This window comes from Mustela lutreola, chromosome 8, assembly GCF_030435805.1.
Source record: "Mustela lutreola isolate mMusLut2 chromosome 8, mMusLut2.pri, whole genome shotgun sequence".
Taxonomy (NCBI): domain Eukaryota; kingdom Metazoa; phylum Chordata; class Mammalia; order Carnivora; family Mustelidae; genus Mustela; species Mustela lutreola.
Window position 1 is genome coordinate 55,174,150 of NC_081297.1, and position 72,089 is coordinate 55,246,238.

Consider the following 72,089-nt stretch of genomic DNA (forward strand, 5'->3'; position numbering starts at 1 on the left):
ATTCTCCTGTTCTCTAAGTAAAGCACTGCACTTTTTGTGAGAGAGGAGGGTTATCTATTTCTTCTAAAATGCCTTAATGAATGGGAAAAGATATGGTTAGGTTACAGAGTACAGCAACATTTGCTTTTGGCATCATTATCTGGGGATTTTTTTGTGCTTTTCTTCCTCCTTTGCCTTATCTCTTTTCCCTTTTCACAGTTCACACTTACACAAGCTGTGTCATTCATTGTAATGATAAAGTAAGTACTGAGTGTTTAGCTTTCATTCTTGCCCTGGGATGTTAAAACTGACAGCTTAGCACCTCTATTACTTTTTATCGGTGAGTCATTGCCCTTGCCAACACTCAAGATAAGAAAGTCTCACACTTGCCAGAGAGAGGAAAAAAAAAAACAGGAAAACTGAAAAGAGAACTGGGGCTGGGTTACACTAACCACAAAATGGGTGAAAGAAGGCTGTTTTAGAAAAATGGATGGGAATTGCCATTCACCAGGACAAAGTTATTAATGAGAAACTGTCTGGGGTGATGTAGGTCATTCCAATAGTCAGTTTTCAACCACCCAGTTAACCAGTGTAAACCTCTGAAGGAGCACAGAAAGCCAGCACTTGATCTCCTTTTAATCCAAATGTTAAAAGACCTCCGTTCAAAATGAATCTGGCTCCTTCACACTAAATCCTTATTTATGAGAGATTAGCCAAAAGAACGGAAAATCAACATTTGATACTACTGTATTTGTGTGTGTGTGTGTGTGTGTGTGTGTGTGAGTATGAATGTGTGTACACAGATAAACTACCTCATAAGAAGATCAGAGAATTCAATGACACATTAAAATCCACCGATAAATTTGAGGAGATTAAACAGAGTTTTATGTTCCTTTTCCTCCTCTATTACAAACGATCTTTCCTGACATTCTGCCTCCATTCCCACTGTCTACGCCCCTACAAACGAAATGGCACAGATGTGGAAGGAAACTGCTCATTCAGTAGCCACACCATAGAAGTTCTGAAGTATGGTTCATAAAGGGTTTTAGAAGTCTGGGAAAATAGTACAATGATTTAAAGTTCCCATGTAGAACTAGTTCCCCTTCTATTGAGTGAATTATTGAAGTCATACTGAGATGGAGAATAGCCATATTAATGTGTGCTAAAACCATTTCATGTCATCATTGTTAGCTCTCCCAATGACCATGTGAAGTTCTGAGCAAGCATAAGCCACGTCCATAAAATATCCTCTGCTGATTGATTCCCAATTACAATTACTTTGAAGTGGAAGAAGAACTTTAAAATGCTTGCAAAGCAATCCGTGTGAAGAAATCTCCTAATCTATAATTTCTCCCCAGTTATTCAATTGTCTTGTCCATACCTAATCTGATAGCATTGTATTATAGTAATTACCTTTTAAGAATCTTTCCCAAGTTTCAAATTCATCATTAGCTATCATTAAGCTACCAAATTCATTATTTGTTACAAGGAATAAAGCTACTTCCGGTTGTACTCGGATTTATTTGATTAACATAATACTTAATTCCCTTGTGTAATTATAGACATAAGCAAGCCTGGAACTACTATGAATCGACCTCCTCTCAGAAGGAGCAACCCTGTAAAGAAAGGATGTACCAGGTAGGGGCTGGTTGCGTCTAGGTTTCAGCTACTCATAGGTATTAGTCAATAAATCTTACAGAAGGAATTAAAAGTAACAGCTAATCCAGGGAACTGACTTGGAAAATCTAAGCATTATCTAGGAAGTTCCAGAATAAAAATGGCCAATTACATTCCAGTGAATAGTGGATATGCTGGTAGTGTGAGGGATAGTTAAAACAGGATTCAAGGAAGCCTTCTTCAAAAAGAGGAATGCGAAAGTTGAAGCCCAAACCAATCAGATGGGAAAGAGACATAGGCCCCAGGGGATGAAAGAGAGCCAAAGGCAGAGGGCAGCATGGGAAAAGAACTGCCAGTAGTTCCTAGAGTAAAAGGAACAGGATTAAATAAAATGAATTAAAGAGGTGAGTAGAAGCCAAATACATGTTATGCCAGAGAATTTAAACTTTACTCTGAGAAAAGTAGGAATCGGGCTTTTGAGTCAGAGGCTCCGATTTGAGTCATAGGCTCCGATTTGATAAGCTTTTGGCTTATCACGTTGAGTGCAACGTGGAGAAAAGACTGAAATGCCAGACAGAGGAGGCTGTAGCAGGAATCCAAGCATGAGCTGCTGGTGGTCTCAGTTTGCATTGTATCTATGGAGATGGATAAGAGATATACATGGAGCTGCTCGCTTCATTAGAACTTGCTGATTGTAGAGGTGATGGGGACCATGAGGAAATATTAAGGGTGAATGAGGTTTCTGGAGTAGTTGACATGGGGACAGAGGGAGGTATCATTCCTCAAGATATTAAACTCAGGAGGAAAAGGAGTAAGGCTGAGGGGTGATGAAATTTAATTCTAGACATGTTACATTTGAATATCCAGGGTGAGATGACCTATGAGTGGTTGAATATACAAGTCTACAGTTTAAGAGAAAGATGTGGGCCAGAAATATGGATATGGTAAATATCAGCGCAGAGGTGTGAATAAATTCACAGAAAATGAAATAAGGAAAGTGGAAAATGGGGAAAGAAACCAAGCCAAACTTCCTCAAAATGGTAGCCCATTTCTCACTACTGCTGTCATGTGGGTGATATGTTAATTAGCAAGTTGCCATACTTATACACAAAGGCATGTGCATAATAGCATACTTCTTTTCAAAAACTCCAATGAACTAAGCCTGATTTTCCTTACATGAAATAGATGGAGAAGACTGAGCTGAAAAATCCATAGCATGACTGTTCTGTTTCTTGACTCCAAGCAGTCAGAATGATCATTCAAAACCAAGGTGCTGTCATTATAAATATTTCCTAATTGCACATCATCAAAAAGAGTGGTGCAGGTGACACTAACAGTAACTGGAAGATGATGGGATATCTTACCTAAAGTGTTTTTCACCTTCAAAGGGAGTCTTTTCTCTCCCTCAAGACTGGGGTTGCTTTTGCAGGTGATTTGCTACAGTGGAAATTAAAAAGTTAAAGTCTCCACTCTACAAACTATCTCTACTCCTCAATAATGAGCGGTTTAAACAGCCCATACAGAATGCTTTGGCAGACAGCATAAGAAACAATGACTGCAGAAGTCGCATTTTAAAAATAAGCTTCCTCTTTTTACCACAAACAGGTTAGTAACTTTCTCTGGGTATATATCCTCACCTAGAGGAGCAGGGTGTTCACAGATGAACTCTGGGGTTTCCAAAATCCTGCCGCCCCAATCACCTGCAAGAATTAGGTTAGAACATAGACTTCACTGGGGAAGTCCCATATGCCTGAATCCACCCCCCACCCCACGCAGATAGACAAGTACTTCTAGCCTGGTAGCATTCTCAATAAGTATTTGTCATCACTCAAAACTCAGGTAGACCACGGTGCCTATGTTAATCTTTTCCTTCAAGGTCCTAGTTCTCATTTTGCCTTGAAGTAACTGTGACTATTTTTATTATTTCCAGCTATTGCATACACTCTATGACTGCCATCACAACTTAGTAGAAGGTCACTTCCCATAATTTCCCCACAGCTCTAGCCAGTGCACCAAAGGTGGCTGTTTGTAACGCAATATACCATTTCCAACAATTTTATTGTTTTTATATTTTGAGCTAATATATAACGGGAAAAAAATCGACCAATATTAATGTTAGAACAACTGTATTTTCACTGAAACCACTGTTTCATCCGTGGATGGTAGGGTAATTTCTAATTCTTTTTCTTTTTTTTTTTTCGATTTGGAATTTAAAGTTTTCCTGATAAAGCTAACTTTACTCCCCTCACGTCCGCCAAAATACCTCCAACTCCGAAAGCTGGCCTAATTTTGTTCAGTTGTTTGCACACTCCCTTTTTCTCTTCAACTCCATCTGATATATGTTTCCCAGGACCTAGTGGAGACTGCTGGCCGCGGAGGCTGGAAAATATAACTCCGAATTTCCTACAATCTCAGCTCCACTTTCTCCCGCGCTCCCGCCCGGGTCTGGAGCCCTGTTGTTGTCACGTGGACTCGGGGCGACGGGGCCGGGCCGGCCAATGGACGCGCGGCTGCGCCGCACACCCCGCCTCCCGACTCCGCCGCGCCGGGACTTTGCGCATTAACGCGGGGAGGAGGCGAAAAAGTTTCTTTGCGGGCGAGAGGGACTTGGGCGCGCCGACGCTGTTCGGACTGCAGCGCCGCTGCAGCTGGCGGTCTGCTCTGGCTTCCCTCTCGCTGCTCCAGGGCATGCAAGGGCCGAGCTGCTGGCGGTAGAAGAAAGGACTTTGTCGGGAGCGCGGGACAAGGGCGCGCGCACGCGGCTTCGAGCGCGGGCGGCCACCCTTCGGCTGCAAGTTGGTGCCGGGCCCCCAGCGCGCGCCGGCTGCGGAGCGCCGGGCAGGGTGAGAGGCCGCAGGAGCGCGATGGGCGCCCTCGAGAAGCTCCGCGCGCCGTCGGTGGCACTGGGACTGCTGCTGGGTGCAGTGCTGGGACGCCTGGGCCCGGTCGAGGGCAGCGGTCGGGGCAGCCCGGGGGCACTGGGGCAGTCTTCCGAGGTCGCCGCCGAGCGCCTGTGTCCCGCTCCTTGCCGGTGCCTCGGGGACCTCCTGGACTGCAGCCGCCAGCGGCTGGCGCGCCTTCCGGAGTCTCTTCCGCCCTGGATCGCTCGCCTGTAAGTATTTTTCTTGAGGGCAGAGGGGGACCCGCCTGAGAATCGCGAGGGGCCGGTTCGCTGGGCGCGCGGTTGCCTTTTCTGGGGGAGCTGCTCCTGACCCAGGCCTCAAGCGGCGCTCGGTGGAGATGGAAAAGGAGCCATCGAGGCCTCCAGTTGCCCAGCCCTCGTGCCTAGCGGGCCGCGCGGTGGGCCCTGGGCTTGCCCCACCTGGCCGCAGGTGGGCGAGGGAAAGGAGCCACTGACAACTCCGAGGAGTAGAGTCAAGGTCCTGAGCCCCGAGGCTGCCAAGTGGATTCAAATGCGCGCCCCTGCGTGGGCGGGACAGCAGAGGTGGCAATCTGCGGGTTACTGGAGTTCGCGGTTCTCCCAGAGGGTACGATCCTGTGGCTCAACTACAGTTTCTAACTCTTTCAGGCCCCCTTGCCTGTTCCCAGCCAGTAACTGAATGAGCTCCTTTCATTTGAGAAGCTTCCTCACCAGAGTTCGGTCACTGTCCAAGCTATAGTAGACATCGTCTTGTTCTCGCCCCTGTGCTTAATTTCGCTATAGGAAATTCCATAAAGCTTCAACCAAATTGTAACACATCCTGGTTCCGGTAAGAAGCTGGCGAAACTAATCAGTAGATATGGAAAGAAAGGAACTAGAGTTTTCAGAACGAAGGGCGTGATTTCTGTAGCTTTGCAGCAAACAGTTTAAGAGAGAGGACTGGGCGCTGTTACGCAAGTTTTTGGATGGGAGCTGTGAAGTCTGAAAACCTGAAATCACTGCCAACTGCGTGGAAGAACAAGGAAGAAAATGTAGTTTAGTTGGAAGGGCTGATTCTTTACAAATGTCATCTCCTTATTCTCTCCCAGCACTAGTGTTGTTAAAATTGGGGGACTTGTGTAAAATGTAAGCAATTACAAGTTGTGTTTCTTTAGAAAAAAAAAAAAAAGTTATCTTGTCTAAAAGAAATAATGTGCAGTCCATCCTTAACCCTCGGTTTTGGGCCTAGCAGAATTGCAATGGACATTCGACATTCTTAAAACAATTCTACTAGACTATCCTAACATCCTAATAGTAGTAAGAAGTTTGGTTCCATAGTTTAAGAAACTGTTTTTAAATCATTGTGCAAATCAGAATCTTTATTTGTGAATTGTGCAATGGTTAGCCATCAAAATCATATTCTTTGTGTTAATAAACCTTAGTTTATTAAAAAAGTGGAATTATAGAGTTTTAGATTTTCTAATCTCTTAACATGGGATGTCTTGTTTAATAGTTTTTTGTTTTTGTTTTTGTTTTATAATTGAAGAAGGAGATAAGGGCTTTAACCTGAAGCAGGAAGACTTTCAATTAGTTGTGGCTAATTCTGTTCAATTGCCTCTTGTGGAGGTCATGCTGCCTTATTCATGAAATGTGAATGGCTCTATTGACAACATATGGAACTGAACTGGAGGTGAACATGTATGAATAATAGAGAGATGAGAAAAAGAAAATGAATAGCTCTTCCTGGGGTGTGTTTAGAAATGCTTGAATGATTCACCAAAGTTAGCTTATATCAGTAGTTTTTCCTTGTCAAGTAATTTACTGGGTCATGCCAGTGTACAATATATATTTTGTGTGTATATTTGGATGTCTTAAAAAAAACTATTAGTCTTGATTAGAAGTTGAGTTAAACCAAAAGGTTTTTGATACCTATTTAAACATTGTCTTAAAAGTAGCTGACCTAATTAAGGATTTTGTTTTGCAGATAATTTGGTGGCACACTAAAAACAAATTACAGTTTATTTGGTTAGCACAATCTTTAATTACATTTCCGCCAGCAGTAAATTGTCTCAATACAAGTCCACATTCCTTAAATATATGTGAAAATAAGTTCCACTTGTACAAATAAGCGCTAGGTCTGTAGTCAGAAGCCCCACTGTGAACACTCATTGGACAGCTCTGTCATTCTTGTACTTGTGTGACTTTTAACCAGCTTTGTAGTTGTCACCAAACCATGTGGTCTACATTCTTTATTGTAAATGTTTCTTTTGTTTGTGCCTAAAGCTCTAGAGATCTCCTCTCTCTGCCTTTGAAAGAGGCAGAAAAACACGTGGAATTGGGCTTTAATTCTCAGTTACTTGGTGTTTGGAACAAGAGGCATAAGATAGCTGTTTCTTAAATTTTACATAATTATATAAATATTTAGGTAGACTGTTTTAGAGTTCAGAAGTAAACAGAAAAATACATATTGTTTTTTCCCATATCTTAACTTTTTCTTGGGTAATTAAGATAGTAAACCTTTGCCTTAGGACTAATTTATGAAAGCACCATTCAAGGAGACTTTATCTTTTGTATCATTTGTTGAATTTGCAAGTTTAAAAAAATTAATTTCTCTAAAATACGTGTGCATGTATTTTTTCACTTTATTTAGTTGTAACTTACTGCTTTAAGAATCTCACTTGTGAAAAATTAGTTTGAGCTGTAAAATAATATTGTAGTTCTCCTTTCAAATAGTGACTTGTAATACTTTAATGAAAAGTGGCTTTTAAAACAGTAACTATTTGAAGCTTTGCTTAGAGCTGCCTTTAAAGGCAGACTTGAGTGTACATCTAGATTTTGTGCTAACAAAGTGTTCTGAACCTAAAAAGGAGTTGCTGGATGGAATATGTTAGCCAAAAGAGGGAAAAGTTGATCAATTGCCAATGAGAGCTTAATGTATTAAAATCTCACTGGAATTTCAGAATTATTTATCTTATCACGTAGAAATGTTTGCATGAGCTGGACTGAGGCGAAAGTCCGAAAGGTACTTTCTGCTGCTGTGACTTCTTTAGTGTTAGCCTGTTATAAAATCGTCTGGTCGGTACCAGAATTGGGGCTGGGGTGGGGGTCATGGTCCTCATGGTTTTCACAGCTGTTTTTCTATATTTTCCAGACTAAAACTTGAACATAGCAGGCTGATTTATGAGTCACTTTGGATCAGTGTCTTAAAACAGCTACAGCCTGGCTTTTTGTTTTTCAGTTTTCCAGATTTCTGCTGAATTAGCAGCTCTGCAGGCCCCAGTGGGATTGATTAAGAAGCTGTGCTGGATTTGCATTTTAAAATTTGACTTGGAAGTCAGATTTCCAAATGCTAAAAGGAAGAAAATGATGGCTGGAACCAAATGTTATAAATCAATTATTTTCATATATATTTATTCGCTTGCTAATGTGCAGGAGGAAAGATATTTTTTTCTACTATGTAGAGTTTGATTTTCCAGCATTTGGCCAGCTGAGTTCTAGGTAAATAACACCTCCCCGCCTTACCACTTATCCCATTTATTAAACTCACTACAGAGTTTTTTGAAAAGGTTTTCTGGGGAAAATGTTCATACATGGAACTCTGAAAATGAAGAATCTTCTTTTCTTACTGAACGTTCTCATGGGTTTAAGAAAATATCGACATTGTACAACTTGTTTTTGTTTTTAATGTGCTCTAGTCATAGAAACAATATAGGGAAGATTTAGGAAAATGTGACATCCTTTAACTAGAAAGTAATCATTTTTGAAACATAAACTGTATTAAACCTAAATTTAGACACATTAAAAGTTTCATGGCTTAAGTATTTAGCAGTAAAAGTCACTTAAGAGGTGATTTTTTTTTTCTCCCACATAATGTGGTTTTAATAGTACACAAAACTCAGGAATGGAAGTGTGTTGCAATAACTAAAATATTTAAGGTTGCCAGCTCCCGCTTCTGGATCAGAAATGAGTGGTCTCCAGCATGTGCACACTTCTCGGAAGGCAGTTTCTCATTTTTAAAGTCTTTTGTTGGAGAACTCGTTCCATTACTGGTTGGGGGGGGGGAGTTAAACACCCTCTTTTCTCATAGGATTGCCTTAAAAAATAATCCTTAAAAGGAAGTGAAGTGTGGTTTTCGTTTTTTTTCTAATTAAAAAGAAAACCACCTGTAATAAATGTAAATGCCAGATCGGTTCCCCTTTTCCCTTTACACATTGAAACAATAGGGGATGCAGTTTTTCTGCTGGTTCAATGTTCTTTCGTTAAGTGGATCCAAATGAGACTTTCTGTTGATTCAGGCTACCTCCCAGGTGAAGGACTCTTTCTGCTGGTTGTTTTTGAAACCCTGTGGGAAATCTGTGACTGTCTGTGGTGCTAAAAGCACACAGGTTTTGTTTGAATCCTAACATGAGTTGTTGGGCTCACGGGTTCCTTGATGAACTCCAGACGGACGTGAGCTGGGCTGGGAGGGAAAGTGTCTGGCTCCAGCGTGGTGAGCATGCACCGCAGTGGTTGTAATTGCAGGATTTTTATAGTTTAAAGACTGTGCCAGATTTTTTTTTTTTTTTCATGTTATAACTCTACCAGAACAAATCTACTCATGTCTGTTACTGTCTGGTAGGTCTTTAGGCAAACATGTTTCAAATAAAACCTTTGCAGATTTTTTTTTTTTTTTTTTTTTTTTTTTTTTTTTTTTTTTTTTTAGGTGAAATAGAGAAATCCAGGTTTAATCTCAAAACAAACATGAAAAGACTAAAAGGATCCTTGATTTCTTATTGTTCACTTGGTAGACTGGACAAAGTTTGACTGTATTTCTCTGGGTGTGATGTTTCTGCCTTTTGTTTTGGGTTCATGCTTTGCATCAGTACAGTTTGGTTCTCTAAAACGCTGGTTGGTTAAAAGTAAACACTGAAAGAATTCATTTGGTAAGGGTTGGTAAACCTCTTTGGAGGAGAGAACTTTCAGCCATACAGTTTGTAAGTCTGGTTTTCAGTAGCTGTTCCAGCCTTTCACTTTCAATTCACCACACAACAGGCACACACTCAGTGTGTCAACACATAAAAGAATGTAAGTGAACATTTACTGGGCTTTCTTTAACATTGTGAAGTCTTAAATGCCAAGATGGCCTAGTCTAGGAGTATTGTATATGTAGGAGTTCTGTTTTATTTTTCTAAAAATAACGATGTCTTATGGAAATTGTTAGTAAGTCCGATGAAGTCTCTAAGAAGCAGATTTATTTAATGATTGCGAAGAAATCTGATCGTGGGTTCCTATATAGCCTGCGTTGTACGTGGTTTATGTGGCTTAAATTATACATTATATTATCAGTTACTGAGATGTGGGGAATTCAGGAAAGTAGAGTTGTTGTTTTCGACTCTCTTGACACACATACACACAATGATACCTTCAGTAATTTGGTACCTAAACCCAGAGAAACAAATAGGTGTGAAAAGTAATTTCTATTTTGTTTGCCTCTAATAAGAGCACTGATGCTTAATTTTATGATAATAGTAAAAAGGTTTCTTTAGAGGTTTGAGTTTCAACAGCCTGCCTAATGAGCCACTTTTCATAGGCCATGACTTCATCATATCATGTTGGAGGTGCGGAGATGGTAGGGGAGGGGGAGGGTGAAGCAAAACAACCAGTTCACAAAAGACCTGTTCACCCTTTGCCAAAAAAACATCTCCTAAAACTCTGTGGGCTTGAAGGACTTGAGCCTACCAGCCTCCTAAACTAATTTTGTCCTCAGAATTTATATTTGTGAGTTTGGCAATGTGGTTGTCATCTAGTTTGGGGATAGGATGAACCAGATCTTTCTTAAATTGTCACTAGTGTCGATAGAGGTATTCCATAAATCCATTCTATCTTGTACATCATTAAACACCACTAGTGATTTTTGGAAACCACTTACAACTTGACTTTTTTTTTTTTTCTTGTAGGGACTTGAGTCACAACAGATTGTCTTTCATCAAGGCAAATTCCACAAGCCACCTTCAAAACCTTCGAGAAGTGTGAGTCTTCCTTTCTATTTGAGATTTGAATGAAATATGCTATTTAACCATAAAGAACGTTTGGATTGCAATTAATTAAAGATTTTTTAACTTGGGAGGTATTTTTAAATAATTTTATGAAGTTTTCACCTCTGTGATTTACAGATAATCTAATCAGCTTTTCTTTTTTTTCTGTTTTTTTGTTTCGTTTGGGCACTTAAAGGAAACTGAACAACAATGAATTGGAGACCATTCCGAATCTAGGACCAGTCTCAGCCAATATTACACTTCTGTCCTTGTAAGTGAATGTTAATAGGATTTTGCATGTATGTTTGCAAGGACCGTGGGTAGCAGTTCCACAGTTCCATATGGGCTGGAGTAAAGGTCTTATGAACAAAGTATGAATACTTCCTTCTGTAGATAATGAAGAAGGTTTTTTAAAAAATTGGTTGGCTTGTTTTCCAGCCTTTTTTTTTTTCCTAAATTTTAAGTACCATTTTAACAACACACTTTCCTTGTTGCTGTCACTGCTGAACTGGTATCCCAGATTCAGAGAAGCTGCCTTTACCTCATAGAGACATGGGTTTGATTATGTCCTGCAGACTAGGACTAATTCTGGTCATTACTCAGTGGCCGGCATGGGATCTGTGGATTAAGTATTACACAGTTGCTACTGGAGGGTGATCGGAATTGTTTTGTGAGAGGAAGTGGGAGTTGGTAATAAGGCACTGGAGTATTTTCTTTAAAGTGTGGTACCTGTAGTAGAAATCGAGATTCAGAAACATCAACTCAAAATATCAACTTTATACAGTTAAAATTAAGTATGTGATTGAAATTATAAATACCATTGCATGTTGTTTTGCAAAGATGAGTTTTCACATTAAAATTGTGCTAAATTTTCTGTATTTTTAAGACCTAACATGTTTATAGTCACACATTGGAGATGTTTTAGAATAATTTTGACTTTTGGCACTTAGGGGCAGCATTTAGAATGTGCAGTATTTATTTCTAAACTTTAAGTAGCTTGCCACCTTAATCTTGAATAATTTAAAAATATACCTAAACCACCGAGGTTAAAATATTTTCCTTCCTTAAACCAGTTAAAAGCCCACCATTGTTGGTTGCTTCTGAGAAAGGTGTCGCGAGGGTTAAAATTATACAGTAAATTTCAGGAAAGCTGTTCAATTAATTAAAGTGATCACTACCCAATTGCTTACATCTGGTGATTTATAGAGGTTGGTTTTTACTGAGGGCCCAGGTCACCTAAGTCACGGGTGCAGCCGCTGTGTCTGCTTCCCTCTGTTTGAATAAGAACTAAGTGACATTTGATACTGATGTGGTTTTTCCAAAGATCAGAAACAGAAAGGAATGAAAAAAAAAAAAAAAAGGAGTCGGTATTTGACAAATAAACACTAAATTTCAAAAACATTTTTATGCTAGCATTAATACCTGTTTTCTTTGTCTTTCGCATTTGCTTAAGAACTTAGAGTCCAAATGGAATACTGGTTTTAGTATCTTAAACAGCTTTAGCTATTCTCATTTGACCAATGGGGTCTTTCTAACTCCCAGGGAATGCTGCTTCCCCCTGCTGTTCTTACTCTGTGTCTTGGCAGATTCTGTCAGCATGTTCAAGAGAGTCTTGAGTTGAGAGTCATTGCATGCTTCATGGCTGAGAGGGTCCACAGTGGAGTTTTGGATTTTTGGGTGGGGTGGAGAAAACAGTCTTCCCTTTGCCTTGGTGTAGAGTTGAAATCCCAAGAACCTGTAAGGAAATCAGAAACTTCTATTGGGAATAAATAACCAGTGATTTTATACTTCCAAGCTTTCATTTATAATTAGAAAACCGAAATGCAGTCTGGAAAGATGGAAACCTTGCAAAATTTGAACTGTTTTCCCTGTTTTCATTTGTTTTATTTTAGTGAGTGCTGAGTAATCTTTACTGACCTTGAATAATCTCACTTTTCTTTCTCCTTAATTTGTTGCATTGCATCTGACCAGGGATTATTTTGTTCATTTTATGTAATGGTAAATACTAATTACCGAGATTATGTAGTATCTGCAGAGGGTTATTTATGTGATGAGACTGCTAATTCAATGTGGGTTGTGAAAAATTGTCTTCATACCTATGAAATAGTTGAAAATGTATTTCTCTGGCTCTTCTACAATGGTTTTCTCCTGTAGGTGTCTTTGGGTGTTGCATATACCATCATTGTTCCTAAAGCACCATTAATTTCTGTCTTGTGTTACATAGGATAGAGCATTTTCTTTTATATAGAAACACATGAACATCAGAGCTAAAAATTGGTACTGAAATTTCAAAAGAAATAGTTCAACTATATACCATGGCTTAGGTTAGAAAATTTCCATGGCACCATGGTTAAATACCATGTCATTCCAAGCAGCTCACAGAGCTGTTTGACTTTTATTTGATCAAGGGTTTTGTTTTGTTTTGTTTTGCTTTGTTTTTTAACATTTTGTGGAGAGAAGCAGATTTTGGGGGTCATTTGCACAAGTTAAATCCTTTGAAAATATGTTAAAGGAAAGGAGAAATCAGTTGGAATCTTGAGCAGAAGATTTAATGTTGGTGCTCCATGCTGTTGCTGCGATGAGCAGTGGGGGGACCCTTCCCAGCTGGATGCAGGGATGTTTACCTGGTGAGAACTGTCCTCCTTGCTCATCTTTAGCAGTAAATGGCACCCCATGTCCAGAGATGAACATCTGATCATATTCAGACCACTTCTGATAATGTCAGTGAAGCCTGGAGAAGTACCAGGGTTTTGGGGTGCCAGGTGGATGAGCATTAAACTCCCCCATTAACAGAGCTCATCTCTCCCCTTTTTGGGGATCTGTGAGAATGCAAAAGACCTAAATAGATTTGCTTTCCTTTGAATCCCACCTAGCATGATCTCAGAAGTCAAGCCCCTGCTAAGGGCAGGACATGGTTTGTGGGTTTTATTTTGCTTTGTTGTTCCTTTTTTCCTCTGTCTTGCAGCCTTGCCAGCCAGGATGCTATATTTTAAGGGAAGAAATGCATAAAGTTTGGAATGAACATATAGTAAAACTATTACCCTGGCATAAGTAAGTTGATTTTTCCGGACATGGTAGTTTCTGTGTCCTGTGAAGCAGCATGAGCCACTCAAGCATGGGACATTTTTGAAAACTGTGACTTGAGTTAGGACAGGTTTGAATCCATGAGCCCTATAACATTATTGTTGAACAAAAGAGTTCTCATTGGTCATTAAATAAAGCTGGTTAGGTCTTAGTCTGGACACTGATGGTTTCTATATAGCACCCAACATGTAAGTACTTATCTATATGTTAGAATTGAAAAGCTTTAGGTCCCTGAATGTCAAAGGAGTACCCCGATTACTTGTCAAAAGATGTAGATTTCCTGACCCTATCCCTAGAGATTCTGAATTAATGAGATGGGGTGGGGCCCAGGAATGTCCATTTTAACACATCTACTTTACCACATCTGATTAGATATTGCATAAATATTTCTGGAGCTACTGATAAACCCCAGTTTGTTATAATCAAATAAGCCTTTTCTTATTATTTCTCATCTCAAAGGTAGAGCATTTCTCCCATATCCACCATGGTCTTCATAGTCTCTAATTTTTCTGAAAATGGCAATGTCATCCTTCCAGAGTGATTATTGTAACTATTGATCACTTTGCTGATAGGACCACAAAATGTGAGTTCTACCGATGGACAGCCAATGAAGAGATTTAAAACAGAGTAAGGTGATCAGTTTTGCTATTTGACAGTGTCACTCTGGCTTTAGTGTGGAAGATGTCCTAGTGGTGGCTGAGGGTGGTATGGAAAGGGCAGATCCCCGTGGGGTCGGAGGGAGGAACCACCGCAGGCCTGAGAGTGATGACAGCATTGTGTCACTGCAGCAGAACAGCCGGTAAAGCAAAGCTCAAGTTGGATGGAATTATTTGCCGCCTCTTCCCTTTGCTAGGTTTGAGATCTTAGTCAAGTTACTATTTATGTTTCCTTATCTCCAAAATGAGAATTATAACAATGCCCACCTTATAGGGTTGTTGTGAGGATTTGGAAAAATAATGCCGATAAAACCATTGGACAGATGCTGAGTGCTCAGTGACGATGAGCTGTGATCATCATGATGACAGTCATGCACTTGAGTGAAATTCACTGAATAAATGAGCAGGGCATTTTAAGGGCTGGGGACACAGCAGTGAACACACCAGACAACTTGCTCCTGTGAAGTTTCTATTCTAGTGAGGAGTAAAAGAAAATGAGTAACAATTCTTTTTTAAAAAAAAGATCACTTCAGTTCCTTGGTACATGCTGTCAAGGAAAAGGGAGGAGGACCAGAAGAGCCCTTTAATGGGGCTGGGAAAGGCTTCTGAGTATTTACCAAATCCTTCTATGTGCTTGGGTACTGGTCTAAGGTGAAGGTTCAGCAGTGAACAGACAGATGAAATCCCTGCCCTCACAGAGCTGCCTTCTCATGGAAGGAGAAGGACAAAAAGTCAAGTAAAAGATGTGGTCAGAAGGTGGTGATTGGTAGGGAGGAAAAAGCAGCGAGGAGGCAGAGGAGTGTGTGTGGCAGAATAGGGGTTACAGTTTTAAAGGGGGTTGCAGGGAGGGGCTTGCTACGAAGGTGACACTTGAATCGGGGAAGGGGGAGGTAAGTGTTGTGTGCAGCCATCTCCTTAAGCCTCCCCTACCCTCTCCAGGTCCATCTTGCCTCTTATATCCAACTCTTACATGGCAATGAACGAGTTTATTTCTGTTTTTCTCCCATGCTATATACTTTGGGGCTTGTGGCTGACTCTCATTTTCCCCAGCACTAAGTGCAGGTGTATGGTGTATAGCTGGTGCTAGGTATAACAATTAAGGAATATTTATGGAAAGCCACATGCACTTAACATTATCCAGGCAGGTGTATTCGTCTATGCTACTGGCTAAAAATTTACAGTGGAAACAAAGCATACCTATGTTTTACTTAACTTCTGTTCAGCTCTGCATGCATGGTAAATAATAGTAATCAATTGTAACAACAGCAACAATAATAAGTAAAAGAAAGAAGTGGTTTAAGTAGGGAAGGGATTCGGCTCACCACTCTCACCAGTGAACACGTGCCCTATAGTGCGTTTGAGATGGAAGTGTGTGGGAAATAAAAGGCCCCTTTTGTATTTGCCTTTTTCAGTTTCAGCATCTCAATACACCAGGGATGACTTTTGTCTTCAGAGATACAGATTTTTCATAGACCCTGTGTCCAGCACACATGTGAACTACTTTATTGGGTCCTAAACTAAAAATTCAAAACGAAAAATACTAACAAAATAAAAAATCGATCTGTTCCAATACTGAAGAAAAAACTGGCCCTCTAGGACTCAGAGAGGGAGAGGGAAGGAGAATAGGTTCCCATAAGAACACTTTGCTGGTGTTATAAGGGATCTTCCAGGGTGTGTTAGTGATAGATGTTTTCCCTCATGCATTTCAGGGTAGAACTCAGGTCTCACTGAACTATCAGTCCCCTAAGATGCCCAGGCCAGAATTTGGCCCAGAGGAGGTTCTCCTTCAATATCTGAGTGGACGAGAGGAAGGCCCAAGCTGGAAACGGGGCACACGTGTTGTTATCTTGTCTGTCACTAGTGTCTTGTCTGACCTCAGGCAGACTTAATTACCTCTGCTTTATCTGTAAGAGCAGTGGGAGATGTCTGCACCTCTATTTCAGGTAGTTCCAGTACAGAATCGAATGGCTTAAAGCACAGGTGAGGACTCTGAAAAGTGTGAGCCACAACAGTTGGATCTGAGAAGGACAGCAGGAGTTAGAAACCTTATCCTGGCAGCAGCCGGTGAGGGAGAAAGAAAGAACTTTGCATCTGGACTGGGTTATCTGGAAAACTTTTGCTCTCTTCAAGTAGTTCAAAGAGCTGGTAAACACTCAGTTATAATAATAATGGAGCAACATTTCTAGCCCAAGGGCTTGTGCGTCTATAAGGAAGATTTTGAGCTGTTCTGGGTGCCCAGCAACACCACCTACTATGTGTTAAGTACTGGGGAACAAAGGAAAAGAGAACTTGGCCTCTGCCCTCAGGAGGCTTTGAATAATGAACAAAGGGAAGATCGACAATACAGACATGCTCCCCATAGGATGATGCCCTGGATGATGGGGAGATGCCCAGCTGGGTCAGTGCAGAAGAGCGCTGCAGCTTCCGTGTGTGCGGAGGGCAAGGGTGTGTGAGGTCTAGAGAAGGAAAAGACACGCGGTGCATTGGTTAGCAACACACTTAGCTGTTTTAAAGGTTTAGGGGACCGAGTGACGTATTTCCTAGGCAGAGGAATGAAATGACTACATTTCACTGATGCACAGAATCATCTTCTCTCCTTGTTTTCAGGTAGTCATTAAACCATGTTCATTTTCAAAATCAAAGGCCATGAAGATAAATAATGTGCTTTTTTTAAAAAATCATAAACAGTTATGACTTGCCAATTACCTGCTATCCAGCCATCCTTAAAACTATCCCAACTCTGAGCCTTGCTCTATGTTAGGGCCATCCATATCTTTCTTTGTCCCCACAAAAGGAAACTGACCATAGGGCAGGTGTCATATCATACTTGTATGTATGATATATGTATGATGTATGTATTATATATATATGTATGATGTATGTATGAATGAAAAGGGTGGGTGGGGCTGGGCGAGTGATCAGAAATCAGATCTGCAGTATTCTCTTATTGATGTATTGACCCCAGCACCATATTAGGTGGAAACTTCATCCATAAGCACGCATTTTTCATTGAACATTTCAAAAATCAGCCTAATAAAAAAACCGGGAGACAGTGATTTGAGAGACTATTGCTTGGTTATATCATACCGAGTTTATTTAAATAATTCATCAGACTTACTTTGATTTTTTAAAAACATATTGATATTTTAATAGTTCACAGCTCAGAGACACAGCTTCATACAGGGAAGGCAAAGTGTTATGTTTTCAAGTGATGATGTAGATAAGTAATTTTGTAACTATGTGGTAAAGTTCAAATAGTTGTTTGTTTTTAAACCAAACCTATGTAAGTCAGCTTTTGAAAGGAGGTTGCCATTGCATCATATTAATTAGGGAAGTGGGGAGAAGCTTTGGTCAGCATTAGAATTTAAGTTTCTGGGGAATCAGGGAGCTTTGTTCTGATTAAGATGGTAAATCCCATCTTCAGCCATTTGTGGGTATAGATGAGCCCATCGAATTTGAGCCCCTTAACTGAAAAGTTCATCCCCCAAATGTATGCCCCACTGATATGGACACTGATGTGTCTTTGTATTTAAAGGACATTGCATCAGAGGGCTGTAGCCTTCACCAGGATAAACAAACCAGACGTTATGGTGTTTAATGGGGATTAGCTCATAAAGCTCAAGTCCTACAAAATAAATACATAAGCATCGTAATACGATGTTATATTCTTTTATTGGATTTTAAAGTGTTGGTACATGATTTGCACGTAAGAGTTTACTGTACACAGAGATGTATTCTCTACCCTCTGTTTATCTGCACAATTACTCATAAACCAGTCCCCACAATACAAGTTTGCTGGGTGTTCGAACTCTCAATCTAGATTTGAAACATAAATTTGTAATCCTGCTGTGGTGCTTTCAACCGTTGAGGAATTTCCCATAGCTCTTAGGTCAAGAGTAGAATCCATCCCAAGACCTCCAATGGTCTGGATGATCTGAGTCCTCTTTTCCAGTGGGTTTCCTCTAGGCCCCTTTCTTCCTTCTAGCAGTGTGCAAGCTTGTTCTGTGTCAGGCCCCGTTACAGACTTTTCTCTCGGCCTACAGTACTCACTCTTGCCCAGCACTGTTTTCCTATCACCCTCCCTTAGAGTCCACATTATTATCATACACATGGTGACATTTGTATCAGTTGTGTATCTGAGATTCTTTCATGTCCCTTTCCCCCACCAGAATGAAATTTCCTAAAAGCTGAGAGCGCGTGTGTTTTCATCCCCGTGTGTTTTCATAACCCTAGCATGTAGCTCCATGTCTGGCACCTGGGAGGTATGCATGGTTATTGAATGAATGACTCAATGAAGAGCCCAGACCCAGTTAATATTATATATAGTTAATTGTAGAAAAAAACTATTCAGTTAACCTTTCTGTGTGTGCCCCTCCATATACACTTAAAAATCATTTTCAGGACTAAAACTTGCTTTTTCCAAGGTAACAACATTCTTAGATTTGACATCATGAACCAGTGGACGACTTTGGTCAGTGGCTGTTCTGGGAGCCCGTAAAATGGTTTTGAACTTGACCTTCCAGCATAGCTTGCCAGAAATTCACCTGTATGACCAGCATCTATCCTGAACCTGCACCATTTTCTCATCTCTCCCTTCAATGTCATGCTAGCCATTTTGACTGCTGCTTTGAAGTTTCAGGTGCAGCTTCTGCCAGAGACGTTTCTGTGCTGAGCCAAACTTGTGCTGCCAAGACAGACAAAACAGTAACGTTACAGCCAGTTGCTTTTTCATGATAGGGGTGGCAGGAGTCAACATGTCTCTCTCCCAGCCTAGTTCCTTTGCCTCCTTCTCGTCCTCATTTTAGTATCTCTGCCATCTTCCACAGATGAGAGGCTTGAGGCTCTAGTTGGGTAGAGAGACCAAAACAATGAAACAGGCTGCTAACCAGTACCTCCACTTTTTTCCTTGGCTGAAAGTCACTTAAGTGCTAAATTCAAAACATGAAAGGAAAGGCAATTATAAGTATAAGCACTTCCTTTCTAAAATCACTTGCCTAACAGTCTCCCTTCCTCCCTGTGAGCTTTAGCTGGCAGATAGAGCAGTCTCTAGAACGAGGATGAAGGCAAAATGAAATATCGAGGTAATATTCATGCTGCAAGTACCCTACAGCACAGGATGAACATGGTGTGCATTCTTGGACTGTCAGTTTTACTGTGCATGAGCAATTTTAAAACAAACATTGGAATAGAATCAAAATGAGCATTTATTTTTTAGGAAAAAAAAATAAGATGCTTTTTGAAGTTAATCACTAATTGCCGTGTAATCCTGCACAAGATACTGGCCTAGGAATAGAGGCAGTGCTTTTTAAAGATGAATGGATGTTTACAAAATCAGGAAATGTAGTCAGTTGTATAAATCCCTCTTTCTCTTGTTCTTCTCCTCCTGTCTTTTTTGCTTTCACTTTCTCACCATCATCCTCATTTATGTGTCGACTAAAGGACGAGAGGAATTAGCAATGGTTTAGTAGATTGTATAACTGATCAAAACCACTTTTTTTGTTGGTTCTGTGTATCTGCTTGCAATCCTGGTAACTTAGAATGGGAAGAGACATCTCTCCTGATGGAGAGATTTCTGGAAAGAAGACTTTTCCAGCCTCCCTTTGAGCCTTTTCAGGGACAAAAGCTTACTTCTTGGTGACACACTGTTCCATTGTGAATAGTCCTAATAACCGGGACTTTTTGTTAAGCTGTACTCTTCCCTTACCTTAACCTATTGTGTCAGTTCTGTGTGTTGGAAAGAATAACTTTGTTATATTTTCTGCAATTTAATACCTATAAGTCTTAAAATTCAAGGTTTTCTTAAAGTCTTCTCTTTTTCCTGGCTCAAATCCCAATTACCCTTTCCTGTGTGATAGACATCTAGACCAGAGCTTTGCAGTGTCACTTTCAGCGGTGATGGAGATGTTCTATATCTGTGCTGTTTGCTGTGGTAGTTACTAGACACATGGATATTGAACACTTGAAATGGGGCTAGTGTACTGAAGAATTCCATTTTTAATTTTATTTCATTTAAATTTAAGTAGCTACACATGCACAATGCAGGTCTAGACTCTTAAAGTCCTCCCATATACACTTCATCTGGCGTGACAGTGTAAATATGGCACCCAAACAAGATAAGCTAAGCTAAATAAGTCTGTCAGAGAAAGACAAATACCATATGATTTCACTCATATGGGGAATTTAAGAGACAAAAACAGATGAATGGGGCAAGAGAAGGAAAAATAAAATTAGATAAAATACAGAGAGGCAAACCATAAAGGACTCTCAGTGATAAAGAATAAACTGAGGGCTGATGGACAGGAGGAGGTGGAGGGATGGGGTGACTGGGTGATGGGCATTAAGAAGGGCAGTTGATGCAATGAGGAGTGGGTGTTACTTGCATCTGATGCGTCCCTGAATTCTGCCCCTGAAACTAATAATACATTATCTGTTAACTACATTGAATTTAAAGTAAAAAAAAAAATATATGGATATAAATGAAGCTTCAAATTATGTTAGCCTTTAAGGACCATGTTGTATTATTGGCTCCTATCCAGCTGTGGTCAGCCAAGCTCCCCAGTCTACTGTCATTTCATAGGAATTGCTTTCACATAGGCCTTTTTAAAATGATTGATTAAAAATCCCAAACACTGCCTTATCCCAGCTTATTTCTCTGCTTGCTTCTAGACCATCATGTGAGTACGTTGAAAGGTTTGGGATGCTGATTCATCTAATAGATGCACTATACATGTAGTTCTGTGACATTTGTACTTGATTATTCCCACCACTGTCCTTGCTCGGACAGATGTTGACCCCACAAGGGCCACAGTCTGACCCAGTCACAGCCACTAGCAGCTTCCTTTTTTTTTTTTTTTTTATTTTAATTCCAGCATAGTTAATAGTGTTCTATTACTTTCAGGTGTACAGTTTAGTGATTCGGCAGTTCCATATTACCCAGTGCACATCAAGATAAGTGTACTTTTTATCTCCATCATCTATTTACCCATCCCCCACCCATCACCCCTCTCGTAGGCATCAGTTTGTTCTCTGTAGTTAAGAGTCTGTTTCTTGGTTTGTCTCTCTCTTTTTCCTTTGCTCATTTGTTTTGTTTCTTAAATTCCACATATGAGTTAAGTTACGGTATTTGTCCTGCTCTGACTCATTTCCCTTAGCATTTTATACTCTAGCTCCATCCGTGTCATTGCAAATGGTAAAATTTCTTTTTTATGCCTTAGTAATATTCCACTGAGTGTATGTATGTCTGTGTGTGTATATCATCTCTTTATCCATCTCTCGATGGACACTTGGGCTGCTTCCATAATTGGCTATTGTAAATAATACTGCAATAAATATAGGGGTACATGTATCCCTTTGAATTAGCATTTTCATATTCTTTGGATAAATATCCAGTAGTATAATTAATTACTGGATTGTAGGGTAGCTCTATTTTTAACTTTTTGAGGCACCACCACACTGCTTTCCACAGTGGCTGCACCAGTGTGCATTCCCAATATTGCACAAGGTTTCCTTTTTTTCTACATCCTTACCAACACTTGTTGTTTCTTATGTTTCTGAATTTTAACTATTCTCACAGGTGTGAGATGCTGTCTCATTGTAGTTTTGATTCACATTTCCCTGATGATGAGTGATGTTGAGCATCTTTTCATTTGCGTGTTAGCCATCTGGATGTCGTCTTTTGAGAAATGCCTGTTCATGTCTTCTGCCCATTTTTTAATTGGATCTTTTGGTTTTTGGATGTTGAATTATCTATGTTATTAATATATCTTGGATACTAACCCTTTATCAGATAATGTTGTTTGCAAATACCTTTTCCCATTCAGTCTTTTAGTTGTGTTGATTTTTTCCTCCCCTGTGCAGAAGCCTTTTATTTTGATGTATTTCCAATAGCTTATGTTTGTTGCTGCTTCCATTGTCTCAGGAGACATATCTAGAAAATGTTGCTATGGCTGGTGTCAGGTGTCAGAAAAATTACTGCCTATGTTCTCTTCTAGGATTTTTATGGTTTCAGGTCTCACATTTAGATCTTTAATCCATTTTGAATTTATTTTTGTGTATGGTAAGGAAAGTGGCCCAATTTCATTCTTTTTCATGTTATCTGTCCAGTTTTCCCAACACCATTTGTTGAAGAGACTTTTTCCTGTTGCTTATACTTACCTCCTTTTTTGAGATTAATTGACCATATAATTGGTGTTTATTCCTTGTGTCTGTTTTGGGGACAGTACCATACTGTTTTGATGATTATAGCTTGTAGGATATCTTGAACTCTGGGATTGTGATACCTCTAGTTTTGTTTTCTTTTTTTAAGATTGCTTTGGCTACATGGTCCTTGTGGTTCCATACACATTTTAGGATTGTTTGCTCTAGTTCTGTGGAAAATGCTGTTGGTATTTTAATAGGGATAATATTAAACTTATAGATTCCTTTCAGTAGTATAGATATTTTAACAATATTTGTTTTTCCAGTTCAAGAGTACAGAATATCTTTCCATGTCTTTGTGTTGTCTTCAGTTTCTTTCATCAGTTTTTTTTTTTTTTTTAAGCTTTTATTTACTTATTTGACAGAGAGAGAGAGATCACATAGGCAGGCAGAGAGAGAGGGGGAAACAGGCTCCCAGCTGAGCAGAGAGCCCAATGCGGGACTCGATCCCAGGACCCTGAGATCATGACCTGAGCTGAAGGCAGAGGCTTAACCCACTGAGCCACCCAACTGCCCCTTTCATCAGTGTTTTATGGTTTTCAGAGTATAATTCTTTCAATTCTTTGGTTAACTTATTCCTAGGTATTTTATTATTTCTGGTACAATTATAAATGGGATTATTTTCTTAATTTCTCTCTTTGCTGTTTCATTATTAGTATATAGTAATGTATCAGATTTCTGTACATTGATTTGGATCCTAACAACTTCCTTTAAAGATTCATGTCACTCTGGATAAAGATAAAGATAAAGGATGTAAGCTTACCATTTGCCTGTCTGATCATCATCACCACGTTATCCATGTCTTTTTCACAAGAACAATTTAAATACTTGGTTAAATATGGTGTTCTTAGTCCATTGGTCTGTGAACCATATCAGAAAATAAAATAACATTAATTTAATCTGATGTGTTCATACAGAATTAATCTGCATGAGAACTGTTTATTAATTTGAGGTTCAGAATAATGATGTGTTTTCTGGTTTGTACTATCATCTTGAATGAAAATCCTTTGTATAGGCTAATTTTTCATTAAAATATACAAAGCTAAGTTGGGTGAATTTTGGGGTAAAAAAATTACAGTAGCTCTTTTGAGGGAAGGTTTTGTGGTTTATTTTGCTTTTTAGAGAAAAACCGTTTCATTCATTGATTGCATTTCTGTTGAAGACTTCCTATTAAGCCTAGCGGGCTGAATATATTCATTTAACTCTGCTCTTTCTTAAAACTCCCTTAAAATGGAATTAAGGTCTAAAAAAATATACACAGAGAGGAACAAAAATAAAATAGGAAAGAAGACAGTCCAAATAAGAAATGTCATAAAAATTTTGCAAGCAGATGAACAAATTATAACTGACTTAAAAGAGAGAAAATGGAGTGGATCCCAAAAGCAGCAACTTGTTTGTTTTGTTTTGTTTTGTTTTCAGTGGAACCATTCTGAGTTCAGAAATTCAAAGCCTATAAGGATACAAGGTAGGACTGAAATTGAGGGAAAAGTTAAAACTCTTTTATAAGAAGCAATGAGACCTCCAAGTTTCTCCACCATACTCATCCTCCAAAACTCAAAGCCTGACATTAGCAGAATAGAAGTTACCCTCTGGAGAGTTGAAAGACTAAGTCTCTAGAATTTGGGACACAAGCCAAGTTGGGCAAGGAAGGGATGAGGATTGAGGATAGCATATTCTGCAATCAGGGAAATTAAATCTCATCTAAACACTGAGGATGACACTGCCTTGCCCCAGCTTATTAACTTATTTACCTGTGAGCCTTCCTAGATATTAGCAATCATGCGTGGACCCACCAGACTAGAGACTGGAAGATCAGAGCAATAAGACATGTGGAGATCCCATCATGAAATAGGTCCCCTCTCTGCCACCATGGTGGGACTCACCAGTCAACAAGTCTATTCTGTACATAGTCTTCAGTAAACTTTTGAGTGCTTTTTATTAAATATGAATGGTTAGCTCAGTGATTGCCAGACTTGTGTAGACATTTCGAATAAAATCAAGTGTCTACAGAGTGTCTGGGTGGCTCAGTCAGTTAAGCATCTGACTCTTGATTTCAACGCGGGTCATGATCTCAGGATCAGGAGATCAAGCCCCATGTCAGGCTCCATGCTGGGTGTGGAACCTGCTTAAGATTCTCTCTCTCTCCCTCTGTGTCTCCCCACCCCTCTTCTCCCCGTCTCTAAAATTAAATAAATAAATAAGATCAGTGTCTGAAATAAATGGGAAAAGAGAACCAGAGACAGTGGAAGGAAAAGGGAACCTCTGGAAAACCCAATACGTGCAGAAAGAAAAGAGATGTGATAGCCACAAAGCAAGTAAAGAATGGTAAATCATCAGTAATAATAATAATGAATATTGAGAAAATAAGGACGAACTTTTGAACGTTAAAAATATAACAGACTCTTTAAAAGGTTAACAGAAGTGTCGAAAGAAAGTCGAAAACTTTATCCAAAAGAAGAACGGAAAGACAAAGGGATGGAAAATGGGAGAGGAAAAAATGAGAAAATAGGAAAATCAGGCAGAAATCTATTCCCTACCTTATTGGAATGCCACAGAGATGTATGTGGAAATAGAAGGGAGGAAATGATCAGACAAACAAAAAAATATCCCAGAACTAAGAAATACACGTTTCTAGGTTGAAAGACCCTACTGAGTGCAAGCAGTTGAAACAAGGCCTACCCCTGGAGATAATACTGGGCAGTCTCAGAATACCAGGAGTAAAGTGAAGCTCTGAGAGGCATAAAACAACACAGGTGACCTGTGGGGGTTGACGGTGGTTCTCCTCATGTGTTGCCAGTGACACCTGTATCACCCAGGGACTTGGTAGAAATACAGATTCTCAGGTTCCATCTAAACTGCTTTAAGAAACCCCTGTCCTCTGGTTCTCATGTCTGCCCATGTTTGAGAAGCATGGAGATAGAGAATCAGAATGGCTTCTGGCTCTTCTGTCAGTACTTCCATGAATGCTTTGGATAGGGTAAAACAGTGTCTTCAAAATCCTAGGGGAGAATTACTTTGAAATTCTGTATGCACTCAAACTGTCAATCCTATAAAGACATTTTGAAACATGGGGGCTGAGGAGAGCACCTCTGTTCATGGTTACTTGGAAAGCTAGTGGAGGATATGCCCCAGGAAAATGAAGGAGTAAACCAAGGGTGAAGATGGGCAGCCAGGCAGTGGGACTCCCAAAAGAGGTCCCCCCCCAAAGCAAGGCCAGCTTCTGCAAGAGGCTCCATTTTCTGTATAATGTTTGTCTGAAGCCTTTCTAGCAAATCTGATCTTCTGCAGGACTTGTCATCCAAATCCAGAATCACAGCTCTTTAGGCATGCCTGAGATCATTGCATTCAATGTCCTCTTGCTTGACAGGTGAGAAAATCAAGGTCCACAAAGTCTAGTAAATCAAAATACAACCAAGAAGAGAATCAAAATCCCCTTGCTAGGGAACTATGATTGGAATTGCTGCTTCAACAAAATGGCAGTTTTGCGTTTTTTTTTTTTTTTTTTTTTTGGCTGGCAGCTGTAATGGTCATCCCATTTTCTGATGTACATATGCATTTTGAACCACACTTCAAATAAATCCCTACCAGCCAATCTAAAGTTTGATCTAGAATTTCTAGATGAAGCACTGGTCACTTATGGTTTCAAACCCATTCACTGAACCCCGAGTTCTAGGGGATCAAAGATGAATTAGTCTCTCTGTTCACAAGCAAATCACAGGCCAGGTGGGAAATGCAAACTCACAGCTGAACTGTAACAATGGTCCAGCATATGAAAAAGTGTGTAGAAAGCCTCTGCCTCAAAGAGAAAGGGAAAACTTCTAGTTTACTAAATTTGGGCACCTGGGTGGCTGAGTTGGTTAAATGTCTGCCTTCGGCTCGGGTCATGATCCCAAGGTCCTGGGATCCAGCCCCATATCAGGTTCCCTGCTCAGCGGGTAGCCTGCTTCTCTTTCCCCCTTTGCCTGCTGCTCCCCTTGCACGTGCTCCCTGTCTAAGAAAATATCAAAAAAAAAAAAAAATACTTGACTAAATTAGAATTAATTTTTATTGTACATAATTAAATTATTTCAGATTAAAATACTTGTTCAGTCTGTCTCTTTGGCATCTTAAATTTTAAGTTGTTCACCCTTAAATTTCTCTTTCCATAAAGAACTAAACTGAATTCACGCTTGGGAATCCAAAAGGGTTTTTTTCTTTGTGATGAAAATGGGTTTTTGACCCCTATTTCTTTTTTCATTTTTAACCTGTATTATAACTGGTCCGTAAATAGGGCCCTGATCACTGTAGGATGTTCGTATTAAAGTATTATGGCCATCTTTATTAATGTTCTTGATCCAAAAGACAGTTATAGTCTATGTTGACCTGGCTTCTAGCTGACAGAATGGACTCTCTGCTCCTTACAGTGCCCCATTTGCTGTTTAGTATTGTTAGTTCTTAATCAAGAATCTTTCTCCTTGCAAAAGTTTCCTCAGTTGGCTTTATTCTTTGATGCCACAGTACCAGGGGACCAGTCTGAACATGTGTTCTTTTAATGAAACTTCTTAATTATCTTTTTTAGAAAAAACATGAGCAAAGAGAGTTTATTTTTTATCTGCATGGGAGAGGTTCTTTTGCTTGCCAAGTCTCTCTCTTAAAAGAAGCCTAATATTATGGGGTGCTAGTTATTCCAGCCAAGGTGGTTTCCAAGGAAACATTTTGTTGGGGCACAAAGGTTATTGTTGGAAATATAAATGACCTTTAATGTATTTGCAAAATGTAGTGTTTTCTTTAACTACTTGTAATTCTTTTATAAATGGGTGCTGAAGTGGTTGCTTGCAAGTTATATATAGAAATCAGTATTTCCTTGGGGCTGGGCTGACTGTCTCAGTACAGTTAATATGCCTTCTCTGTAGACTACAACTGCAGCCATTTGTTACCTACACTAACTGAATTAGACTCAAGGGGTGCGGTTAGTGATACATTCTAAGAAGGGAGGGCATTGCAACATACAAAAAATAGTTTCAAAGTAAGCTTTGCTGCCCACACCTTTGCTAAATGGTCAGTGCCACTCACACATAACCTCTTAATATGCCCAAGATGGTACATCTTTCTTCACATATCACAGTGGCAAAGCCTTAAGCTGCCTTTATCATCTGTAATAGGTAGGAGACCATTGAAACTATTGACAGGTATTTCTTATTCATCAAGAAGCTGCAGTGTCGTTGGTGCAGGAATTCCAGTATGAAAAAACCTGATATTCTAGTTCCTCACAAAGAATATTCCACTCTCCTTTTAGACCTTGGAAATAAACTGACACCATTTTTATGCACTTAAGAGTCCATGAAATTCTTTTGAGACTCTTATGCTTTGTGGAGATAGCAGTGAGTCAGGAAGTAAAACCAATCATCTTACCAAGTGATCATGTCACTAACCTCATAACTTCTATTTTGCTGTTATAATTTAGTCTGGGTTTACATTCAGTGCAGGCATTCAGAGGATCAGAACAACTAAACACAGTCTTATCTATGGGAATAACACACTTGTCCGTTTTCCTAGTGACAATAGACAATAAAATGGTCAGGAACATCTCACACCTGAGCCAGCTGGGATCCCAGTCCACACCCCATGCTTTAGAAGGCCTTCCATGTCAGCAGCACACACAGAAGTGGTAATGGAGAGTGGATGGGAACTCTAGTGGTGCCAAACTGGGTTCCAGTGTCCAGAGGTTCCAGAGCTGGAAACCTGAGCCTGTATGTCAGTGGGGGAGAAAAGCACAGCCTGTGCTCTGGGGAACCAGATGCAGAGTACTACTTTACCCCCAAAGTGGATCGCTAGGCAGAAGGTCATTGTTATCCCAACACACTGTCTCTGCACCTCCCGGTGTTCCTGCACCTGGTCATGCCTGTGTTTCCCCTACCAGTGTTTCTACCCACTACTGCTAGAGCATACTTCTGTGTGATGTAGTCACCCGATTCTGAAATCCCCTGTCCTCCTCCCCCAGCTAATCTTGAGATAAAGGCCCAATGCCTATGAGATGTATAGGGTCCCACTTGACCTACATTCCTCTCCTCCTGGCTACCTCACTCCTGGACTTCATATCTCCCTAGTCTTCACCCATGAACTCTCTACCCCACCCACAAGGCTTCCTTTCATTTCCTCAAAGGGAAGCCTTGCCTTCCTCACACTTGCTTCTGCTTGGAACGCTAGCCTGTCTTCTTGCCATGGGAAGTTTTGCTGACAGCTGCCACTCCTTTTTAGGAGGCATTTCTTTCTTCTCCATGGCCATCTTATCATGGTGGTTATCACGGTGGTGACCCCTTCCATCTGTCTGCCTCTTCCCCCCGCTAGAAGGTAAACAACATGGATTCAGGGACCATATCCATCTTATTCCTTGGTAGATCTTCAGCACTCTCAGAGCAAATCTCACCATAAGAAAATGGCAGGCAATGTTTGGCTCTGCATTTTAAAGGTATTTGGCCAAGTGGGTTACAGAAGGGGAAATTAGCAACATAGTGAAACCTTGTAGTTGAGCCCAAGAAGCTGAGGCTGAGTGAAACTACCTGGGACTCCTGTTTTTCCTGTGGCCTCTCAAATGCCTGAGGGAACCGTCTGTGCTCTGACAGACCAAGCCCCCAGGTCTGTGTGTGTCCACAAGGGACTAATTATCCTTGACCTTGGCGATGATTTGACCATGGAACACCTTGTACTGTCAACATACACAGATGACCGAAAGGTTTGCTGTCCTTTTGGGTTGGATTTGCACAACGTTGCGATGCCTTCCAGTACTTATATGACTTACATATTGTGATTTTTGAACAATGGAAAGATGGTACTTCTGCGACAAGTCATGGGGAAAAGTATTCACTCAGTTTGTTCGTTTGCTTGTTTTGTTAAAGCATTGCACATCCTGCCAAAAATATTAATTAACCACAGTGCTTTCAGTGTGTTCATCGGTTTTGGCATTTATCCGTATTTGGAGAACAAGCTGGAGTTGAATTGAATCTTTATCTTTTAGAAGAAGCTATTTGTGACCAACTCTATTAGAATTATGTTTATTTTGAGGGTTTAGGTGATTTAAAAGATCTTTCAATCTAGTTTTTAATGGAGTTGTCTCCGTTTTTAGAAACTCTTGCATGATACAGAGAAAGTTTGTTTTGTTTAAACTGGTACATATCACGTGGTTATTTGTCAGTCTCCGAGAGCTAATATGAAACTGGTATTTGGATTTAATTCAGTTCCATTAGAACAGAGTTAAAATTCTGTGATACAGGGACTATTATCCTGGCAGTTGTAAGGGATTTTTGTGCGAGGAAGCAGGGCTGACAAAGAGGGCACTGTGCACTCTCCGTCTGTAACAGAGCACTTTCACACTGCAATTTAGGAAGTGTGCAGTTCAGGAAATTGCTGGCTTTGGCTGGAGCATACTTTAACTGCAAGGAAAATTTTATTCGTCACTCAAGTAATTGGCAGTTTTAATACCTTGTTCATAATTACTTAATAAACAAACGAACATATAAACCGAAGATTGTATGGCCTGTTATCTAACTCGTGGCCTTATTTGACCAACATGATAGACACCTGTGGGTCTCCCTCTCCCTCCCACAAAAAACCAGTTTGTTCCATTTATTGCAAAAAATCTATAGCTGAGTGTTTGCTTTGTGTTGTTAAATGTTAAGTGTGGCTCTACTAGCCTCAGACAGCCTGGGAGCCAAAACCAGATGCAGAGTGTGATGGGACGTGGTGACTAGGGGCAGGGGAGGGCAATGGAGAGAGGGGGGCATTTCAGGGTTACTCTGCTGTTTGTGGGAGGACATCCTGGTAATGCAAACATTTGGGTTATGTGTTTAAGAGAACATTTTTGTTCCCTAAAGTGTGGTTTTGTTTAACCCACACACCCTGACCCTAAGGCCCTGTGGCTTGTCTCTTGGACTAAATCCATCTCCGGGATCTAGAAATTGACTAATTGTCTCGCTTGCATTACCCTGTACCTCACAACTAGATCAAGGAGTTTATACACTGGCAAATCCAGATGTGGGAAATGGTCAAAATCAGAGGTTATGGCTGACTTGACTCTAAACAAAGTCTGTAAGACTTTATGGGAGACTAAGGGGCTTGATATTTGTTACTTGTTAAATAGGACTGTTAAACCTTTTTTTTTTTTTAACCTTACTATAATCACAGACAAATTCAGCTCTTAAGATACGCATCACCTATGCCTGTTACCTTGTATAGGATTACATGTGAACATAGTTAGAGTCCCAGATGACCTGGATCAAAAGACATGATTCCCTGCAGTCCTTAAAAGTAACATACAGAGGGTTTTGACAGTATTTTGAGAAGTTTTGTTAGGTTATTGTAGTTTAAATAGAAAAAGTCCAACCTGATTTCTCCCTTAACTGTTCTTTTCTTACGGGGAAATCAGCACCGGACATTGGCACACATTCAGGAAGTTGGTCTTCTACTCTGGTGCATGGCAAACATGTGCACACCCCTCGGTTTTCTCCCTGGGGTACAAGCAAGACTGGGGAGGCCCTGTTTCCAGGGCATCCTTGTTTTTTGCATGGTTATGGCTCTATGAAGCAGTGTTGATTCCCATATTAGTTTGAAACCAGAAGTTCAGCATTTCTTTTTTTATTTTTAAGATTTTATTTATTTGACAGAGATCACAAGTAGGCATAGAGGCAGGTAGAGAGAGAGGAAGGGAAGCAGGCTTCCCGCTGAGCAGAGATCCCGATGCGGGGCTCGGTCCCAGGACCCTGAGATCATGACCTGAGCTGAAGGCAGAGGCTTTAACCCACTGAGCCACCCAGGTGCCCCAGAAGTTCAGCATTTCTGCAAGAGTGGGAAGTTGTGGCCCTTTCTGGGCGGGGTTGGGAGAGTGCATCTCCACATAAGAACTTAACTGCCAAATATATTTGACATTATATTCTATGAGACTAACCTTCAGCAATTGCTTTGGTACCAATATGACCTCATGGGTCAAAAACCCTAGTTTCCTAATTTTACAGTTGTCTGTAATACCTCTCTGGGGGAATGTTACTGTGATTAAATGCCAAAAGGCATAATATATGAACAATTCTTAGCCTCAGCTTGACATTTAAGATGTTCTCCACGTTCTTAGGTTTCATAAACAGTCCAAAACAGAGGGGTAGAGACCTATCTCCTTACTTCAGAGGACCTCAGAGAATGGCAGAGAAGATCAGGAGTGTGAAAGCGCTGTGTCAGAACGCAGCATAAGATTTTGTGAAAAATATGCATGAGGGACTCTTAACTCAGAGACCTTCTGAGATGGTGAGAGGCCTGTGTGCTATAATAATGCAAAAGAGCTTAATAAATTCTCAGAGCACTATAGAAATACATTATTGGTAGAAAGATACACACATGAGATATATTTCCTAAGTTCTCTCATTAAATGAGGCTTACTCTTAGACTATGTATAAAAACAGCAGCATGTGACATGTCACGTATAGAGTTCTGCCTAGAGCCTCCACATTGTTTGATTGTTCTGTGGATTATAGAGAGACCTTCTTTGTAAGTGGACTCTGTTTTCGTCCTGGCCTTCCTACGTTGACATGTTTTCCTCTGCCAAATGATGCTCTAAAAAGTCCAGGCTCCCTGATCTAATGTGACAAATAAGATGGCTTGCACATCAATTTGATTCCTGTTTTCTAGCAAGATTGTCATTTAATGTTGAGTTTCCCCTTGAAAGCTGTTGTATTGATGACCTTTTAAGAGATTTGACTTGCCCCCTTTTTGTTTTGTTTTGTTTTTCATTTGCGGTCTAGTATAGGGCTCACCAAGGGAACTTTCAGTGATGAAATGATCTGTATGTGCACTGACCCACTTGACAGCCACCAAGCACATGTGTGTGTTGAGGACCTGAAATGGGGCTCCTGTGATTAAGGAACTGAATTTCAACCTTTAATTTAGAGTACTACTTGTGGCTACCATATTGGTCATTGTGGTCTGGTGTTTAAGACTGTTAATGTCAAAACTTATTAATCTAATTAACTAGAGATTATTTAGACTGGTGTGCTTTTATGTAATACTTTTATAATATTCAAAGCCCTGGAGCGTATCCTCTGGTTTTGAAGACTATGGCAATACCTTGAAACCTGCTGTTTCTTAAAGAAAAAGCTCTCTAGCATAGCTTAAAAAACAATCCCAATCTGATGAGTATTTTAAATTCAGTAGTACCTGTTGTGTGCATAATCTCCAGGACAAGAATTAGAAATACATTAGGAATCAAGGAAAAGAATAGACAAAGGAGGCACCTGGGTGGCTCAGAGGGTTAAAGCCTCTGCCTTCAGCTTGGGTTGTGATCTCAGGGTCCTGCGACTTGAGCCCAGCATCAGGCTCTCTGCTCGGTGGGGAGCCTGCTTCCTCCTCTCTCTCTCTCTCTGCCTGCTTGTGATCTCTATCTGTCAAATAAATAAATCTTTAAAAAAAAAAAAAAAAAAGAATAGACAAAGACCACATCAGTTCCTGGAATGCCAACTCAGTGTTAGTCATTTTATATACCATTTAATAAAATGCTAAGGAAGAAGGACTGGTAACAAAAAAAATGTAAAAATCAGATAACTTTTAAGTGCTTAGCATTTGGGTAACCATAGCTGTTAAATACACCCAGATTTATATAGGAATGTTTTTCATACATTTGAATATTATGATTTACTATTTAAGGTGAAATTAAAGTGACATAAGAATTGCTGTTTAACTTTTAAAAGTACCGTTTAGAACAATCAGTTTTCCATATTTTGAAGAACAAATTAGGAATATAAATTATTTTACACCTTTCAGATTGTTGTATTATTAACCCTGTCATCTGTGCTATCTTTAAATTCCAGAGCTGGAAACAGAATTGTTGAAATATTACCTGAACATCTGAAACAATTTCAATCCCTTGAAACTTTGGACCTGAGCAACAATAATATTTCAGAGCTTAAAACTCCCCTTCCATCCCTACAACTCAAATACCTGTAAGTCAAGTTTTCTTTAACAAAGATATTCACCTATGATGACAATACCATTTCATAATAATAAAAAAATCAACTTTAAAATATAATGAAGTCTGCCTTTGTTTTTCAACTGCTGGTGTATCAGCAGTGTAACTTTTAACTTTCTTCTTGACGTGTAATTTGCTACAAACCCAAATACCCACGGTCTTTATTTTGTTGTTATACATTCCGATTATTAAAAAATTAGACATCCTTTGTTAGAAAAACTATGTGGAGTTAAAAGTGCTTCTTTAGAAAATTAAGCCACTCTTTGTTTCATTAATAAATGACTTTTATAAAAATTGGATAAGTATCTGAAACAAATTTTTATACCCTTCAAATATTCCAGTCATTCCTTCCTTAGCAGTATGTGTGAATCATAGTCCGCGTTGGTCCACAAAGACCTAAAGACTTAATTTTTAAGTGTCCATTGATACAAATGATGGTTAAGTTCTCTGGAGATTACAGGGAATTTATGTGTTTTAACTTTCCAAAGAGCCAGAAGGAGAAGCTCATCTTCAAACTTTTTAACAGGTATCTCAGTAGCAACCGAGTCACTTCAATGGAACCTGGGTATTTTGACAGTCTGGCCAACACACTTCTGGTGTTGAAGCTGAACAGGAACCGGCTCTCAGCTATCCCGCCCAAGATGTTTAAACTGCCCCAGCTACAACACCTGTAAGTAAGATGTTCTCTTAGACAGTGTTTCTTTACCTCCTCTAAGCCCTTGGTGTCTGTTGCCTAAAATCCACAACGTGACCAAAGAGAAGTTTCAAAGCAAGAATGTGGCTCTCTTCCCATTGAGAACTGGAGTGGCTGAATTTCTGAATCAGAAAGAGCCTTCGCAGCCGTGTAGTGCAAACTCCTGCCTGACAGGGCAGGTTAGTTTGTTACTGAAAGAATGAACAGTGTCATCATTGAACAGTGTCCATACAAAGGGATCATTGTGGCCCTGGCGAAATCATGGCAGCGCCCAACAGCTGTGGTTTATGAAAATAATACTGACAACTCCAGGAGGCTTTGATAGCTTAAGTGGCTGCAAAGAGCTGCTCGTTAATAGTGGTGGAATGATCTGTGAACAGGCTCCTACAATATAGTGGTTTTCAACCTTGGCTGCACATTATAGGCACTGGGGAGCTTTTAAAAATCCCAATGTCCAGGCCACACCCTAGACCAATTATATTAGAACCTCTAGGAGTATGATCCAGGCTTTGGTAATTTTTAAAGCTCTCCAGGTGATCCCAGTGTGCAACCAAGGTTGAAAATGACTGCCTTGAAGAGAAAGCATTAAACAGAAAAAAGAATTTTGAAAGAGAGAGTAACCAACTTTTGTAAGCAGAATAAGCTTGGCGGCCCTGCCCCTGAATAGATCACATGTTTTAACATAATGTTCAGTATACTAACTCTAGATAGTTTAAAAAACAAATACACTGAGTAGATAAGCGTTTTAAAGAAACTAAAGTGTAGTCTAGTTTCATTTTTCCAAAATACTTCATTTTTTCAAAAATATATCACACATTTCAGGAGGAAATTCACTCCCTGCTAATAAATCAGAATTCTTCTCAATAAAAATGTTTAGAAATTTAAAACTTTCTATGTAATTTAACACTTGCTGGTTTAACTGTATTGTGATAATGTCATATTTTATTACTACCCCCAGAATTTTGTCATATAAACTATTTAACTCTTCTATCCAATGCAGTGAACTGAACCGGAACAAGATTAAAAACGTAGATGGGCTCACATTCCAAGGACTCGGTGCTCTAAAGTCTCTGAAAATGCAAAGAAATGGAGTAACAACACTTATGGATGGAGCTTTTTGGGGGCTGAGCAACATGGAAATCTTGTAAGTGTGCTTATCACAGTTCCTGCTTTGATAGTACAATCGTGGAGTGCTCAGTGAATATGTCGTAGCTTTGTTTGAGGTCCTATGTTAAAAATCTCATAATTTACAGTCTTATAGTTTAATACTCAGTTTTGTTTCAGGTAACATGACTGGGAATTTATAAGCCCATGGTATCTTTTGCTGATGTCTTCATACAACAAAAGCTAAACATCTCGTAACAATGGGAATATGTAATAGGTTGTAATCCTACGTCTCCTTTGCAGAGACTAGATAATGAGCTTGTGATCCTGCTTTTGATTCTTCTTGTAAATGTAGGCAGCTGGACCATAACAACCTAACAGAGATCACCAAAGGCTGGCTTTACGGCTTGCTGATGCTGCAGGAACTTCATCTCCGCCAAAATGCCATCAGCAGGATCAGCCCCGATGCCTGGGAGTTCTGCCAGAAACTCAGCGAGCTGTGAGTTGCCTTTTATTCTCCTCAGGTCCGAGAGCAGGGATCCTGCTGGAGCATGAGCTTCTTACCAGTGATCTGTGAAATTTTCATAACAAAGTTTCCAAGGTGACAGCTTTGTTCACATGCAACCTAGTCATATTTTTGTTGTGATAAGTTGAAGCCAGCTGTACTGTTTGAGTTCGAGGCCACATGGGCTAAATCAGTGATGGTTTGTTTATTTTCAAATAAAGAGCATTTTTTTTTAACCAGTAGGATTACAAATAATGTTTACCTAAGTGTTATTAAGACGGCAGAGTGTTAAAATAAGGATTATTGGGGTTACATACATTACCTGTTGTTTGAAAACAAATCATTGTGTTGAACTAGAGAATAAAGGCTACTATTTATTTTTTATTCTTTGTTTTTTGTTTTTTTTTTTTAAACAGGGACCTCACTTTCAATCACTTATCGAGGTTGGATGATTCAAGCTTCCTGGGCTTAAGTTTACTAAATACACTGCACATTGGGAATAACAAAGTCAGCTATATTGCTGATTGTGCCTTCCGGGGGCTTTCCAGTCTAAAGACTTTGTAAGTTACACATTTTACTCTCCGTGCATGCACCTAATTGGTTCCTAAATGTGCCCACTTTTCTCCAAGCAGATTTCCTTTGTTGTGAAGGAAATATGTACAGCCTCAGAAGTAGTGTCTTAATCTTTCCCAGATCAGTTGGATTAAAATCAGTCCATTTCATCCATATGTGTTTCTTAGATTAAAAAGGACAACAATCAGATTGGTTTGGTGATTATACTTAACCTTCTCAGATCTCCAGGAAGTTGGCAACTGCTCAAAAAGAAATGATTTTAAATCCACTGATTTTTCTAAAATCCACTGATATTTTTATAAATCTACCGATTTTTATAAAAATGCAGATTAGAAATTACCCAGAACAAAAAGATATACAAGGGGAGCAAAGGAAGATGCCTGTTTGGTATACCAGTTATATTCAGGCTTGAACACTGTCCTAAGAGGAAGAAGAGAGAGTTGGATTAATTGACCTTTGAAAAATATCTGAAATGTTCATTTTATTGTTGTGCAATGGGCTTTTGGTTTTTGCACGGTCAGAAACTTTTGCTCTGTTCACTATTTGAAGCATTACATAATTGGAAGACATGCTGTGTGCTTTGGCTAACTCCTACTTGTGTGGTTGGATCAGTGGTTTTAAAGTTTAATGTATTTTTCAGACTGTTCAGGTCTTTCAGAATTTAGTCATCTTGATAGAGGAATTAATAGGACAGAATCAACTCTCCTGATTTTGAGCAAAAACTTAGTGTTGGGAGAGAGAAAGTGTTTTCTATTGTTTTGAAAAGGGTGGAGATGATATGGGGGATTATGAGGAATTTATGACGAATTACATGCCACCTGGGTGGTGATCTTGGCTTTCTGAGTGTTCCTCTGAGGAGATGCTTGTATCTTTTGTGAAGAGATGGTACGAGTTTCATTAACATTTCTTCTTATAATTAGGGATCTGAAAAACAATGAAATTTCCTGGACTATTGAAGATATGAACGGTGCTTTCTCTGGGCTCGACAAACTGAGGCGGCTGTGAGTAGGATTTGCTTCATGGTGGCCTCCCTGTCTGACCTACACCCGTTGAACCCCCTGTCTGACCTACACTCATTGAAGTCCACTCTACAGTTTAAGATTTGAGAGAGTTTAGAACTAGAGGCTGAATCTGGTTGCTTCCCTTGGCCATCTCCCCAGATGAGTGTTGCTAGCTATACAAGATGGGTATTAATGTGCTTTTCTTCCTTGGTGTGGCGGTTTTATTCAACACTTTGGGGAGATGTGACTTATTTTAACATCTAGACAAGAATTTTAAATTATTTTGAGCACTTAGAATCTTGGGCTTATCATTGTGTAAAAGGACACTTCCTAATTTCACCATTTTGAAATGAGTGTTCCATTCTGCTCACAGGACTTTTTAAGTGACACGATCCAGTGTCCCCTGATAATACCGCAGTGGGCACTGAGCAATACAGGCAAAAAACAGGCTTCTGTTTGGCCTTACAGTGGCCTTATGTTTTAAGTTTTCAAGTTGAGTTCCATGTAGCCCAAAACGTCCGTGAATGATAAAAGTATCCGTGGGGAAGCAGGGTAAGGAGAAGATCTCCACTATTATCTGCCTCACTAATTATAGTTCTGAAACCATTTACCTGGAAGGAAGTTTCTACCTCTTAAGAAGACTTTGAAAGTCACGGCTTTAATTTAACTGCTGGAGTAACTTACTGAATACCTATATTTGCTGGGCTCTCTGTTGAATGTTTGAGATCATGCTGAACTGTATTGCTGAAATAGATGGCATGAATACGCTTGTGAAGGTTATATCATTTAACTGAAGAAAATAGAATTATTCACAGTGATTCCTTTTTTCCACAATGATTTTAAAAGAGATTCTTTTCATGAGAATTCTACCCCCAAATGTCTTTAACTATTCCAATGTAATTTTTTGTTTCCCCCCCTCAGAATACTCCAGGGAAACCGGATTCGATCTATTACCAAAAAAGCCTTTACCGGTTTGGACGCATTAGAACATCTGTGAGTGACTGGAATTTAGTTACCTAAAGGAATCTAAGATGGTTATCTCTTTATGTGTCATGAAAGATAAACTAGAATGTAATTTTGTTGGCATTCTCTCTGAACCATGAAATATATTTTCACATCTATTTATCTTCTACCTGTTTATCTATGTATCTTTATCTATATGGAAGCATATAGGTATACATTTCCCTTTGCATTTGAGGAACTATACTTATTGGGTTTTCTTTGAGTTATTTTTCTTAAGTAGTGATATATTTAATTTTCAAAAACCGATGCTTTATTGTGCACTTACTATACATCAGGCATTATGCTGGGTATTTATATATAGTCTCATTTAATCCTCATAAGAAAATTATTCAGTAGCTCCTGTTACCTTTATTTTTAATTAAAGAAGTGGAGGTTTTGAGTGTCCACTGATTCTGTTGAACAGTTAAGATGGATGACTTGCATTTTAAAGATTAAAAAAGCAAGGGTGCCCTGGTGGTTCAGTGGGTTAAACCTCTGCCTTCAGCTCAGGTCATGATCCTAGGGTCCTGGGATCTAGTCCCACATTGGGCTCCTTGTTCAGCGGGGAGACGACTGTTTCTCTCTCTCCCACTCCCCCTGCTTTTGTTTCCTCTCTTGCTGTTTCTCTTTCTGTCAAATACATAAAATCTTTGCACAAAGAAAAAAATATTAAAAAAAAATTCCCCATAGTCCTTAGAAGTGACATCAGGAGGGTAGTGACATTACTTTGAGACTTGCATTAGTTTGTCATTGCTGTTGTTTAATTATAAAACATACAACCTGTTTTTCTACCTTCTTTCTCTTGTTCTGTCTCTTGTTCTGTTTTTGTTTTTAATTTTTAATTTTTTATTTTTTATAAACATATAATATATTTTTATCCCCCAGGGTACAGGTCTGTGAATCGCCAGGTTTACACACTTCACAGCCCTCACCTTAGCACATACCCTCCCCAATGTCCATGACTCCACCCCCGTTCTCCCCACCCCCCTCCCCCCAGCAACCCTCAGTTTGTTTTGTGAGCTTAAGAGTCACTTATGGTTTGTCTCCCTCCCAATCCCATCTTGTTTCATTGATTCTTCTCCTACCCACTTAACCCCCCATGTTGCATCTCCACTTCCTCATATCAGGGAGATCATATGATAGTTGTCTTTCTCCGCTTGGCTTATTTCGCTAAGCATGATACGCTCTAGTTCCATCCACGTTGTAGCAAATGGCAAGATTTCATTTCTTTTGATGGCTGCATAGTATTCCATTGTGTATATATACCACATCTCTTGTTCTGTTTTGCTACCAGCCCATCAGCTCAGAATTGCCTGAGGCAGGACTCATATCAGGACTGCCTCTGCTGTCCAAGTCTTTGTGCCGCTAGCTCTTGTCTTCACAGTCTCTGCGCCATCCCCTCTTAGTAACTGCTGGCACACATTTTTGAAATGATATTTAGGGACACAGGTATTTCCAGCCACTAGGAGGGCAAGCTAGTCACCCTGAAAAGGAGTCAAGACCCGCATGAGCACTGATCCAACCAGCTTCTTAACAACTATGGGAATATTTACGCTTGTACAGCAAAAGTGCAAAGTGGTACAAAATATCTCCACTCTGTGAGGGAATGCTTATAACCAAAAGTTTTAATATCTATTAACCTGGACAAAAGAAGTTCAAAACACATTTGGGCAAACCTGCATTTGCACTGTGTATTGAGAGAGACGATTTCCCTATGATCTGCCACCGTCTTTCTGTCTCCTGACTCACTTATTAGTTTAAGGGAGGTTCAAATTGCTAGCCATGCTGACAGACGCGTTCAGGCTGGAGTAGGGTGATTCTGCAAAGCAGAATTTGGAAGGGCAGACCAGTGTTGCTGGACTCCTTGAAACAAATTATTTTCAAAGGGAAACTAGCCAAAGGGTTTGTCATCTGACCCTTTCCATTTCTGGGAAAGTGGAATTAGTGGATCAGTGGAGCATTAACCTCTGCTTCAGTTTTCAAAACCTTCTTGACTCTCCCAGCCTCTTTTTCTGCCCATGTTTGGTACCTTCCCTCTGCCCTGTGTTGCCCCTCATCTCATTCAAAATCCTTTTTGTATACTCTGACCCCATAAAAGAAAAACAGAATAATAATCGTTGTAGAGACTGCTTTAATTCAAACTGCTTGTAAGCACTAGTTAAAAATAAAGTCAGCCTAGAATGTCCTCTGGTTTTATAAATGTCCTGCCCGAAGTGTGTTTTAGCAAGTGCATCTTGTCTGAACACCTTGCTGTCTATTCGTGAGTTGTGTGTGGCAGAATGGGCTACTGACCAAGAGCATAGATGTTGAAATGGAAAATAATTGAGTTCATATCTTATCTGCCCCTTTCATGCTGAACAAGGTAGTAAAACCAACTTCTTTTGGGTTGCTGTGAGGAATAAATGTAATACTATGTAAATGTAAATCCTTTAACCCAGTGCATATCATAGAAAGTATTATACATGATAGGGTTTTTAAAAAGCGTAACTATGAGTAATTTTACTTGTGTATTTAAAAGTTACTACTGGTTACTAATTTGAATATTGAAAAACAGTAAAATAGTACAGTAGAACAAACCATATAACTACAAAAAAAAGCATATATATATAGCAGAACAGTGTAGGCCCTCCTGAGTCCAATAACATAGACATGAGGATATAAAGCAAATCTTTTTTACTCTAACAGATCTGCCTCTGGTACAAATATTCGTGTTCTTTGATCGAAGCTTCCTAACAGGTTCTCTGGAGTTGCCTGGTTGGTGCACTTCAGCACATGGAGTAGTTTGGTGAATGGGGTGGGCAGTGTGGGCCCAGCTTTTGCCTGAGGCAGGCAGTGACCATAATTCGCTCTAATGTATTTGATTTGTTTTCAGAGATCTGAGTGACAACGCAATCATGTCATTACAAGGCAATGCATTTTCACAAATGAAGAAACTTCAGCAATTGTAAGCTTTCCTTTTCTTTTCCAAGAGTTTCAAAGGAAGCCTGGTGTCAGGGGGCATGTCAGCCTAGATCACGGGTCTATAAAAAGCATCTAGTGCCTTCTTAGCTTGATCTTTATCCCAGAAAGCAAAGGGAGGTGGCGATCTGTTCCCTTTGTTGAGAAGAGGAGTTTCTTTCTGTTCTTCTTGATGAATTTGCAATTTAAATGTGTGGGACCTAATGTGGTGCAAGGCCTGACCTGGGTAGCAAACCTTCAGGAGTGAGGTATTTTCAGTGTATCAGCACTTCTCCCTCAGTAGGTCAGAAACAGCAGCAACATGGTGCTAATACGTTTCGTACATTTTAAGATGGACGAGAGAATATTTATTGCATGGGGTGTGTATTTGGTTTCCACATTCATTGCTTTGTTAATATTTACTTGAGTTAGTTTACTCATAGAATCTGCATTTCATATAAAACGAATTGAACATAATTACTCTCCTCAGGCATTTAAATACATCAAGCCTTTTGTGCGATTGCCAACTAAAATGGCTCCCACAGTGGGTGGCGGAAAACAACTTTCAGAGCTTTGTAAATGCCAGTTGTGCCCATCCTCAGCTGCTAAAAGGAAGAAGTATTTTTGCTGTTAGCCCAGATGGCTTTGTGTGCGGTGAGTGTGACTGTTGCCTCTGTCTTCATTCTTCTTTTTTTTCCTGCCAATGAATGGTCTTGAATAAGCTTGTGTTGCCTTGATGAAGCTTTTATTTCTGCTGAGGTAGATGAAAATGGTGTGCTGATGATTTTAATGTTATAGATGACAGAGAATGTCCTTAAATGTCTCTGTTTGGACCTGGGGGTGGGTTGATGGAATGAGAAGGACGTTGGATTTTGGGAACACTGATGGGCAGTCACAGCCCTCACTTCTTCCTAAATCTCTGTGTCTGCGTCTGTGTCTGTGAAGTTGGACGTGTGCTGACTGCCCTTCCCACTTCCAGGCTTGTAGAGAGGCTGAACTAACCCATGTCAGTGCTGTGTATTGGGGTACGAAGGGAAAATTATCAGTTCATAATTTACAGGCTGCTAAAAATGTTGCTCCCGGCAGTTAAAGCATTATAAATAATAGGAAGTTTGAATTTATTATCAGTCAGCATAAGGTCCATTGTTCTAGCGTGAAGAATCTCAGTGCTAGAAATCTCAAACCTCAAATCTCACATAGCTAGTCAGCAGATCTGGATCAAAACCCCAGGTTCTCCTCTCCCTGGTGCAGGCTTCTGTCGACTACACTACACTGCTGTTTACTATTCACTGTCATGGAGACCTTTGTAAAAATAAATGCACATATAGAACATAAAATCAAAGTTTGCTTAAATTTTAGTGATATTACAGAACCTAATTTTACGTTGGCCTTTAAAAATTTATTTGAAACTGCTTTGCCTACGATTGTCTAGTCAAGTACAAGAAAAATATATTTTTTTAGGTTGCAGCATTAAACAGTGCCAACGGTTTCTGGAAATAAAACATCTGATGTAGCTTTTGGATCTAAATAAGCTTTTGGCATTCATCTAGAAGGGCCCGAGCCATGCCTTTCCCATGGTGCTTATTTTGCAGTTCTTTAGTCCCAAGATAAGAACTCTCTATTATTTGGGGACGTGTCTACAGTATCCTTGGATTTTTCTTTCAGTCCCTCAACTGTGAATCTAAACATTGATTAATCAGATGAGAAATTTAGAGTAGCCGTACAGAAGCAGAAAACGTCTTGATGACAGCGTGGTATTGGACATGAGCCGCACTGGTCCGTCCAGAGCCTTCCCACAGCCCATTCACTCACACACATGCACCCCCCCCCTCACAAACACGCACACGCATGCAGGCCACCGGGTGTCCTTTCTCCAGAGCGTGCAGATAATACATTTTGGTAGATCTAAACTGTTTCCTTCTGGGTTTAGACCATCTCCAAGAAACTGCAGCTCAAAAAAGGTAACTTTTCCAAAAAGTAACAGAGAACTAAAAATAACCGTTTGGAATGAAAGAGTTGCCCAGCTCTAATTATCATGTAGTTCTGACAGTGAAGCACGGCGGCCTAGCCTGACTGACAGTCCACCCTCAACCCCAGGCTGAAGCCAGGCTCTCACAGGGAGTTTGAGAGGGCCGAATTATTTGTTTCAACTTGATCTAAAGATTACTGCTCTTTAATATGGGTTCTGTTTTTAGTGAATGGGGTGTTAATTACTGTCTTTGGTGATATTGATTTCTTAATTTTGCTGCGGCTTTTTTGTGGATAACATGGAAAAAAATTGCAGTTCCTACTGGTAGCGTTTAAAGATGATCCATGAGTTAGAAGTTTCTTAGCTGATTTCTTCTCATATTTATGTTAAAAAAAAAAAGTGTAAGGGAACTAGGATAAACTATATTATGTTCCAGAATAATAGTCTCTCAGTTAATGATTGATAAATAGGTGCCAGCCCCTATTTGAAGTGAACAAAGGTGTTTATAAACACCTTCCCAGGCCATCATTTCAACATGAGGACTGGTAGTCCACCTGTGAAACCTACACCGAGTATAAAACCTAAGCCCTCACTTGTTTTGGGTTTCTTGGTATTAAAAACTGAGTAGCATTTGGACTGTCGAGCCTTAAAATCATTCTGTTTCCTCCTCTCCCTCTTGGACAGATGACTTTCCTAAACCCCAGATCACTGTTCAGCCAGAAACACAGTCGGCAATAAAAGGTTCCAATTTGAGTTTTGTCTGCTCGGCCGCCAGCAGCAGTGATTCCCCAATGACGTTTGCTTGGAAAAAAGACAATGAACTACTGCATGATGCTGAAATGGAAAACTATGCACACCTGCGGGCCCAAGGTGGAGAGGTGATGGAGTACACCACCATCCTCCGGCTCCGCAACGTGGAGTTTACCAGTGAAGGGAAGTACCAGTGCGTCATCTCCAATCACTTCGGTTCATCCTACTCAGTCAAAGCCAAGCTTACAGTCAACAGTACGTGATCTAACTTTTCCGTTTGCATTTAAAGACACCTTTTAGATTGGGTTTTTCTCTCTTTCTCTTACTGTCTTCTGTTTGTAGCTCCCCACCTCGCCCGCCCTTTCTCTACCTCTCACTCTGCAAAACTAAGACACTTGGAATCTGCATCAGCGGGGACTGCATTGAGGACCCCACCATGGTGGGTAGCACAGAACCGAATGACACACGGCTTGTGCTTCTTGGGGAGTTCACAATGTATTTGTCGGCTGTGGGAGGCCGTGAAGCATTACAGCACACCACCTTTAATTCAGAGATCTGGGTTTGATTCCTGCCACTCCTGCATACAGCTGTGTAACTCTTATCAAAGTACTTAACCATCCTGTGCCTCCCATTTCTACATCTTTCTATTAGGAACAATCATACATATCTTATAGAGGTATGATAATTAGATAAAATAATTGGTGTAAAGGATTAGCCTGGAATACAGTGAATGCTCACCAAATGCAATAAGTATTAGTTGCTGTTAATAAAAATTATAATTGTTTGCTCTGTGTGACCTCAATACATTTTTTATGACAGGAACCTTACCACTGTATTAATTAATCATTTGTACTTTCCATGGTAGAAGATTTTTGTATATGATTCATTAATGCAGTCATTCTACAAATGATTGCTGAGGACTGACACGCAGATCAATTTTGAGTTTAAAGTTGCAGGAGAAAACGCATATCTAAAGTCATAGAATGTTAGAGGCAGAAGGGACTTGGAAAAAAAAAAAAAGGAAAGAGGAAGTGAGTCGCCAGGGTACAAAGAGATTAATTGATCTGCCCAAGATCTCACAGATAATTACTGAGGAAACTAAAAAGTAACTAGAAAATAGGAGAAAGACCTTCAGTTTGTACAGGGGATGACCTATGTCTCGGCCTGACTTTATGATAATTTCTGTACCTGTGTGTAACCTTGAGGGAATCTCCTTATCTCAACTTCAGATTCCTTCTCTTGTAATCAGAAATAACCCCAGCCTAACCTACGGTAGGGGCATTTGTAAGTATATATTAAAAAAAAAAAAAAAAAAAAGAATGAAAATGAACCTCTAAGACTCCATAGCACTAATGCCCTCATTCTTTCTCTGATTTCAGTGCTTCCTTCCTTCACCAAGACCCCCATGGACCTCACCATCCGTGCCGGGGCCATGGCACGCTTGGAGTGTGCTGCCCTGGGACATCCAGCACCACAGATAGCCTGGCAAAAGGATGGGGGCACAGACTTCCCTGCCGCGAGGGAGAGACGCATGCATGTTATGCCCGAGGATGATGTGTTCTTTATCGTGGATGTGAAGATAGAGGACATCGGGGTTTATAGCTGCACAGCTCAGAACAGTGCCGGAAGCATTTCTGCAAACGCAACTCTGACTGTCCTGGGTAAGTGGCTATTATCAGATTCTGGGATAGAAATTAAAGATGCCGGCTGACTCAAAGGCCCTACGTGTCAGGAGTTGTAAGGGTGAGAGGTAATCCATAGGACACTGCCCTTCTCTGGAGAGAACAAATGGCTTCTCAGGAATTTTGAAGTCAGAGTACATGACGTCTTAGCCCGTGGCCAGTGAGATAGAGGACTCTGCTTCCTCTGTTCCAAGGGGAAAAGTAAATGCTCTGTTGCCTCCACTTCCTCTGCTCTCCTCTTCCCATCACACAGGCGCGACTGATAGTCTTCACACTGTAAAGCACATATAAAAATACAGAACATGTTAGCAGTTTGGGAAAGATCTACTCTATTTTCTAGACCTACCCTACCATTCTGGAAATCAGAGTTTGTCTTTCATCTTTTGCCTGAATAGGAGCTTTTAAAAAAATGTGAACATGTTCATCATATGTGTTTCTTATGAGTTGAGCAAACTCAGAGTTGAGCAACGTAACCTGCGAACACCAAGTAATAAAAGTCCTTTCAGAATTTATGCATAGGTTTGGACGTCTAGCACTAGAAAGTTTCCCCTTAAAAATCTAAACATTCTGATTTTTTCCACCCATCAACATACCCCCCATGCTTGAAATTACTTTTTTTTTTTTTAAGATTTTATTTATTTATTTGACAGAGATCACAAGCAGGCAGAATAGCAGGCAGAGAGAGAGGGAAGCAGGCTCCCTGCTGAGCAGAGAGCCGGATGTGGGGCTCTATCCCAGGACCCTGAGATCATGACCTGAGCCGAAGGCAGAGGCTTTAACCCACTGAGCCATCCAGGTGCCCCTTGAAATTACTTTTATACATTTGACTAGAAGATTTTTGCATTGCCCTTCTTCCACCATTCCCAATCTTGTCTAGAGTGTGAGAGATTTAAAAAACAGTAAACATTATCCTCAACAGGTGGTGTAACAAATGACAGGCAAATAATGAAATGAGATTCTGAATGTCATACCCATGTTTCGGCTCTCACAGAAGCATGTGCATGAATCTGTGGACGAATACAGTATTAGGTTACAGTTTTAGTAAATTCAAGTGGTCAGTCTTACGATATGCAAAACCTGATTTCATTTAGGAGATTGAAAACATAACTTGTCCTTTCAGAAACACCATCATTTTTGCGGCCCTTGTTGGACCGAACCGTCACCAAGGGAGAAACCGCCGTCCTGCAGTGCATCGCTGGAGGCAGCCCTCCTCCCAGACTGAACTGGACCAAGGATGATAGCCCCTTGGTGGTCACCGAAAGGCACTTTTTTGCAGCAGGCAATCAGCTGCTGATCATCGTGGACTCTGATGTCAGTGATGCCGGGAAATACACGTGTGAGATGTCTAACACCCTTGGCACTGAGAGAGGCAACGTGCGTCTCAGTGTGATCCCCACTCCCACTTGTGACTCCCCTCAGATGACCGCCTCGTCGTTAGATGATGATGGATGGGCCACTGTGGGTGTCGTGATCATAGCAGTGGTTTGCTGTGTGGTGGGCACGTCGCTCGTGTGGGTGGTCATCATATACCACACAAGGCGGAGGAATGAAGATTGCAGCATTACCAACACAGGTGTGTAAACAGAAGCTTGGCACGGGGTGCTATAGTCATGTGTGCCTGTGGTCCTGGGGTAATTTTCTTCCAGAATGTGTGTCTCACAGCCCGAGGCCATGTCAGAAGGGTGACTCATTTGTTTCAAGCTGCAGGAATATGGTTAGCTAAAAATAACACCCCAGCCCAAAATAAAGCTGATGTTTAAAGGTTAATCCTTTTTGTTAAAACCTCATCGGAGTATCCTGTTGGCTATGAGATATAGTCCAAAGCACAGTGTAAAACAGTCCCACTCCTTCACACAGAGGTGATGGAGAACAGGAGCAGCCCTTCATTTATGAGGTCTACACTCTGCCATAGTTCTCTCTCTCATCACATGTTGCCGTGTGCATACGTGTGCAGGTGTCTAGGGAAGATTCTGTTACTGTGGGAGCAGGCTGTGACCTAATATGTGCCAGCTCTTACATTGATGAATATTAGGTCAGAAATATGGCAGAAATCAAGCTTAATCCAAAAGCTTAGCTACTACCCTACAAAAATTCCCAAGGCTTTATCTCTTGAAACATCTGTTTTTTTGACATTTGGGAGGGGCTTCCTATAGAAGGCAAAATAGAAAATTGGCTTGTGCTTCCCAGAGCAGGGAGCCCTAACCTTCCTAACCTCATGACTAGACAGTCAAGGTGGGTCTTCAGGAGTAGATTTATTTGATTTGTACAGAAACCAAAACAGTATAGAGTGTTCATCAGGGAAGGCTATGGGGTATGTATGGTCGGTCTTGGTTAACAGAATGCTGTTGTTGGATTATAGATGAGACCAACTTGCCCGCAGATATCCCTAGTTACTTGTCATCTCAGGGAACCTTAGCCGACAGACAGGATGGGTACATCTCCTCAGAAAGTGGAAGCCACCACCAGTTCGTCACGTCTTCAGGAGGCGGGTTTTTCTTACCACAACACGACGGCAATGGTAAGTGTTTAAAAGGAACACAGGCTGTAGCTGTCTCAAAACAATCTGATGGAAGGCTCAAGTACAGTATTAATTTTCACAAGCAATCAATACATTCGTATGTTGAGTTGGCCCAAGCTCACTGGCAAAGCTGAAATTAAATACTATTATGCCATTCTCTTAAATAGCAGAAAAATCTTTGCTTTGGATAATAAGAGAAGACAAGTAGGAGAATTAAAGTTTAATTTCTCCATGCAACGTGATACTTTCTTTACACTATAAATGTTCTTTGGCCCTGAATGTTCTCCTTTCTTAAATGACATTAACTGGTTTCATGTAAGGTATTAAAAGTCAAATGATTTAAAATTCTGTTAGGGAAATCAAATTCTGACTCTTGCTTTAAGAACTGCATGGTTTTAAGAATAATCATGGAGGCACCATAACACAGACACACACACAGGCTCGGTTCAAGACCCTCTTCTGTCGCTTACTATGTATCCTTGGGCAGTTACGTAGTACTTCCTTATTAGGTTGTTGTGAAACTAAATAAAATGATATGTTGGAAAACTGCACGGTGCTTGGTACATATGAAGGGCTCCAAAAGAGAAAACTATTGACATTCTTTTCAAACATTTTGCCATCTTTTCCCACAGGTATTTATTGAATGTGTGCTCTGTGGTGGACTCTGTAGTTGAGAGGGAGGAATATGTGCTCTCAGTCTCATAGTGTAGGCAGTGGTGAAATGAAAATTGCAACAAATAGTCACAAAGTGCTTGGCAAGGCAGTGATAGAGAGTGTAGAGATAGAAGATGTGCACATACAGGTGGGTGTCTGGTTAGACTCATTTGGTTGCAGCGTTGTTCAAATGTAGCAGGGTTTACGCAAAAGACATTTAGGAAAGTTTAAAGCAACAGAACTGGAACATAGTAGTGCTGTGTCGCTTAGATGCTTGGACTGGGGATTGGTCTGCTTTGAGTGCTCGAGGGGCCACTGGCATTAGGGATCGTATCTTACACAGTCTCTTCTGAGACCACTCAGTGCCCAGTTCCTGCTCCCCAGGCACATGGCCCAGTGCAACATCTCTCGCCTACACTACATCTCTTGTCCTTCAACTGCTGTGGCCACTCCTAACTGGAGTGTCATTTCTGAGTTGTTTGACTCAGATACTCAGATACTCACAACAGCTTTTTTTTTTTTTTCCCCCTTGCCGAGCTTCTCTTTGATCTGGGCATTCAGAGATGATTTGTTGAATGCCACTTCCTGGTCCTGCTCATCTGACCTTCTGGAGGGAGGGGGCAGTGCTGATGGCATTGTGTGTTTCAGTGGCTGTTTTGGCTGCAGTGTGCATACACAGATCAGTTTCTCTGGGAAGCCACTGGGGGCCAGTGCCCTGTGAACACATGCAGTACAATGATTCTCGTCACGTCCTGTCTTTGTAAGATGGCACAGATTTCATTAGTTACTAATCCGTAGGCCTCAGCAAATGTTTTAAAACTCTACTATAAATTTCTCCAGTTTTCCCTCTTACATGCTGTTCAATCCAAACTTTTTATTTACAAATATGGAAAATCCCTGAAGTAGAGAGAATGTTGTAGGGTACTTGAATCACATTCATTCGGTGACTGAAATGTCTGTTTTAAAGGGACGTGCCATATTGACAATAGTAGTGAAGCCGACGTGGAAGCTGCAGTGGATCCATTCCTTTGTCCCTTTTTGGGCTCCTCGGGCCCTGTGTATTTGAAGGGGAATGTGTACAGCTCAGATCCATTTGAAGCCTATCACACAGGTATGCGGTTTTCTTACCTGAGTTCGGTTCTGTTTCCTGGAGAGACTTCCCAGAGGCACTAACTCTGTCTCTTTCTGTTATTGTCCCCAAATGTAAAAGGTTGTGGCCCTGACCTGAGAACAGCCTTAATAGACCACTGTGAGCCCAGTTACATAAAGAAAAAGGAGTGCTACCCATGTCCTTACCCTTCAGAAGAATCCTGTGAACAGAGTGTCAGTGACATAGGATGGCCTTCCCATGTGAGGAAGTTAATCAGCTCTCCTTACTCTCAAAATGAAGGACCTGGAATGAAAAGTTTGTGTCTAAACAAGTCCTCTTTGGATTTTAGTCCAAGTCCAGAGCCTGCATCCGTTACTTCAAGTAATTCTTTCATGGGTAAGTTTATTAAATTATTAGACACCTTGACTCAGGACTCCTATTCCACATGCAAATGTGGGAAAGCAGTGAGACTCAGATGCCAAACTTGTGAAAATGTGTTTGTTTGTTTGTTTGTTTGTTTTTAATCATGTAGTCATGACATCCTGTGAGTTAGTATATGTGTTTCTAAAGGCAAAGTCAGACATAGGGGATTTTACTTGATTATGTGTCTAATCCGTAACTAAGCCTTAGACGCTTTCTGGTTAACTCTGTGTGTGGTATCATCTAGAAGACAAGTTTTGGGAGTGACTTAGGAGCTCCATTTGTCACCCATGTGGAAAAAGTGGTTTTGGGCTACAGCAGCTCTTGGGGTGGAGTTGTATGCGCTGCATGATTGTGGTTTGGGATGTCTGGTGGCTCACCCTTTGACCACAGTCAAAGAAAGGGAGGGTGGACATCATCCCACCTGGCAACAACTGCTTGTCAGCCAAGCTGACTGCTTTGGCGGAGAAGACTACCAGAGCCTTTAAGCATAAGTTGCGGGTGGTAGACGGTGGCTAGCGCCAAGACTTGCTTGTGAATTTTTTTGTCTGTATGTGGGGATAGTACATGGAAAAACTGAGATCATTGTTTCACTGAATGGAGATATGGGAAAATGAACCACAAATTATCTTGTGTTAAAAAAAATTTTTTTTTTAATATTTTACCCAGCTTTTATGAAATTTTATGTTTTGTCACAGTGTAATTTTTTTTATATTCTTTTGTTTTTAAAAAAATGCAAATATGTTTTATGTGACTGTGACAAGAGTTTGAGTCCGTTAAGTAACATTCTGCCAGTAAAGAAGAAAGGGCAAGGCACAAGGATTATTTTGAAAGACACTTTCCATATCCAGGCACAGTTTACTTATAAGCAACAATCCAGATCTCCTTCATAGAGAATTGCAGACTGGCAAGAACTAAAGCCAGGATTTGGAAGAAATTATATTGGGGAACTTCATTGCTCAATGATTACTATTACTGTGAGTAATGAAATGAAATAAAGAGTGGACATATGTATTCATTCCCCAGCTCCATTCTGTACGTTCTCCATACCAGGAATGCACATACTCCTGATACCGTAAATGGCTTATAGAACCTACTTAGGCGTGCTTACGGGCTAAGATGCTCCTCCATTTGAAATGTATTTTGAATGAAATGCTAGCCAAAGGACCCATATGCTCAAGGGGTTTCTTCCTTTCAGGAACATTTGGAAAGCCTCTGAAGAGAGCTCATCTGGATGCCTTTTCAAGCTTTGGACAGCCAGTGGATTGTCAGCCAAGAGCCTTTCCCTTGAAAGCTCGTTCTTCTCCAGACTTGGACTCTGAGTCAGAGGAATATGGGAAAGAAAGGACAGATTTTCAGCAAGAAAATCACACGTGTACCTATAAACAGACCTTAGAAAACCATAGGACTCCCCGTTTTCAGTCTTATGACTTGGACACATAGACTGAATGCGAGCAAAGAAGAGCTCAAACATACTACCTCAAGTGGACTTTTATTTAAAAGAGAGAATCCTATGTTTTTTTAGTGGAGTTATGAATTTTAAAAGGATAAAATGTCTTATTTATACAGATGGACCAAAATTACAAAATGTTATAAAAATTTTATACTGGGAGTAACTTTCATATAAGAATACCTTTTAAAACTATTTTAACTTTGTTTTATGCAAAAAAAAATCATATGTAAATTAATGGTATGAATCCATGACTATTTTATGTATTTTTATAATGCCAGATTCCTTTTTATTGAAAACGAGTACTAAAGCATTTTAAATAATACCTGTCTTGTACCCTTTTTAAATAGAATTCACTTAATTTTATTTTGCACACTGCATTTAATAAAATGTGTCATTTTGATCCCAAGCCCCATCTATACCATTACAGTTTTTATTGTTTTCAACACATTTTCGGCTTAATAATTTCATATTATCATGTCTCAAGTTGATGGAATTATACTCAGCACATTAAAATATGAGCCAAATAAATGACCATTCTGCCTATCACGCAAAGTTGGGGTAATACAGACTCAAATCAGATTATTGTATGTGAAAACACATTATAAATTAAAAAGAGCTGCGAAGACTTGAGGTACGTTAATTTATCCCTAACTTTACAAATAAAAAAAGATTTGTTGATATAGTCTGGTATAATGCAATACAGCCACCATGGCTTAAATCACCGTTCAAGCCATGTTTCTTTAATTATAATAATGCCTTATGTGGTCTAATGCTTTGTGCTTTTCCAAATAGTTTCACATTCACCATCCCTTTAATTACAAGAGCGTGGTTTATTGCACATTTCTATAGGTAAAATAGCTATGACAAAGGTGGATTTTCATCTACTGTTCCCTGTGATAATGGGATTTTGATGGAGCTGTTGGCTATTCTTACTGATTTTCTGCTGGATGAGCAGTTCTAATAGAAAAGGCACTTTTAAACTATTCTGCAACATTCTTTAACAATTAAATTATTTTTCTAATTTGGTCATCCTGCTCTACTTGTTAAAAACTAAGTATCAAATCTATTAAACTATTTAAAGTATTTGTTTTAAACAGTATTTAGATAAAAATGGCATTACATGACTGGCATATATACATGCACAAAATGAATGTAGTCATTTTTAAAATTAAGTGACGTTTCAATAATTGACATAAACTTAAGTTTGATAATTAAAATGATTTTTTTTAAAGCAATTTCTTGCCTACATCTGGTTTAAAGACAAATCCATTTGCCCAAGAGAAATTAAATACATGTGGGAAGAGTTAACATAGCACATTAAGCTTTAAAATCTTACCTTAAGAAGGTGTGAATTTATGTCATTGTCAGTTCTTTGAGTTAAAGTGAAAGCAGATATTAGAAAAGCAGGTTCCTCTCAGGGGATATATTGCTGGTGATGTTTTTCTGCTTTGTGAGTGTACAGCTTTGTTGTTTGTGAGCCAGAAACCTGGACCCCAGATTGCAGTTAAGATTTTCCTTCTTTCATTTGGACACCAGAGTCCAGGAAGTTGATCCTTCCCTGGACCACTGCTGACTAAGTGCAGAGAAGTGATTTTGTATGCTTTGACTTTATCATCCTGCCAGATTCTCAAAATCTTATTAATTTGTCTTCATTATTGCCAGATGTGATGCAAGCATTGATAGGGTTCTATTCAATGTTTATGAACCCCTTTTAAAGGATTTAATTTTTCTGGACTTAGCCACAAGGGTTTAAATCATTAACACTTGAGATTCAAAAATTAGATTAACTTTACATCAATACCATTTTTCCCTTGAACTGTGTGTGCTAAAACCTATGGATAACATGTATTTTATGTTATATGTTTCTATAAACACATAACATATGTTTATGTTATATATTTTTATGTTACAGGAGGAGCTCAGTTTTTCATGGATATATAATATTGAGATTCCATATTAAAATGCATCTACTAGGAATTAAAGTGTCCTAAAATAATACAGACTTCAGAAAAGAGATAAATATCAAATCATTCGGCTTATTTATGAGAAGAGATGCCTAAAATTTCAGTTTAATCTTTCTGTGCCTTTTGATAGAGACTAATTCATGTACAACATTTCCTTAAATAGATATTCACCCAATTTTGGCATTGTTTTTTCTTCATTATCAGCACTAATGATAACATCATTAATATGTATAAAGAATCTGTTTTTTAAGATGTTCATAGATGACTATTCCTTAATTGTGGCAGGCAGCATTTTATAAAATATAATCTCTGGAACATTTACAAACTTATTTTCACAATCTCCTTACAGGAAGAAACCAAAAGGTATTCCTCAGAATAAAGCCATTGGTACTATTTTTTTAAAAACTTGGTACAAAAAAAGAAAGTGATGTGGTATTTGTACACACCTGAGGGGTTTTGGTCTTTTTGATTTAATGTGATAGGAAGTAATTCATAGCCAATATTACAATAGATGTGCTACGGTGGTATTTTTCAAAGAGAATGAGAACCAAATGTTACTGCAGAGTGCCTGTTCTGTGCCTCCCACTCTTGGAATCTTCAGTGGCTGGACTTGTGTAAGAGGATAATTTAGAACTCCCAATTTTTTAAGACAGCATTCTATTAACACATTGAATAACTCAGTGTCCTGCCAAAAAAAAAAAAAAAAACTATTAGAGTCTTCAAAGAGGGGTACAATTTCTTTGTGAATTGAATAATTTCAGTATTCTAGAAATATCCAGTTACCAGAACTTATCTTTTCCATGAGGCATTTCTTAAACTAATGTATAAAAAGAAAGTCCTGAAAGAATCTCAAGAAGTTTTAGATTTGTCCAAAAATGGCACAGAGGTACTTCAGTTAGGATTTTCTTTTAAGAGAGAAGAGGTTTGGAGTGCCTGGGTGGCTCAGTGGGTTGAAGCCTCTGCCTTCGGCTCGGCTCATGATCCAGGGTCCTGGGATGGAGCCCCACATGGGGCTCTCTGCTTGGCGGGGAGCCTACTTCCCTCTCTCTCTGCCTGCCTCTCTGCCTACTTGTGATCTCTGTCAAATAAATAAAATCTTAGAGAGAGAGGAAGTTTTGCCAACATATATTTACTGAGTTATCCCAATATTGGGGGCCATTTTTATTTTTGAGAAATATGAGAGTGATGTGTGTCTTTTAGTAAAGATGCTTGATTTTACTTGAGATATATTAGGATAATAAACATGAAAGTATATTGTAGATTGAAATGTGTACCATTTCTCAAATTCTCACTTCTGTAAAATTGCAAGTTAATTTCTTATTCCTACTGTAGTTTCAAGGGTCTGAATCCTATACCCTCCCATATGGTAATTGATATGCATGAACACAGAAATTATAAGCAGTATTCACATGTAGCTTTTTATTAGAATTAGATTTTTTTAATTAAAGAATTTTGAGAATGCCTTTTAAGGAATAAGGCAAAGCAATTCACAACTGTTACAGTTTCACTCCTGGATTGGTATAATTTTCTCATATCCTTATTGGATTTCATGGTTGACTTTGGCTTTTAACAAGTTTAACTTTTTTTAATCCTGTTTGAACATAATACCTAAAGCCTTCATGAGATTATTGCCATTGTTTTGGTAGTTACTTTGATGTTTCTGCATATGATTGTGTTTTGATCTATCTCAGAGTTGAAAACTGATAGCATACTATATGCTGAGTATATATTTCATATATACTCAGTTGTATATTTTGAATAGGTGATGTAGAAACAAGGAAAGTGGTCCTTGTCCTAATTATCAGTGGGACAGGAAGCAAATTCGTAAATATTTATAGTACATTGTGTTAAGTGTTATAGCTTAGTAGGGCCCCTGAAACCGACACTAATTTTGTCTCTAATTCTAATTGAACTACCTAGAAGTGTTACATGCACTTCGCTCCGCATGTCCTTGAGCACGTTGATTTCTGGGTTTTTCCATCTGCATCCCAGATCAGTTGCAGTTCTAGTACTCCCTTCCATGTTTAATTATCAGTAATCACCACTCCTATGGATCTGGCACCTGAAAGTCCTCAAGATTGTTTATGCCTCACTTCTTAGCCCCTTGCCACTGCCAGCTTCGGATCGGTCTCTGTCTCATCAGTGTCTTCTTGCCCTTTGTCTCTGTCTTACCCAATTCATTGTTTCACAGAATTATTTTTCTAAAGTAGATCTGGATTTGTTACTTTCCTGGTTAAAAACCATTGATGGCTACACTTTAAATCCCAGTTATGGTATATAAGACCTTTCACTCATTGATCCAGCCCACCCTTCAAGCTATACCCCATATGTAACCCCCACCTGTCAGCTTTTCACAGTACAGTATGGTACCCCTGACCAACCCCTGTGCACCTTTGTGGCTTTATGTTGACCTATGTGCAGCTCAAAGTTGAAATTTGGCAACAGTACACTTGGTCCTTATGCATATTGTCTCAGTTTTGTTTCAGAAACCTTTGAGTATCTGTGATAGGTCCTATCTTAGATGTCTGGGCTATTAACATACAAATATTAAAATAAATATTCTTCCCCAAAGAAACTCCTAGACGTATAACAAAATTGTTCTCCTGAGGTGTTTTTTTTTTTTCCTTTGTTAGAATACAGAACCTCTTTCAAAAGCAAACCTTTCCTTTTTGCCCCACACATAGCTATGTTTTCCTATAGAACTTTATATGAATTGTCATGAGAAAATCAGAGGAAAGCTGTTACTTACAAAGCCAGCTGTGATGTCACTGTATGAGAAATACTAAGAACAGTTAACCTGTATGTCAATAGGACATCTAGAAAGAAAGGAAGTCAAAAGATCTGTATTTTTTTTTAAACAATCACCAGATGATGTGGTCTAACAGTCGGTGGGAATATCAATTCCTGTTCAGTTTACTAAAAGTAAACAACAGATGGCCAAGTGTGTCACAGATTTTTTATTTTTTATTTTTTTGGTTGGTTGGAACTGCACATATGGCTGCCCAGCTACTGTACATTTCTCAGTTACCTTGCGTTTAGGTGTGTCTGTAGCCATACGACATCTTTCCCCAGTGGAATGTGAACAGAGGTGTAAAGCACTGTGTTCAAGCCTGGTCGACAAAACCTTTACACACACCCTTCCATGTCCTTTTCTTGCAGCTATCTGATCGGAAAGCCATAGCCCAAGAACTACTCTTTCTTGACCTCACTTGTAGAAGAGACTGGGTCTCTCAATGGCTATATGGAGTATGGTCTCCCCACTAACCCAGAGTATTTGCTTTGAAGCCTAACTTCATGTAAGTGAGGAAAAAGTTTATTGCACTTGGAAAATTGTATTTTGAGTTTACTTACAATAGCTTGTCTTGCCCCAACTTGAAATAGTAATTTTAATATGAAGAACTGCCTAAGATTCTTATTGATGTTGTTATTCATTAATTTGTAAAGCTCCCTTTTAAAAATGAACAGTGTGGCCTCAGTGAGCGGCCTTAGCACAGATGCCAGGACCTGGGTCCCACTGTTGTGGCAGGTCACTAAGCCTTTGACCCCACTAGAATTTACTGAATATTGCAATAGTATATCCTGTAGCTGTTATAGTGTCCTATTTCCATCTCAACTGTCGATGCAGTTTTAAAGAAAGTTTACTGAGTATACTTGGTCATCCAGATTTTTGCAACTGTGTTTCAGGGTCTCTTAGCTCCTAAAAATACGTAAGTTCCAGCAATGTGTTAGGCTTCTGGGGATATCAAAAATGAATGAGGCATGGCCTCGATCCCTGAAGAATTCTTGTCCTAAGGAAGTCAGACCCTGATAAAATGATTTTTTTATGGTAAAGTTCACAATAAAAGTAGATATCAATATAATCAATTAGTGTATGTGATTTGCCTTTAAAACGCAACTGGTTATTATCTGATCACTACCAGAAAAAAAAAGGGCTGTTGCCCACATAGCTTACTCCTTTGAGTGGCCTTATAGTCTACATATCACATGGAAGCCAATATCCAAAAAGCTCTTTGTCTATAATAATAACAGCTACATAGGAAAAGAAAAGCCATTAAAGCTATGCAAAATCTCATTTTGATTAAAAGAATTTAATCAATAATGTTTAAATTTTATAGCTATGCATTTATAACTTTTAAAACTTTACTATTGACTTTTTTTTAAATCTGAAAACTGCTACTAGCTTTCCCATTTTTTTTTTCCTCATTGAAACACTGATTATTGAAACAATCATTTTCAGACGTCAGACACTGGGAATCACAAAGATTTATTTTCCCTAAGAAAATAAAAATTAATGAGGTGAACCCTATAATAATTTCCTGTGGCCCAGGAAAAGGGAGCCGAATGGAGCTCAGCCATCTATCTGAGTCAAGAAGATAGAGCTGGGAGTCTAGGCTACTACATCAGAGAGGATGACACAGAGAATTCCAGACACCTGCAGAGGGTCCCCTTTGAGTCTTCAGTTGAATACCCACTAGCACATGCATGTGAGGCAAATACCCAAGGCCAAGAAAAGAAGCATCCAAAAGGATTAGAAGGAAACATTCCTGAAGTTCCCACAGGGCCAGTAGTTTTCTTACTAACCAGAGTGGAAAACCTTATAATTCGTGGGCATCGGGTGGGGTATTCAGGACTCTGCCTCAGTAATGGGGCAAAATTAGCCCTAAAGACTGTTCTGGTCCCACCTAAAAGAATCAAGGCTCAAAAGGATCAAGCTACTTCCAAGTAACTTACCAGTCTTTGAAACCAAAACTCAAGAATATTTACAGAAATACCAAAATATTCAGCACTCAACAACTTCAAATCCATAATATTTGATATAGAATAAAAAAATTACCAGGTGTGTAAAGAAGCAGAAGAACATACGACTTATAATAAGGGTTGGCGGGGAGGACTCCATGGCTAAAATCATACCTAGAAATGACATGCATAATAGAACTGGTAGACAAGATATTTAAAAACTATATCCCATATATAAATAACATATATTCTTCTTATCATTTATTAATGAATACAATGGGATGAGAGTTTAGTTCTCATAGGAGAGTCAGACAAGATTTAACAAAGGAGAGAATATCTGAGCTAAATCGAAACAGATGAGTAAGAAGTGGCAAAAGAGGGAAAGGAAATATTATGCCTTGGGAAGAGTAACCATTATCAAAAAGAGGTAAAGGTATGGGGTTGTTCAGGGACCAGTGAGTGGCCCCCTGTTAACGAAAATGTAATTTATGTGGGGGCTGTAGATGCAGCTGGAGAGACAAGTTGCCACTCCTTCATTTTAATCTCTTTGCCCTGAATCTATCAGTATGGTTATATGAGTCCTATAAAGCAATATTTATCTTCCCTCAGCCTCATTTCTAGATTATCATTTCTCCTATTTTTCTCAAACTTCTCAATCTGAGAGAGAGGAATTTGCTCAAATTCAATTGAAATTGCTTTTGCAACGGTCACCAATAGGGATCACCAATAGGGATCACCGAACTTCCAAATTTCCTCGTGTGTTTAGGTTCTCACTTGATTGACCTAATACATAGTTGCATGATCCTTACTTTCTGAATCTCTACATTCTTCTTATTCTGCTCATGTTCTACCAATCATTTTTTTTTTTTTTTTGTTTCCTCCATGGATGCTTTTTCCACGGCCCACTCCTTCAAAAGTGGTGTTGTTCACTGCTTAAGCCAATTGGAGTGTCCAGTATGACTCTATATATTCTACACCAACTAATTTTCTATTTCCTTTGTGTATCTTTTCCAATCCTGTCATTTTCCATTTTTCAGTGTGATTTGAAAAGTATAATTTCACTTATCTGAGGTATCCAAAGTAATCACATTCATAGAAACAGAAAGTAGAATGATGGTTACCAGGGCTAGGGGGAAGGAGAGCTCTACTCTAATAAGGAGAGTTTCAGACTCACAGTATGAAAAAGTTCTGGAGATCTGTTTCATAACAATATGAATACACTTAATGCTATTTAACTGTACATTTAAAAATGGTTAAGAGGCTAAGTTTTTTTTATTAACATATAATGTATTATTTGTTTCAGGGGTAAGAGGCTAAATTTTGTTGTCTTTTTTGCCACAGTGAAAAAGTATCTTTTATAATCAGAACATACTTGAAATTTTTCCCCGATATGGTTTTTAGTTTTTAGTAGAAGAGTTCAACTGTTCCATTTGAGGTTGCTAATATATTTGGAAATATTTTTACCATTTTATTTTGTTCTGTTTCCTATGCTTTCTTCATTTTTCCCCTTTCCTGACTTCTATTAGATTGCTGAAATTTTTCTTGTTCATTTTTCTATTCCCTTGCTAATTTCAACATATTGTTTGTACTTTAATTCTTTGGGAATTAACTACTAAAATTTTAAGATGCATTTCTCTCTCATATTTTTTTCTAACAAGAGGTGAAGCTTTTCTGTCCTTCTTTTAATGACTTCAGCACATTTTTCCTACACACTGAGTTCCTACCACTTCCTACCACCCCCACAATCTTCAATGTTGTTTCTAGAATTTTCTTTCACATGAGTTATAGATTGCCCAACATAATTTTACCATTCCTTCATTTTGTCTTCATATTTGATTTCATTAATTTTGATTTGTTTTTCTTATCAATGAACTCTATCCCTTAAAAATTCTTTTAACTTGTTGAAAGGTACATTTTCATGGCATTTATGAGTTTAGAAATATCTTCATCTTGTCCTCACTCTTGATTGTGGATTAGCTTGATATAAAGTGTTAAACTGATGGTAGTTTTCTCCTGGCATTTCGGAGATAGTGTTGAAATAAATTCTAAGTATAATTGTTATTCTTTTGCTGCTAATCCATCTTTTCTCTCATAAATTTAAAGACTTTTTACTTTATCTTTTATGCTTTTCAGTTTCACTGTGATGGGTATAGATGTGGGTTTGTTTTTGTTTACCATACCTGAAACAAAGGATGCACTTTTAGTAGGAGAACTCTTGTCCTCAAGTCTGAAAAATTAGTTTCTAGAAAATTGCTTATACGCCTTTCTTTTTGTTTTTGAATTCTCAAATTCTTTAAGATGTTTTTGAATTCTCAAATTCTTTAAGATGAAATTTAGAACCTCAAATTATCTTTTACATTTTTCATTTACTCTCCTGTGTTCATTCTAGGCAAATGTTCAATAATGCCTGAATTCTCTAATTCTTTGACTACATTCTGGAAGGTCCTTTTTTTTTTTTTTTTTTTTTTTAAAGTCAAGGACTGTCTACATAACATGATTGCTAGTTATGTCTGTTTTTAACCACTTCTTCTTGAGTTATATCTGCTGGTTGGCATTTCACAATTTTCTTCCCTGGGTCCTCCTTTTCTTGTGTCTCTGAGAATCTTTTTTTTTTTTTTTTTTAAGATTTTTATTTATTTATTTGACAGAGAGCGAACCCAAGTAGACGGAGAGGCAGGCAGAGAGAGAGAGAGGGAAGCAGGCTCCCTGCTGAGCAGAGAGCCCGATGCAGGACTCAATCCCAGGACCCTGAGATCATGACCTGAACCGAAGGCAGCGGCTTAACCCACTGAGCCACCCAGGTGCCCTGTGTCTCTGAGAATCTTAAAGGATTTCAAAATCACATATAAATTGTTCCCTTATTTTTTTTTTTTTATGACCGATACAGTCTCCCACTTGTCAATACCATTGACTGTTGCTTTTAGTGGTAGTTTTAGTTATCTTCTTTGGAATTTTCATTTACAGGTTTATAATTTTTCTTTGCTTCCTTTAGGACCACTTTTCTTTTTTTCCTCTCTCTATAGTGTTTTTTATGATTGCCTTGAGGGCACAGCTGGACCTCTAGTTCAGAAACAGTTCGTATAGTAGAAGCTATGGGTGATACATGGCACTTAGCAAATTCAGTCTTGGCAGCTGGCTGGCAGCTTGGTTCAAGTCCAGTGTATCTCCTTCAGGCATTACAAGTGTGTTGATAAACACCTTCACCCTGGTCATGAGTCACTGTTTCTTCCCATTGTATTTGCAGGGAGAGAGCCCTGCCTCAGCGTCCAAGTTCATGCAGTGAGTCTGGCTGCATTCTCTTTGACACCTGAGGAACTTGTGGCTCTTGGTCAAACTTCTGGTTATAACTGCCAGTTTTCTAACTTAAAGCTTAATAGAACAAAAACTAATGATGTACTATATATTGGCTAGTTGAATTTAAATTTTTTAAAAAAACTGTGACTTAAACCTCTGTTATTATTGTGTGTGTGTATGCATCTTATACACATAGGCCCATAGATATATGTATAGATGTTTATATTTGCTAGCTGAAGATGGAAACAAGAAATCAAAATGTCATCCTGGCCAAAAAGAGGTCTTCTAATTGAAGTTAGAAATAACTATCATGGAGAAACTGCAGAAGACACCAAGTTCTAACTTTTATGATTAGATAGATTATGGCATCATTAATTGAGCTAGAAAACATGACAAGTTTGGTAGAATGCTATGAATTTTATTTTATACAATTTGAGGACCTTATTAGAAAATCACATGGAATGATTAGTAAGTACGTTAGTCTAAGTCCTGAGAAGTATGAGATGAAGAGTTTGTAGAAGGAATAAATAAAAGAGCCAAAAGGCAGACAAACGGGTAACATGGGATTAACATTGAAGCCTCAAAGAGTTTTAAGAAGGGTAAAAGAAAAACAAAGAGCAGAAACGAAATTTAAACTGCAGTAATTGTCTAATATTCATTCATTCAGCAAACATGCAGTGAGCACTTTTTCATATGTCAAGCACTGTTCCACTAGCAGGGAATGCAAGTACACACGAAATGAAAATTGCTGCCCTCACCGGCATACTGTGGAGGACAGACAATAAGCAAAATAAATGAGTCCAATGTATGGTATGGTACATAGTGACAAATGCTAAAAAGAAAAAGGAAGGGAATGTGCTTAGCAGTGAGACAAAATTCAGGATCATTTGAGCTAAGTGCTGAAAACAAGTGAGGGAATCAGCACTGTTGGTATCTGGGGGCAGAGTGCTCTGCATGGGGCAGAAATAGTACAAGTGCAAAGGTGTCTGAGCAGGAGCTCGTAGCTGTCAGGGGATGGCCAAGGGCGAAAAGAGCTGGAGAGGATGCCAGAGAGGTCACACAGTTCAGACTGTGGGGCCTTAGGGGTCATCGCAAAGACTGTGGCCTTTTCCCAGTGCAGCAGCCATTAGACTTTGAAGGGTTTTCATGAGAGCAAAGATTTCTATGTTAACAGGTTCATCTAGTATCTATGTTGATAATAGATAAAGAGGATGAGAGATTAATTATGTGACTATTTTAATAATCCCAGCAAGGAGGCCTCTGGACCAGAGTTACAGTTATGAAGGTAGGGAGGATTATATTGTCTACCTATTTTGAATTGAGAGTCAGCGGGATTTGCTGATGTGTTGGATGTGGGGTATGAGAAAAAGTAAAGTCAAGAATGACCATAAGTTTTGGTCTGAACAACCTGAGAAATGGAGGTGTCTGATCTCAGAGGGGGAAGACTGCAGTAAAATCAGGTTAGAAGAACATACCGGCCCAGTTTTGGAACCACATCAATTCTGAGTGACAGAAAAGTGGTAATGTCATGCCAGAAGATGGATATACAAGTCTGGGAAGAATCTATAAATTCAGGAGTCATTAGCATAGAGATAGTTTTTAAAGTGCCCAATTCAACATTCTGGGACACAGATTCTGTTACTATGTATATCAACCTGATTTTGAGGACCTGTATTACTGGCTCTATGATGCCTCTCTAACTTGGCTTCTAGAATCCCACCTGTCTCTCCACATCCCATGAGAACACTGTAGGCTAAGAGAGGATTTCTAATTACCATTACTTTGTAAACAGAAGTCACATTATAACCACAACAGTGCTATGACCCGGATGAGGCATGATTCAGGCACCCAGTTACCCAGGTGTGAATGACCATCTTCATGCCATGGCTAAAGTGTGCTAGGTACTCTGTGACCCAAGACCATAGAGACAGAGGCCCACAATGACCAAGTACTGCTGTGACCAATCCCCATGCACACAGGCAGAAGAAAACGAGCATACTCTGGCCAAGATCTACTATGACCAAAGCACACGGTGCCACTACAAAGATGTACCATGCTGAGAGGGGTTCTGTGGCCAGTATGCTGGGACTGAGACGTGTGGATATCAAGGAGCATGTAGCACAAGCATAGTGAGACCAAGATGCCTTCTGACCAAGGTGTATCAAGTCTAAGGGGTGTAAGTGAGGCAGGTTGTGATCAAAGCATGTGGTACCTTGTGACAAAGCATGCTATGAACAAGGTGTACTATAACCCAGGCACATGGAAATCAAGGAACACTGCAAACTCTGTGAGCTCTGCAAGCCAGGCACACTGAGCCCAGTTTTGCCACGAGGACCTCTGCTGACTAACCAATCATTCTCTGAGGGCAGTAGAAAGGGGCAGGCCTTTCCTAGAGTTACTCTCAGCTGTAGTTGCCCCATAACTAAAAGCCTAGAAGAACCTAAGGAACTCCTCCCTTTCATGATACAGCTTTGTGGTCTCCACACTCACAACATGCTCATTTCCTATCATCTTCGATCCCTGCCCTATACCTCTTGCAGAAGCTTCACGATGGCAGTGTGTAAATTGTTTCAAACTCATATAGCAACGGGGCCAGGCACATAATCTCATTGTGTGCCGTGAACCAGATATGATGCATTAGGAGGTGGCAGGGAGTGTGGTTTCCATCAAGGATGCTAACACCTAAAACCACATTGTCCAAGACGCTCTGGGAGCACTGCTATTTGGGAGCTCCTGTCTAAAATATCTGTACCCAAGATCCAATGTTGTAGTGAATGAGTGTCTTGGGCATTCCCTCTATGGTCCCTTCTGCTGATTTCTCCAGTCCCTCAACTTGGACCTAACCTCAGTCCAGGTGTTTCTAAATGAGTAGTAGAGATTTTTGTTTCTAATCCAGGAGGAGGGGAATCTGAGTGTAAAAAAGAGCCATTAGAGCTAACTACTTTATTTGTAAATGAAAGCTGACAGAGGGAAACATTTTGAAGGCCTTTCTAGGTTTTGTTTTGATTTTTTTTTATCCACACCGCCCCCCACATTTCTCAGGGGGCCAGGTGTTCTTTACAGTTAAGTGATAGGGCCTGGTAGGGAGAGGCTAAGCTCCCCAAACTTTTCACAAAGTAGTAAAAGCTTATACTGGCCTTGTTAACATCTGTAATTTTAAACATGTTGCCTAAAAATAAAACAAAAGGAAAACCCAGTACCTTTGTTCGATTCTGTTTGCAAGTCTCCAATGCGCATAGGAAACTCAGCAATTGGGTAGTCTGAAGTGGGCCCAGGCTCAACCCCACCCTCCACCTCATTCCTACAGATGCTAATATAAATCAATTAGGGGCTGACACAGCAATTGGCTGCCTGACAAATGTTCTCTAATAATGCAGCTCAGGAGAATGTGGAATTTCTGAGCTGCTGGTTATAACGCTTTCAATATAGCTGTAAATTCCACGCCATGTCAGCACAGGTGGAAAGCTGAGTCGTAAATAAAATGTTTCCCCAATTCCTAAAGAGCTCCCCAGATGATTGACCAAAGCAAGTTGTGATTTAATTTAACCACTTAAACTTTCTGGGAGTAAAAACCAGACTTTCATCAAATTCAGACCAAAAACGGGGGAGGGAGGAGAGACGGTGTGTGTAGAGAACAGAGGGAAGGAAGAAAGAGAAAGAACACTGGCAGCCAACCATTAAAATGAGCAAGGGCCGCTCCAACTGAAGCAATTAGAGTACTCATTATTTGGAAAATAGTAAAAGAAAAGACCATGGCTAGACATGTGCTCAGTTCCGTGGGAGTAATTAAAGGAGGCACACCACTTCTCCCCCTCTGTGGACCACAGCATGTCATGCATGCGGTGACTTAAATTTTCCACTGTATTTTAATGGCTAATGATGGAAGCACTCATGATTCATGTGGCTCTACCAGACCCTTCCTTTCACTTCGAGGAGCCTCACTGTCTTAAGCCAATTACCTTAGTTGAGTGGGTTAAGAAAGGAGAACTGTAGTTTTTTGCCCTCCCAATAAAATGTTAACATATGAAGCTTTGTTTTTCTGGAGAACAGCACTAAGACCCTCGATCTTCCCTTGCCTTCTCAATGCCCGTGATCTAGTACTCTCTCCTCTCCTACATCATCAATTTTTCTCTCTATTCTGGATTTTTAAAATGAGGATACATACCAGTGTCATTTCTCTCATATTAAAAATAAAACTCTGGATGCCATCTGGACACCATGTCCTTCTCCATATGCTTCAATTTTCCTCCCCTCCTCCCCCGTCCCCCCCCACTTTTTTCTATTTTTTTAAACCACAGAACTCTGGGAACAGTTGTATCTAACTCCTCAACTCCGGCTCTTTCATGGACTCGCTCCCTTCACATTTCCACACCCACCCCTTCTCTAAACTTGCCTTTGTTACGGTTTATGGTCACCTATGACTTCCATGTTTCCAAATCTAGGGGCCACTTCTCAGTCCTACCAATACCTGATCTACCAACAGCATTTGACAGTTGGTCGATCCCACCTCCTTAAAGCATTCTCTTCTCTTGGCTTCCAGAGTGTTTTCCCTCTACCCAAGGACGGCTCCTTCTCACTGTTCTTTGGTGGTTCCACCTCCTACTCCCAGTCTCTTAACACTGGAGCCCGAACCTCTCCTGGTATCTGTCTATACCCAGTCTTTCTGACTACTAGCCTATCTTATCCCTTTGAATACCACCTAAATACTGATGATGCTCAGGTCTGCATCAACCCTAATCTCTGCCCTGAACTATTTCTCTGTCTCATTTACATCTCCTTTGAGAAGGCATTCAGACATCTCAGCCTTTACATGTCAAGCACTGAGCTCCTCTCTTCCACCCTCGAAAGTTGCTCTTCCTATTGTCTTCCCCATTTTATTTAAGGGCAACTTCATTCTTTCCTTGCTTATGTTAAAAAAAAAAAAAAAAAGTCACTTTTTAACTTGTTTCCAATCCCTCAGCAAATTCTGTTGACTCGATTTTCAAAATATATCCAGAATCCAGCAAATTCTCACTTTATCCCTTGCCTCCAATCTGTTCCAAGCTACCTCCACCCTCACCTAAATCACTGCAGTATACTCATAGTCAATATCCTTGCTATTGTGTTTGCAAGAAAATAACAGTAATCCTACTATAATGTATGGGTCATGCCCTTCCTATGCTCAAAGCACTGCAGTAACTTCACAGCAAAAGGCAAAGACTTTTACATTTGTCTGCAAGGCCATATAGGATCTGAATTACTACCATTACCTACTACATTCTCTCCTCCCTCATTACCTCCAAACACACGGACTGTTTACAGACCTTGGAAAACACCACCACACTCTTACTTCAGAGTCTTTGCCCTTGCCGCACCCTCTGTTTCTGCCTGACTCCCCTTCTTCTTCCTTTCTCTCTTCCAAAATGCTCCTACCCTAAATATTCACTTGGCTCATTCCTTTCACTCCATTGGGTCTTCAGGCAGATATTATTTTTCTGGCAGGCTCCCTTTATCTTTTATCTGATTACAGTTGCTCCCCCACCCTTTTTCCTGCTTTAGATTTTCTCGACATCTTACCTACACTGTAGTTTATTTCTTTCTTTTATTTATCTCTCTTCCCTCACTATAGTGTAAGCCCCACCAAGGCAGGGATTAGTAGGTTCCTGGTTATATCCTCAGAGTGTGTGGCAGCACCTTGTACATAGTAGACACTTTGTAAATATCTAGTGAGTAACAGTATGCCCTCCCTTCCCTCATTTTAACATCTGCCCTACTCTGCAGCAAACACTTGTTACATTTCTCTCTGCTTCGCCTGAGGGAGCATTTTGCTAGAGCAGGTTAGAGCCTTTATTCTTTTCTGTAGTATCCGCTGAGACCTAGCTAAGCACTGGCATGGAATTAGATGTTCGATAACTGTTTGTCAGAAAACCAAATGCAATTTTTCTTATCACTCGTATGAGTTACTAATTCATATGCATTTAGGTGGGTGATTTGCTAAAGTTTAAATGATGTCAATGGGAAAGGTAAGAAGTTGCCCTTTGTCTTAGCTCAGGACATTCACAGCCTTACCTTGATTTTAAGAACCATTCAATCTAGTTAGTTATAAATCAATGAACAAGGGTTGGGTTGGCCCTCATCACTTGGATGAGGTTCAGCTCTAGAGGTAATGCTCCTCCCTCTTCCCATGTTAGAATTTGAAACACATAGATATCTAAAACCAATTTCTGTTACATGCCTGTTGCATTCCCCATATCGTCTTTGTATTTTTTTTCCAAATGTTATATTTATTCCTAACAACATCCACCTGAATTAGAGATAAGGAAACACATTTTTCAGGTTTATTTCATGTTTTACAATTTTTTAAAATTTAATTTTATTTTTTCAGTGTTCCAAGAGTCATTGTTTATGCACCATACCCAGTGCTCCATGCAATACGTTCCCTCCTTAATACCCACCACCAGGCTCACCCAACCCCCCACCTCCGTCCCCTCCAAAAACCTCAGTTTGTTTCTCAGAGTCCGCAGTCTCTCATGGTTCATCTCCGCCTCTGATTTTCCCCAATTCGCTTTTCCTTTCCTTCTCCTAATGTCCTCCTTATCTTCTTTGTCTTTTTAAGGAAAACAATAGCAATGAACTTATTATTATTGTTCTTATTATAAAAGTAATCACTGTAAACTTTAGAAACAATTGTTAAGAAAGAAAATTCAAATCAGTTGTCATTTCTTTTGTTCAGTGATAAGCCCGTGTGTACACCATATTTATGTATTATCTACATATAATCTGATATTTTTGTGCCTTGTTTTCTACATAGAACATCATATATACAAATTATATATATATATTTATAGCATTAAATATAATGTATCTGGTATATATACAAATATATATTACATGTATATACTTAACACATGTATACTTTTATTTTTTTTTTTTTTGTTTTTTTCTCTGCAAATATTTATTTATTTATTTATTTATTTATTTATAATTTTTTTATTTTTTATAAACATATATTTTTATCCCCAGGGGTACAGGTCTGTGAATCACCAGGTTTACACACTTCACAGCACTCACCAAATCACATGCCCTCCCCAATGTCCATAATCCCAACCCCTTCTCCCAAACCCCCTCCCCTCGGCAACCCTCAGTTTGTTTTGTGAGATTAAGAGTCACTTATGGTTTCTCTCCCTCCCAATCCCATCTTATTTCATTTATTCTTCTTCTACCCACTTAAGCCTCCATGTTGCATCACCACTTCCTCATATCAGGGAGATCATATGATAGTTGTCTTTCTCTGCTTGACTTATTTCGCTAAGCATGATACGCTCTAGTTCCATCCATGTTGTTGCAAATGGCAAGATTTCATTTCTTTTGATGGCTGCATAGTATTCCATTGTGTATATATGCCACATCTTCTTGATCCATTCATCTGTTGATGGGCATCTAGGTTCTTTCCATAGTTTGGCTATTGTGGACATTGCTGCTATAAACATTCGGGTGCATGTGCCCCTTTGGATCACTACATTTGTATCTTTAGGGTAAATACACAATAGTGCAATTGCTGGGTCATAGGGCAGTTCTATTTTCAACATTTTGAGGAACCTCCATGCTGTTTTCCAGAGTGGCTGCACCAGCTTGCATTCCCACCAACAGTGTAGGAGGGTTCCCCTTTCTCCGCATCCTTGCCAGCATCTGTCATTTCCTGACTTGTTGATTTTAGCCATTCTGACTGGTGTGAGGTGATATCTCATTGTGGTTTTGATTTGTATTTCCCTGATGCCGAGTGATATGGAGCACTTTTTCATGTGTCTGTTCGCCATCTGGATGTCTTCTTTGCAGAAATGTCTGTTCATGTCCTCTGCCCATTTCTTGATTGGATTATTTGTTCTTTGGGTGTTGAGTTTGCTAAGTTCTTTATAGATTCTGGACACTAGTCCTTTATCTGATATGTCGTTTGCAAATATCTTCTCCCATTCTGTCAGTTGTCTTTTGATTTTGTTAACTGTTTCCTTTGCTGTGCAAAAGCTTTTGATCTTGATGAAATCCCAATAGTTCATTTTTTCCCTTGCTTCCCTTGCCTTTTGCGTTGTTCCTAGGAAGATGTTGCTGCGGCAGAGGTCGAAGAGGTTGCTGCCCGTGTTCTCCTCAAGGATTTTGATGGATTCCTTTCGTACATTGAGGTCCTTCATCCATTTTGAGTCTATTTTTGTGTGTGGTGTAAGGAAATGGTCCAATTTCATTTTTCTGCATGTGGCTGTCCAATTTTCCCAGCACCATTTATTGAAAAGGCTGTCTTTTTTCCATTGGACATTCTTTCCTGCTTTGTCGAAGATTAGTTGACCATAGATTTGAGGGTCTATTTCTGGGCTCTCTATTCTGTTCCATTGATCTATGTGTCTGTTTTTGTGCCAGTACCATGCTGTCTTGATGATGACAGCTTTGTAATAGAGCCTGAAGTCCGGAATTGTGATGCCACCAACGTTGGCTTTCTTTTTCAATATCCCTTTGGCTATTCGAGGTCTTTTCTGGTTCCATATAAATTTTAGCATTATTTGTTCCATTTCTTTGAAAAAGATGGATGGTACTTTGATAGGAATTGCATTAAATGTGTAGATTGCTTTAGGTAGCATAGACATTTTCACAATATTTATTCTTCCAATCCAGGAGCATGGCACATTTTTCCATTTCTTTGTGTCTTCCTCAATTTCTTTCATGAGTACTTTATAGTTTTCTGAGTATAGATTCTGTGTCTCTTTGGTTAGGTTTATTCCTAGGTATCTTATGGTTTTGGATGCAATTGTAAATGGGATTGACTCCTTAATATCTCTTTCTTCTGTCTTGCTGTTGGTGTAGAGAAATGCAACTGATTTCTGTGCATTGATTTTATATCCTGACACTTTACTGAATTCCTGTATAAGTTCTAGCAGTTTTGGAGTGGAGTCTTTTGGGTTTTCCACATATAGTATCATATCATCTGCGAAGAGTGATAATTTGACTTCTTCTTTGCCGATTTGGATGCCTTTAATTTCCTTTTGTTGTCTGATTGCTGAGGCTAGAACCTCTAGTACGATGTTGAATAGCAGTGGTGATAATGGACATCCCTGCCGTGTTCCTGACCTTAGCGGAAAAGCTTTCAGTTTTTCTCCATTGAGAATGATATTTGCGGTGGGTTTTTCATAGATGGCTTTGATGATATTGAGGTATGCGCCCTCTATCCCTACACTTTGAAGAGTTTTGATCAGGAAGGGATGTTGTACTTTGTCAAATGCTTTTTCAGCATCTATTGAGAGTATCATATGGTTCTTGTTCTTTCTTTTATTGATGTGTTGTATCACATTGACTGATTTGCGGATGTTGAACCAACCTTGCAGCCCTGGAATAAATCCCACTTGGTCGTGGTGAATAATCCTTTTAATGTACTGTTGAATCCTATTGGCTAGTATTTTGTTGAGTATTTTCGCATCTGTGTTCATCAAGGATATCGGTCTATAGCTCTCTTTTTTGGCGGGATCCTTGTCTGGTTTTGGGATCAAGGTGATGCTGGCCTCATAAAATGAGTTTGGAAGTTTTCCTTCCATTTCTATTTTTTGGAACAGTTTCAGGAGAATAGGAATTAGTTCTTCTTTAAATGTTTGGTAGAATTCCCCCGGGAAGCCGTCTGGCCCTGGGCTTTTGTTTGTTTGGAGATTTTTAATGACTGTTTCAATCTCCTTACTGGTTATGGGTCTGTTCAGGCTTTCTATTTCTTCCTGGCTCAGTTGTGGTAGTTTATATGTTTCTAGGAATGCATCCATTTCTTCCAGATTGTCAAATTTATTGCCGTAGAGTTGCTCATAGTATGTTCTTATAATAGTTTGTATTTCTTTGGTGTTAGTTGTGATCTCTCCTCTTTCATTCATGATTTTATTTATTTGGGTCCTTTCTCTTTTCTTTTTGATAAGTCGGGCCAGGGGTTTATTAATCTTATTAATTCTTTCAAAGAACCAGCTCCTAGTTTCGTTGATTTGTTCTATTGTTTTTTTGGTTTCTATTTCATTGATTTCTGCTCTGATCTTTATGATTTCTCTTCTCCTGCTGGGCTTACGGTTTCTTTCTTGTTCTTTCTCCAGCTCCTTTAGGTGTAGGGTTAGGTTGTGTACCTGAGACCTTTCTTGTTTCTTGAGAAAGGCTTGTACCGCTATATATTTTCCTCTCAGGACTGCCTTTGTTGTGTCCCACAGATTTTGAACCGTTGTATTTTCATTATCATTTGTTTCCATGATTTTTTTCAATTCTTCTTTAATTTCCCGGTTGACCCATTCATTCTTTAGAAGGATACTGTTTAGTCTCCATGTATTTGGGTTCTTTCCAAACTTCCTTTTGTGGTTGAGTTCTAG

General features: G+C 39.6%; 1 protein-coding gene across 1 annotated transcript; it reads left to right on the top strand.

The window, feature by feature from the left end:
- The first annotated feature begins 4,323 nt into the window (after positions 1 to 4,323).
- Positions 4,324 to 54,965, top strand: LRIG3 (leucine rich repeats and immunoglobulin like domains 3). The gene is made up of 19 exons (XM_059184774.1): positions 4,324 to 4,708; positions 10,393 to 10,464; positions 10,667 to 10,741; positions 33,233 to 33,364; positions 33,917 to 34,060; positions 35,085 to 35,228; positions 35,544 to 35,687; positions 36,110 to 36,253; positions 37,187 to 37,267; positions 38,189 to 38,260; positions 41,142 to 41,213; positions 41,697 to 41,860; positions 43,860 to 44,180; positions 45,305 to 45,586; positions 46,728 to 47,180; positions 47,967 to 48,125; positions 49,747 to 49,890; positions 49,990 to 50,265; positions 51,488 to 54,965. Exons 1-19 carry the CDS (start codon positions 4,461 to 4,463, stop codon positions 51,730 to 51,732), a joined length of 3,372 nt encoding a protein of 1,123 aa, XP_059040757.1. The 5' UTR covers positions 4,324 to 4,460; the 3' UTR covers positions 51,733 to 54,965.
- Positions 54,966 to 72,089: the final 17,124 nt, after the last annotated feature.

What these genes read in the sequence shown, in the direction of transcription:
- LRIG3 (XM_059184774.1), top strand. Translation starts at nt 4,461, where the DNA reads ATGGGCGCCCTCGAGAAGCTCCGCGCGCCGTCGGTGGCACTGGGACTG. An exon ending in CTCGACAAACTGAGGCGGCT is followed by an intron (nt 37,268 to 38,188) that starts GTGAGTAGGATT and finishes TCCCCCCCTCAG; the next exon opens with AATACTCCAGGGAAACCGGA. An exon ending in AGCCAAGCTTACAGTCAACA is followed by an intron (nt 44,181 to 45,304) that starts GTACGTGATCTA and finishes CTCTGATTTCAG; the next exon opens with TGCTTCCTTCCTTCACCAAG.